Here is a 63,540-nt window from a genome sequence, read left to right on the forward strand (position 1 = left end):
AAAGTGTTAGAGTTATGTGCCTAGGGGAAACATTGAGTGTTTATGAAAAGGGAGTTTGTGAACTTAGTGCTTGTAGCAGGAAGTGCTCTTTCTTAGTGTGTCTAAGTGGTGGAGTATACCTATAAATCAGAGTTAAGGTGTTCATCCTTTTGTGCGTCAAAAGGAGGTCTCTTTCATCTCTTATCTATTAAGAGAGGTGGTTTCTAATCTCAATCCTTATTTCTCTATTGTAAATTGTTACTTATTTTAGTGGAAAGGTTAATCTCTCTTTTGGAAAGATTAACAACTGAATGTAGTATCTTTTGATTCGAAATAGTATAAAAATTACCTGTGTAATATTTCTCTTCCCTTCCTTCCTTTGTTTATATGCTTTTATTCAAATTAATTTTTCAGATTTATTAAAGACATTTTTAAAAGCAAAAATCTGTTAAAAAGGAAGAAACTTTTAATAAGAGCCAATTCACTCCTCCCCTCTTGGTTTTGTCTAAACACGCGTTTAAAGTTTCCGCTACGCGATACCAATTTCCACATTATCATCCCATATAATTGATTATTCATGCAACACAACTCACAATCAATGCACAAATAATCGATTATAACTAGTGATATTAGATTATTGCCTAATCAAAGCACATCCTAGACAGAATTCAAGTGTTGAAAATTCACATAATCAACCCTAAATCACGAGAGAACAGACCCAATACATCATGCACACATTCAAACCTCATATACCCTTATGAAAATACCCTAACACATACATTACATCACTTGAATCATCCAACACCAATCATTATGTTGATTACATCCCAAACAAACCCAACATACTGCATATGATTATCTTACCACTCTTTACAACATATATTTGTATGGTAAAACCCCCAAACAACATACATTTTTCCTTCCTTAGCATCAATACCTATTATCATCGGATAACCCAACAAAACATACATACTTTCATAGGATAAACCCAACACAAATATGACATAAACCCTATCAACATGCATACACAAACCCTTACCCAACAATAACCATATAAGCATAACTATAATCATGTATACATGCATCAACACAAGGATTACAAATCAAGATAATAAAAAACATATAACATACAACAAACAAGCAAACAAAGGTAAGCTTCCACATACCTTGGCCAATACTAGGGCTTTATCTATACTCCAAAAACACCACAAATCTTCCCTTGCAATAAGGTTTTCTGCAGTTCTTTCTCTTTTCTCCTAGAAAACGTCTCTTCTCTGCCTTATCTCTATCTCTTTTTATTTTTAAGATTAAGGTGACAATGTACAGACCCTTTTTACTGTTCTCCTTCTTATCTCTTTTCCCTCTAAATCTTTTTTGTTAAAATAAGATCTTTTATCTGTAAAACCACCAAGATCTCTTCTCTTATTTTCTCTCAAACACATTTTAAAATATCAAAAACTACTAAATCTTTTAAAATCCACGTAACCTTCTATTATTTTCATATTTTATTCTTCATTCTTTTACTTTCTACACTCCATAACTTAATTTATGCATCATTTAATGAAGGTAAAAAGACTATTTTGTCTTTAGGCCAAAAATACTCTTAATATGTAAGTTTCTTTTAAACTCTTTTTCCTAGGCATTGAACCAACATCCATTCCATCCTAAACAACATTCCTACCAACAAACCAGCACCTCACATGGGTAATATCACACACACACATAAATCACTAATTTAATAACATATAAATCATGTGTTACACTTTATTAATAATACCATCAAATCATTAACATAGTAATTATAATTCTAAGAAACATCCAAGCATTAAAAACCAATTACCAAACAATAATACTCAAGTTTCATAACCAGTTTATTCTCTAATTAATACATTTTTCTCGAGTCTTACATAACTGGCGTTCAACAACACCTGGTCACCCCTTAATGCTAGACCATTGAAAAAAAATGGAAGGTTAGTGGTGAAGGTTGGTGCTCGACGTCTCAAGCACAATTGCTTTCGGACTTTGCACAACCAACCTACATCGGTGCCATTGATGAGTCACCATTTTTCATTATACACTTCGCTTTTCACACCATATTTTGTTACTGAATTGTGCTTAATTCTCAATTATTTTTGCATTTTCACTACTTGGGCTTAATTTCAAGACTAATTCTTATTTTAACTAATTTGGGCTTAATTATTTTAATCATTATGTGTAGGACAATCACTGTTGAAAGGTTGAGAAAGGGTCTGAACATATTGCACAAAACCGGTCTGTTGAAGAAAGTCGAACGGTCTGTGGAGGAGTGTACCGAATGACAGAGAATGCATAAAACCAAATGGTATGTTGATGACTACACCAAACGGACTTGGAAGCCCATACCGAATGGTTTGTGAAATCTTGCACTGAATGGCCGAGCACTAATGCACCGAGCGGACAAGCACCACAGAACCGAACGATCTACGTAGTGTTGCACCGAATGGTCAAAATGAATTGCAGACCACTGTTGTTTGCGAATGCATGACCGAACGGTGTGTGGAAGTTGATCGAACAGTCTAAGTAGTTTTGCACCGAATGGTCAGAGCGAACTTACAGAGCTGTTGAACCGAATGATCTGAGGTCGAACGATCTGAGAATGAATGACCGAACGGTCTTGTGAAGATTGCACCGCACACCAGTTCTTGAGCTTGTAAAGCATTGTTAAACCAAACGGTCTGAGCCTTAAGGACCGAACGGTCAGATGCAATTACTAGAGAAACTCAACAGTGCTGTTTGGAATCATATTCTAGGACTAAAAGAGTGTGACCACGTCAGTATTAGAGTCTAATTTCGTTTTAGAAGGTCATTGGGTCAAACTTTATGAATTTGAGCCCAATTTTAGGTCATTTTGTAGGACAAGCCCATTAAAAGGGAAGAATTGTAATTTGGGGTCTATAAACCCCAAATCTGATTTCACTTCCGGGGCTCTCTCTCCCATTTTTACGTTTTGGCTACTGCTAGGTTTTTTTTTTGGAGTTTCTTCTTCTTCCCCCCCTTTGGGGGGTTTTAGGTTTGCTTTCCTTTACTTTTCATGTATGTAACTCACTTTCTTTACAATTTCATAGTGTAATCTGTTTCTGCACTCAAGTTTCTTCTTCATTTTAAGTTTTTACTATTCATTTGCATGCTACCATTCGGTTTTCCACTGTTCGTCGGTTGTGCCACTCGTTTATTTCACTGTTCATGTTCATCGTCTTTGCTCTACTATAGTTCGTCATTTTCTGATCATTTTCATCTAGCTTTGTAGTTCCGTTCGTCATTTTAATGTTCATCGGTGGTAGCCAAATCTTTTGTTTATTCAATCGCGGTTGCGATTGCATCATATTTTTGGGGAATAGAAATTAAAATTTTCTCAATGATCTTTTTGTCAAGAATATTTTCCCCATAGGCTCTCATCTGACTAACTATTTCTTTTATTCTAGAATAGTAGTCTTTAATGGTCTCAGATTCTTTCTTTCTTAAAAATTCAAACTCTCGTCTTAGAGAGTGAAGTTTAACATTGCGTACCTCGTCAATTCCTTGAAACTCCTCTTGTATTGTGTTCCAAGATTGTTTTGCACTTTTGGCACCAATTATCCTTGGAAAAATTGTGTCATCAATTGCTTGTTGAAGAACAAATAAAGCCATTGAATCCTTCTGCTTGTTTTCCTTCAAGTCCTTCTTTTGAGCTGCAGTAAGAGTGGATGTGTTTTCTCGAATAATGAATCCTTCTTCTATGATGTCCCATAAATCTTGAGAACGGAAGAATGTCTTCATTTTGACACTCCAGAAATCATAATTTTCTCCTGTGAAAATAGGTATTGGAATTGATGATGTTTGATTGGTAGTAGCCATGAGTTGAGAAAATATCTTGGAGGTAGTATAGGATAGAGTTATAGTTTTGTTTAAGGTAGTTGAAATTTTTATCTACGCCCAATAGATGACCGAACGTAGCTCTGCTACCATTGTTAGTATTTTGAGGTTGTGAAAGGAATAGTTGATGGGATATAGAAAATGTAGAGATAGTTGAATGTAGAAGTAGTAGTTGAAAGAAGTGTTGTAGTTGTCTTTAGTTGTAGTAGATGTTGGTTCATACAAATGGTAGATATTGGCTTGCTTACAAATGATCCAATCACCCCTATTTATACTAGTGACACCTCCTTAACCAATGGTTAGGATCTTGCCACCACAACATTAATCTAATTAAGGGTCATTATTCATTCTCTAGAAATTTCTAAAACATTCCTATAATTCTAAACTTATCTAGATATTTCTTATGGATAAGCATCCATTGATATTTTTATACATCATTCTAGAATCCTTCTAGATGGGATTTTTCTAGAATCCTTCTAGATAGGATTTTTCTAGAATCCTTCTAGATAGGATTTTTCTAGAATTCTATTTTGGACCTTCTATAGTCTTGGGACTTCTCTAGTCTTGAACTTTTATCTTACAGACCCAATTTATATTCTGACTCTTTTTTCTTAAGAGCTTCTGTATTCGTCTAGAGTTTGCATTACACTTTATCAGTGTTATTGTTCTAGTAGTGAAGTGCAAGTGAAACACAAGGAGGAGTTGTATTTTTGTGCCTCAGATCCACGTCTCTGACGAGTGAGCGAATGTTTGCGCTACTGTTTGTTGGTGCATAGTGGCTCTGGTGAAGTATCGGTTCTTCGGTGGCATGCTTCTATCACTGTTCACCATGATTGAAACTGTTAGTATTTTGAAGGTTGTGAAAGGAGTAGTTGATGTGGTAGAGAAAATGTAGAGATAGTAGAATGTAGAAGTAGTAGTTGAAAGAAGTGATGTAGTTGTCTTTAGTTGTAGTAGATGTTAGCTCATACAAATGGTAGATGTTGGCTTCATACATCAAATGGTAGAGTTCATGGGTATTTATAGACCCATAGATTATTCTAGAACATACTAGCCACAACTTATGTGGAATGTTCTAGATTTTTACCTATGTAGAATATTCTTGATTTTTCTTCCTATCTTAGGTTTTTCTAGAATATTCTAGAACTTGTATTACATTTCAATTCTTCTATCTAAGGAGCTTCTACATTCTTCTAGAATTTGCATTACACTTTAATACTCCTCCTTAATGCAAATTCGGTAACTCCAAGCATTGTGCGTAGTAGTTCAAATCTTGGTCTTGGTAACATATCTTCAATTTGATCTTCTTCCTCCATTTCCTTGACCATACTTCTTGCTTTGATGTTTCTTCATACCAGTTAGGCTCAATCATAGCCATATTGCAAGTTTCATATATGTCTACCAAAGATCTTACTCTTCTTGGACTAGATTCAGGTGAAGAATCTTGTTGTGCAGGTGGAGAAAGCGTACCTGAATTTTCTTCCTCTTCTTGAGTTTCTTCTTGAGATTGTTGCACTGGAAGTAGAATGTTGCTTTTAACAACTTTTTCCCAATTCCAAGAAGCATTTTCATCAACTTCAACATCTCGACTGATGATGAGCTTTTTAGTTTGTAGGTTGTAAACTCGATAGCCTTTTGACTGTGTGCTATATCCCAAAAATATTCCTCGTATAGGTTTGTCTTCAAGCTTGTGCTTCCTTTGATCAGGAACATGTATGTAGCAGATAGATCCAAATACTCGTAGGTGTTTAGCCGATGGCTTTCTCCCACTCCAAGCTTCAATAGGAGTCTTATCTTGGACTGCTTTAGTTGGACATCTGTTTAGAATATAAACTGCAGTGTAAACTGCTTCAGCCCAAAAAGTATTAGGCATACTTTTCTCTTTCAGCATTGATCTTGCCATCTCCATAACTGTGCGATTCTTTCTCTCTGACACGCCATTTTGTTGTGGAGTATATGCGACTGTAAGTTGTCGCTCTATGCCTTCATCTTCACAGAATTTGTCAAACTCGTGAGATGTGTACTCCTTGCCACGATCACTTCTAAGTACTTTTAGTTGTTTTCCACTTTGCTTCTCAACAAGGGCCTTGAATTTCTTGAATACTCCAAAAACTTCTGACTTTGCCTTTAAGAAATAGACCCATGTCATTCTAGAGAAGTCATCGATGAAGAGGATGAAATACCTGTTGTTATGATGTGAAGGTGTTCTCATCGGTCCGCAAACATCGGTATGAATCAACTCCAATAAGTCTTTTGCTCTCCATGCTTTGTCTGTCGAGAATGGTAATCGATGTTGTTTTCCGAGGAGACATCCTTCACATGATTCATTATTCTCCTTCAAGCATGGAAGATCTCTCATCATGTTTTTCGTATATAGAAGCTTTAAGGCATGAGTGTTGAAGTGGCCAAATCTCCTATGCCAAAGCCATGAGTCATCAACTTCTACCTTCATGGCAATATTAGTTCCAGGTTTGAAGCTTATAGGAAAGCTTCTATTTCTCTTCTCCATTTTTACTTGGCCAATTTCTATCATTTTACTGTCATAAATTTTGCATGTATCTTTCTCAAAATGAAGAGAATATCCATTCTCCATCATTTGGCCAATACTTAAAAGATTTTCTTTAAGATTTGGAACTAGTAAAACGTCTTTGATGAATTTAGTACCTTTCTTTGTCTCCACCATGACAGTTCCTTTGCCTCGAGACTCCACTGTGGTGCCATTTCCTAGCCGAACTTTGACATTGACAGATTTATCAATGTCTTTGAAGATGCTTTGATCTTTCGCCATGTGATTGCTGCATCCACTATCCAAGTACCAACTTCCTTCTCTACCAGAAGATTCTTGATTGGCGTAGAATAAGAGTTTCTCTTGATTATCTTCTTCCGCAAAGTTTGCTTGATACTTATTTTTATTACGACAATACTTTTCTACGTGACCAAATTTCTTGCAATAGTGGCATTGAGGTTTTCCATGATGCCAACAATCTTTTTCCAAGTGACTTGTCTTTTTACATATGCCACATGGAGGATATTTTTCTTGACGAGTCTTCGAGAAGCTTCTAGGATTTTCTTTATTTCTAGAAATTTCTTCTCTACTTTTATTTCCTTCATATTCTTTATTCTGAGACCGTAATTTTAGTTTTGATTGAAAGGCATTTTCAACCGAGTCTTCTTCATGCCTTTTCAATCTTTGTTCATAAGCTTCAAGAGAGCCCATTAGTTGTGTGACTGACAATGTAGCCAAATCTTTTGTTTGTTCAATCGCGGTTGCGATTGCATCATACTTTTGGGGAATAGAAATTAAAATTTTCTCAACGATCTTTTTGTCAAGAATATTTTCCCCATAGGCTCTCATCTGACTAACTATTTCTTTTATTCTAGAATAGTAGTCTTTAATGGTCTCAGATTCTTTCATTCTTAATAATTCAAACTCTCGTCTTAGAGAATGAAGTTTAATATTGCGTACCTCGTCACTTCCTTGAAACTCCTCTTGTATTGTATTCCAAGCTTGTTTTGCACTTGTGGCACCAATTATCCTTGGAAAAATTGTCTCATCAACTGCTTGTTGAAGAACAAATAAAGCCCTTGAATCCTTCTGCTTGTTTTCTTTCAACTCCTTCTTTTGCGCTGCAGTAAGAGTAGAGGTGTCTTCTGGAATATTGAATCCCTCTTCTATGATATCCCATAAATCTTGAGAGCGGAAGAATGTCTTCATTTTGACACTCCAAAAATCATAATTTTCTCCTTTGAAAATAGGTACTAGAATTGATGATGTTTGATTAGTAGTAGCCATGTGTTGAGAATATATTTGGAAGTAGTAGAATGAGTTATAGTTTTGTTTGAGGTAGTTGAAAATTTTATCTACGCCCAGTAGATGACCGAACGTAGCTCTGATACCACTGTTAGTATTTTGAAGGTTGTGAAAGGAGTAGTTGATGTGGTAGAGAAAATGTAGAGATAGTAGAATGTAGAAGTAGTAGTTGAAAGAAGTGATGTAGTTGTCTTTAGTTGTAGTAGATGTTAGCTCATACAAATGGTAGATGTTGGCTTCATACATCAAATGGTAGAGTTCATGGGTATTTATAGACCCATAGATTATTCTAGAACATACTAGCCACAACTTATGTGGAATGTTCTAGATTTTTACCTATGTAGAATATTCTTGATTTTTCTTCCTATCTTAGGTTTTTCTAGAATATTCTAGAACTTGTATTACATTTCAATTCTTCTATCTAAGGAGCTTCTACATTCTTCTAGAATTTGCATTACACTTTAATAGAAACATCATTAAAACAGATGACACCGACCTATAAAAAATGAAACTTTTTATACCGATTGAAGAATCAATGTAAAAGACATTTTTTTTATACAGTCTGTATTTATACCAGTTTTGAAAATAATATAAAAATTCTTTCTTTTAATCGATATAAAATGGCTTCCCTGCACTAATATGTTAAAAGTAATGTTTGGCTTTAACGGAAGTTAACAAAGTCGCGAGACTGTTTCCAACTTTTATATATATATATATATATATATATATACACTTTCTTCACAATGTTCATCAAATACATAAGTTGATAGAGTGAAACCTATCAAAGAAAATAACAAAAGAAATATAGAAAATGTGGAAAATAATAAAACCAAAGCTTTTGATTCATCATATCCATCTTAAAATATATTTTCAAATACAGGACAAGACAGAAAAATATATTTTTGACATTAATTACCACCCTGCTTCTTGAAATATAGTGAGACAAAAATTATTTTGTACTAAACATTGAATAACATAACTTTTTTATTTTAAAATATAAAATAATTTACAATAAATCAATAAAGAAATTAAAAATATTTCTTTTAGTTTATTAGAAAAGATTAGAAAAATTGAAGGCCGTCCCTGTAAAATTCTTCGTATCATATATTTTGTATTTACTTGACTAATAAGTCAAAACAAATAAATCTAGAGGTGAAAATAGACATAGTAGAAATAAGAATTAGGCATATAGTTGTTTTATATTAAGCCTACTTTTAATTAAGTTCTTTAACTAACACTGAGATAATCATTAGGACAACCCAAATATAAAAAATATAATTCTTAACAAATTTAACTTTATACGGTTTAGAAATTAAAGCCAAAAGTCAATTTCATGAACAAAACAAATCCTGAGCTATTATCTTGTTCTACTATAAATACTCTATATATTTGAACGGCAGAGATATTCAAGAATTCATCGCATTCAACGTTACTTAAGTATGTGATTAACTTCTGCCATAACTTGCGAGTAAAATAGGCCATCATTGAACACCTTCATTTCAAACAATTCAACACTATAATTAAATACAAATCCTTTATATATATATATTTATATATTTATATATTAACATCAGTATAGAATAATATTCGATCTAATTTGGCATGCCAATTTCATCAAGATCATCATCCAACGACAGATAAACTTCATCTAACCATGAAAGCTCTGATCCACTCTCATCGTCATCGCTATAGCAGTTTACACCTTCAGACCTCATCTTCTCGTACACTCTGCACAAAACCCACTGGCTCCAACTTTGATCCTGTGTCAGGGACAACAACAATATTAACATATTAATAGAAAATAATCTCTCCTGTAATTAGCTTAACAAATGAATTAAACAAAGTCACTTACATGTTTTCGTCTCCTAGAACTTCTATAGGACGCAGTGTCAAACCCAGAAGAACATATATTATATTCTTGCATTACCCAGCTGGTTTCAGTAACATGTGGAGCTTCACCAATGTGGAATACTAAGTACTTCTTCGTTCCCACTTTCTTGTCAAAAGTTGAAAATATAGGTTCCGTCACACCTATTTCCTTCCAACACCCATTTTCCGCTGTTCTGTTTTCATTCACTTTGGTAAAGAAATAGTACTGATTCCCACTTAACAAAGCCTTACCTGCATAAATTAAACACATGCATTCATGAATACACAACAAATGGCCATATACAATGTATATATCATATACAATGTATATATATGATATACAATGTATATATATATATATATATATATATATATAGTTTTGAAAAATTGAAAAGAAGTTCATATTATCTACCATTTAGTTCCCAAGGATGAAGGCGAGAATCGAGGTCTGGAATGATGTTGGGATGGCATGGAATAAGAGAAGTCTTGCAATAGAGAAAGTGAAGAACAAGTTCTTCATCAGTTGGAGAGAAGAAAAAACCAGGAGGAAGGTTGAATCTTGCATCTTCCATCTTCTGTATTGTTGAATTTGAGAGTGGAATTTGGCACCAAAATTCAGTTTTGATTTGTCACTATATATAGCGAAGAATAGTTAGAGATAGAGAAAGAGAAACTTTATTATTATCATTATTATTCAAAAATTGAGTGAGTTGCTGTAAGAAAGGCGGCGCTACGTGTAATAGCATCATAATTAGAAAGTGGGACCTGTTAAGAAGGAGAATGCCGGCCAAGGAAGCTAACAAAACAAGCCAGCTAAGATTACAACCTAAGTTAACATTAAATGATTAAATTAGTGTATGGTTAGTTAATTAGGAAGGATAAGGATTACGGAACATGAGACCCACATCTAGTTTTGTGCATGGTGCATTAAAATTTTTCCACGTTTATCTAATTATCTATTCCTTTAACCTAACTGGCATAATCCATGACAATACGCTTTCCCACCCGTTAATCATTGCAGCTGCATGCAGATTCACACATGGGATATGATGTGATATTTCTCACCAATGTTTCTATACATAAACTAATGATATCTGATATAATATAATGTTTTTTTCTCACATAAACCTAAATTCATCATACTAAATTTCTGCACTCCTTTCTTCAATGATGCGACATCAATGCATTAACTAAATTCGATTGCGATCTCACACAAAAAAAAATTGCCATCTGTTAGGAAAACCCACGTAGAAGCAATCATGGTAGCAGATCAGACACATCTGATATCTGATGTGGTCAAAATAATTTCACCAGTGTGTGAACGACGGGCCACTGACACGAGAAAAAGGTTCTTCTCAGCAACACGCGTCAAAACGAAAGCGTCATTGCTCATATGTTCTCACGTACCTTTCATCATAGTTAGCTTCTGAAAAGTTACAACAACGTACAATTGACACCCTAAAAAATCACTAATTCCAAAGCCGAATCCATTTGTGATTTAATTCAATCATTTGCAACGTAAACATAATTGGGTTCTTGTGCATGTTCAAGTTAAGACAACAACGTTTCTGAAATGGTATTTTGTTCCCAATCTCTCTGTTTTTTTACATATTTCTTTATTACTGAATTAAAGACGAATTTGGTATTTACAGTGTTCCGGTTAACTTGATCTGACAAAATTTGGATTCTGTGATTTTACTTAAATTATTTCCGCAACTGTGTAAGCATAAGATTTTAATCATACATCATATTCTTCTGCTTAATTATGACTAAAAAAGAAGCATATAATTCTAAGAATGTGGACAACTTCATCTCTTACAAAACTGTCTTATTTTAGCAAAACCAATATATAATAAAGTTATTGCAGTACTCAACGGGAGAGTATAAGAAAAGAACAATGAGTGTGAGTGGGAACTTGGTTGTTTACGTAAAGAAGAAACCAATAATAGTGGAGAAATAACTTGGTGGCTTAGTATGATAAGCCATGATTAAGGGTTCACAAAAAAGGATAAAGTTTATATACGTGTTTCGTGGTGGATGTTGAAGTGGTTGGAAGGTCACTTTAAGGAAGCACTAGGTTTGATCGAAGACAAGTTTTTTACTGTTTGTACTAGCTTTTTTGTTATGATTGGGGCAGTGCCACTTCAACCTTATCCTTGGATATCTTCGTGGACCTTGAAAACCATGCATAAAAACCATACAAAGTGGAGAATATTAGTGGAATTTCGTTTGCTAGTGCAAAAGAACCTTTCAACGTGGGAGCAAAAACACGTCAACAGTAACCTTCTACATGCCTCTCTGTCGCCTTTTGACATGCCAGTTGCCAGATACGTGCTTTTTCTTACGCACAGCTGATTTCACATTCTCCTTTTACTGTAGATAAATATTTACTCATCCGTCAACTTTCTGCCGTCATGAAAATTATAAGCTAAATATTTTTACATCCAAAATATTTTTTCATTTACTCGACATTATTTTTTAATATCTTCTTACGGAGTTGTATATACTATGCGAAAACTCCAATTCTAAACTTTCTAAGCATTAATTTCAAATTATAACTTCAAGGTTTGTTATTTATAAGAATACTCGTTTTCTCTTAATCAAACGGAGAATGAAGACTAGGTATGTAGAAAATATTTTGACGTTAGATAAATGCATTCTATAATAACAAATATTATAATTATTGAGCGTAATAATATGTTTTATATACTATGCTATTTATATTATGATTTATGAGTTTTTTATTTGGATAAGTCATATCTAGGTAGCTAATATCCTAATTAGTTTTTGGGTTAATTTTTGTGTTAATCATACATTAATCATGGTTTTAGATTGGTCAACTTAGTCAACACATTCTATAGAGGTTGGTTTGAGCGACATGTACTAAGCCATGCCATTATAATGTAGGCTCATTTTATTAAGGCAAAATATATTTAGGCACAAGAGGCTGAGATGTCCTTGAACATATATGAGTAGCCCCAGGCTTTATATGTCTATAATCGAGTCTTAAGTGTGTTGCTATGGTGTTGGTCTCTAGTATCGCATAAATTCTTAAACGCTTGACTTTAGAGATTAGCTTAAGCAAATAATTCTTTCTAGTAAGTGTTTATCAATTGTTGAGAAATGTTTGCTGCAACGTTTTGATAAAGCTTGCTCTTTAATAAAAATCCGTCTAGTAGAAAAAGCCTTAATATAAGTTAAAGTAAAGGGCAACTGCAAGATTTGTAAAGAAAACGTTTAAAGAGAATAAAGTAATAAACACACAGTCATTTTTATACTGGTTCGTTCCACTGAGTTACGTCTAGTCTCCTTTAACACCTTAGAGAATTCTACTATAATCTTCAACAAGATTACAACTGAGTATTCTAACCACACCTAGTATATCCCCATTCACTCTAAGTAGTCACTATTACTCTGACTAGTACTGAGTTTCACCCAATCCTGGTTGCGTAGTATTCTTCGCTACTCTTGGTATCCCTAGACACTCTCGGTATCCTCTAGATACACTTGTCTAGTTAAGTTTCACCTACTCCTGCTGGTTTCCACTAGACACACCCGTCTATCTACCATTTAACTCCTCAAAGTTAAACGTCAAGTGTTTTAATTCTCTTTAGAATTTATAGTCAAACAATTGGTTACAAGTCCTTAGACGATAACTCTCGTAGAACTCTCTTGAGCGTTCTTCTAGAACTCTCTTACTAGTTCCAAAAGAATAGGCTCGTCCCAAGTGAAGTAGTTCTCTACACCATACCATCTGACTCCTGATAGCTCAACTTCGTAGCTTTGAAGTTCTGCCAGAGTCGTTACATGTTCTAGAAAGAGGGTTTCATTCTTTGATACGCGGATGCTAGCAGTCCTTTATGAGATTTCTAGGACTTCAGCCAAAGAAAGAGAGGTTGTTGCCATGGAAGACGATGTTAAGTTGAAAAGAAGATTTTCAGAAGGACATGAAGGCACACTAGTAAAAAAAGGAGATTCAAATTCGCACATTACGCTTCGGTTTCATCAAAACCGAAGCATATCAAAACGCGGTGGCAATATTGTAATTCTAAACACACTATATGCCTCGGTTCTCAATCAATCGAGGCCTAAAACACATACTACTTTGGTTCCTAGAGCTAACTGAAGCATATAAGCTTTCAAAATTACCAAACTCTGACCTTTTAGTTGACAACTTTTTTGGAGATAGAGATACTACCTCGATTATCACTCAGAACTGAGGCATATATGCCTACTCTTCCTGCCAAGCGTCTGCACTTCCTGCCATGTTGCCCTGCTGCCACTATGATGAAATGACTAAAGAATGATACTGCCTCAGTTCTGCAGTCACCCGAGGCAGTATAGCCTGCTAAAAAGCTACTACCTCTGAACATTCTACGTTCTAGATGAATATAATACAATAAGATATTGCCTCGGTTGCTTGAAACGAGGCCATAGAGGTTTTTCCGCCTCGGGTGGGCGGCTAACCGAGGCATATGGCTTAATTTAATTTGAAAAATTACATTTACTGAAATGTTTATGCATCGGTCTTAGGAATAGTCGAGGTAGTAGGGTCTTTTTGATTCGGTTATTTGGTTAACCAAAGTAATATCTGGAGTTAAAAGTCCAGAATTGTTAAGTGTTTCGTTCACGCGATATTTCTTCTTCTTCTTCTGTGTCATTGCCACTGTTCTTCCTCCACCACTGCCCATTTCCCTCGCTGCCTCTCCCCCTCCACGGTCGTCGCGCCTCCATCGACGTTCTCGCCCCACTTCCATTTCTTCTCCTTCTCCCTTGGCGTGCCTCAACCTTTCGTGACTCTGCCTCCTTCTCTCGCGCCTCAACCTTCGTCGCCGCCTCGTACATCTTTCTCCTCATTGGCGACAACATCTTCGTCATGGTGCCTGCGCCTCCGCCTCGCTCGCAGCCACTCCACCTCTATCGTCGCACCACCGTGGTAAGTATTCTTTGCTGCCACTATTTTATTTTTTTTTCATTTTCAAAAATATTATAGTAGCAATGGAAGTTTTTGTTGATGATAATCCAGGAGATAGAGGGTTTAGAAAAATGGATTAAGAATATTAAAATTAGGTGAATAAAATTTGAAATTGTTTGTGTTAAATTACTTGATGATGTAGATTGATTGATAATGTAGATTGATATATATTTTTGAATTAGGGATATAGAAATTAGGGGAATATAATTTTGAATTGTTTGTCTTAAATTGGTTGATAATGTAAATTGGTTTATATTTTTTAATTAAAGATATGCAAATTAGAAAATAATATTTTGAATTGTTTGTAACATTGGTTGATATGGTGCTAAAATAAACTTTAAGGAGGTTAGGAATCATGAGACTAATTAATGTGTTGTTTGCTTTTGTCTAGATATTATATTTTTGAGGTGAGGAACATTCTTCATTGTTGATCGACTTTCACGCTTCCAGGTTCTTATTTTAAAATTTTTCCTTTTACTATGAACATGTAATTATTACTTTGCTTGAATATATTGTTTGGTTGAATATATTGTTTGTTTGAATATATTGCACGTTGCAAATGTAATTATTTGTTTGCTTGAATATATATTGTTGTTGACAATTAGCTTTAGTTTCCCGTTTGAGATTCAATACAAAAATTATTTACTATCTCAAGATTTTTTGAACAAACGTACTATTTACAAATAAATAGAGGAGATGGTAATAATAATTTACAAGTATTGAATCTTGAATTGTCCGGTTGGACAGTTTAAGAAGAGTAATAACTTTTTCATAGTTTATTAATACATATCTATTTTAATATACATGTCATAAATTTCATGAAATTTTGCAGTTGTGTTTTGTATTGATTTTCGGGAGCATATTTGATTGTGATTTATAATCACTTTCATTTCATGTAACTTGAAGACCAATGCGAAATGCTGGCAAAATTTCATGAAATTTTAGATATGTTGTTTAAAATTGATATGTTTAATAAACTTAAAAAAGTGAATCTTCTTGAATGGGATATGGTCACACCTTGAATATGAAAACGATCAAAGTGATCATTCAAGATTACTGAAATTGTGTAAACAATTTCAGTAAACATGCGTACGGATTAAGGGTGGATTAATTTACCATGCATCAGCATTGAGGACGAGAGAGGGGTAGAAGAATTTATAAAGTTTGCGCAACGTAATGCGAGTACAAATGGTGATGATGAAGTCAAGTTCAGAGGTCCCTATGTGAACTGTTTGAATGGGATGATGTTGAACGCAACTGATATTAGGGAACATCTTATCTGTGATGGTTTCATACGAAGTTATACAACATGGATATGGCACGGCCAATTAACAGACTTTTCAACTATCTCTCAAACTGAAAATGTATATGATTCCACCATGGATATGGAAGATCGACCAGAAGAAGACAACTTAGAGGACATGATCCGCGATGTTGGTGTAGAAGCTTTTGCCCAAGCGCATGTGTATGAAACGATGTCCACTGATGCGAAGAATCCTTTGTATGCCGGTTCAACTAAGTTCACACGGTTGTCAGCGGTGTTAAGGCTCGTGAATTTAAAGGCGACCAATGGATGGACTGATAAGAGTTTTACAGAATTGTTGTCGTTGTTGAATGAAATGTTGCCAGATGGAAATACATTACCCATTCGTAATTATGATGCAAAAACAATTCTTTGTTCGATGGGTATAAAGTATAAACAGATACATGCATGTCTGAATGATTGCATATTATATAGTAATGAGAATGAAGTTTTAATAAAGTGTCCAAAATGTTGGTTATCACGATACAAGTCAAGAAACAACAATGAAGATAATGGTCACACAAAAAAGAAAGGTTATGCTTTGAAAGTAGTTTGGTACCTTCCACTCGTGGCTAGATGTAAGTGTTTGTTTGTGAATCCCAAAGATGCTAAAATATTGAAATCAATGGAAAAATATTGATAAGGAATTCCCTCAATTTGGTCAAGAATGTAGAAATCTTAGGTTTGGCTTAACTACTGATGGAATGAACCCATTTGGTAATTTAAGTACCAATCACAGTTGTTGCCCAGTTATAATGATAATTTACAATTTATCTCCTGGATTGTGCATGAAAAGAAAGTACATGATGTTGTAAATGTGGATATCTAGTCCAAAGCAGCCTCGAAATGACATAGATGTTTATCTCAGGCCACTAGTTGAAGACTTAAAGTTGTTGTGGGTTGATAGGGTTGAAATATTTGATGCCTTTGCTTCGGAAACTTTCATGATGCATGTCATGTTATTTTGGACCATTAATGACTTCCTAGCTTACGATAATTTATTGGGGTACAATGTCAAGGGTCATAAAGCATGTCCTATATGTGAAGAAAACACTGCAGCTCATCAATTAAAACATGGAATGAAGATAATGTATGTGCATCATCGGCGATTTTTACAATCTAATCATCCATATCGAAGGTTAAAGAAAGCATTCAATGGAGAACAAGAGAAAGATAATGCACCCATTCCACTTACTGGACCTGAAGTTCTTGAAAAAGTTAATAGAGTACATCATGTATTTGGAAAAGAGTCCAAGAAGTCTTCTGTAACGACCCCTTGGAAGAAAAAATTAATATTCTTTGATCTTCCATATTGGCCAAAGTTAGATGTTAGACATTGTATAGATGTCATGCATGTAGAGAATAATGTGTGTGATAGCTTGATTGGTACACTACTAAACATCCAGGGAAAAACAAAAGATGGAATGAATGCCTGTTTGGATTTGGTTGACATGAATATCCGAGAAGAGTTGGCACCAAGAGATTGGTAAACGTACTTATTTGCCCCCTGCATGTTACACAATGTCTAGACAAGCGAAGATAAGTTTTTGTCTTTGTTTAAAGAGTATTAAGGTACCACAAGGATACTCTTCAAATATCAAGAGCTTAGTGTCAAGGCAGCTACTTGTGATCTCCACACCGGAGAACACTGCTGTCTGGTTTTGTTCATTGCATAAGTCTCCTCCCAGCCCTCTTAGACATGTAGTAGATTGGTAAGAACCTCAATGTTTCAACTTTATTTGTTATATAAATGTATGCTAAATCAATTTTTTTATGTTATCTAGGAGATCTACTGCTACAGCTAAAAAGCTTACATGGGTTGCCCTTAAGGTTTGGTATTTTAGTCCATACTTTGTTACATTTGGTTCCATTCCAATGATGTTACTTAACATTTTATAATTATGATGATATATTGTAGTGTAATAGACAAACAGGGTCATATGAATGTTGTTACTACGTCATGTTTTGGATGATGACCATTATTTGTGCACATTACACGAGTGGATGACAAACAGTAATATTTAGGTTTGAATTTTATTTTCTCTATATTTTAGATTTCATATACACTAATTGAAATCATTGTGTTTTATGCAGAGATTCAATAGGACTGCTCCAATTATAGAGAAGTCACTTCAACTCATGAGGAAAGCACTGACTAAATATGTAATTCAATTATATAATAGTATGTAGTAGATATTAAGATATAATAAGTTCTAAGTTTATGTTTCTAAGTTGTTTTATGCTTTTGTACACTATTATTAGTTTAACTTTGTACATTGCATTGATTTATGCTTCAAAGTTGATTTATGATTACATTGGATTGATTTATGCTTATAAGAAGTTGACTTATGATTACATTGAATGTATTTATGTTTTAATATAATTTTCATCCAAAATAAACGTTTCTGGATTATTCTAGACTGTTCTGGCTGTAAAATTATATGCAAGTATGTTTCTGCAGTTGGGAATGTAGCAGAAACAAACCTGATTTAAAACAAAAAACAGGAGAATATGCCTCGGTTGAGACCATAACCGAGGCCGAAAAGCAGCCTACGACATCGGTTAAGGTCACAACCGAAGCAAAAAAGTTGACGGATGATAAAAAAACAAAAAAGGACTCTACTACCTCAGTTAGTATCCCAACCGAGGCAGTAGAGAGGGACATACTGTCTCGGTTCAAAGGGAACCGAGGCATAAAGTCTTGCGAAAAAAATTAAAAAAATTAAAAAATATACTACTTCGGTTAGCTTTGAACCGAGGCAAAATCCTACCCTTTTATGCCTCGATTCAGAACCGAGGCAAGTTTTTGTCTCGCCTTGATATGCCTCGGTTCAGGAACCGCTGCCTATTGGCGAAAATAACCGCTGTCGTTTCCCCTGACTGCATGTTAATGGATCGACAAGTGTACCGAATCGCATAAGTAATATAAAATGGTAAGACCAAGTATCGTGTCCCAAGGGACTCTCGGCATTAGACAGTCGTGTTATAACTTGATTAATTAAGACTTAAAGAAAACGAGATCATTGGTTTCAAATGCAGAAACAAAAAATTAAATAGGAATGCAAGTTGATGGATAACAGAGTAGCACAATGATGAACGAATGTTGTTTAATATGAGATGAGTATGTTGTTGCGGTTAGATTTCGCCAAGTTCCCTCTCATGTATGTAAGAATTCTTTGTTATGCATTAATGTTAACGTCACTCACTAAATCACTTAAACCCGATCCCTCGGCGAAATAAGCCTGTCCTTAATCACTAGTTCATGAAATTCCTAGCATTCCTAGTAATTAAATGTGAAGATCAAGAGCTTTAAGACGACCAAGACTCATACCCTCATCCTTGAGAAATATTACTCTTGGGAGTAATTCAACAAGAACCTGAATTGTAAGGAACCTCCCAGCACTCATGCAATTCATAAATCATGCTATTGAATGAGTTAAACAAAGTAAGCGTTGTAACAGATTAATTACTCTAACAATTAATGAAAAAACAAATATTATTAAGAATAAATTCAAATACATGAGAGTTCACAAGGTTACATCATCCCCCAACAACAAATAGAGTTTAGTTCACCATAGACATGGTGAAACTAGATGAACAATGGAGAAGAATGAGATAGAAAAACCCTAAAAGTAGAAGATGGAAGCTCCCGCATCCAAATCCGCCTCCAGAGATTGAAAGAGTGTGTTATTGCGCTCCCTCTGCCAAAGATACAAAACCTAGGACGTCTGAGTCCTTTAAATAGAAAGAAAACAGAACATAGACGAAGTCCAGCCCATGTCGCTGGCGCTCAAGCGCCCTAAGTGGGGCGCCCGGGCATCAAACGATACTTTTTGGCGCTTAAATGCCTAAAAGAGGCGCCCAGGCGGTGTACGGTGCACTTCTGGCGCTCAAGCCCACCCTGAGGAGTGCCCAAGCAGTGTGTGGTGCACTTCTGGCGCTCAAGCCCCCTTGAGGGGCGCCCAACCCTCGCGATTTTTTTCAGCACTGCGTTTTTTTCTCTTTTCTTGCAGTTGTTCTCGCTCCTTGAGTTCCGACTCCTTCATAATTTGACTCCTCTTCCAAATCACTTCATTAACCTACTAAAACAAGGGATTTTAGTCATAAAATCATTAAGTTCAACCTCAACTCTCTTATTCACACAACTTAAAAGAAAATCATGATTTCAAGCAAGTGTCTAAGCAGAAAAGGGTGCATTTATTATCAAAATTACATCACATATAATAGTATTTTCAACTGTTATCACAACCCCTACTTAGTACATTGCTTGTCCTCAAGCAAAACAAATTGTAACTCAACTTTTCAGAACAATTACTACAATGATTCAACATTTTTCAAAACCTTTTTCTTCCAAGACAAGAAATCACTTTCATCAACTTAGCATAAGGATGTCAGTCAAGATGTGCAGATGCACTACTACAAAAAATGCATAGATAGTGTTTTTTTTTATCATAGATAGCGCTTTTTAAGCGCTATCTATGCGTGCGCTATCTATTAATAGATAGTGCTTCTAAAAAAGCGCTATCTATTATCAACCACAATCGATAACGCTTCTTTAAATAAGCGCTATCTATTGGTGGTTGGCAATAGATAACATTTCTTTAAATAAGCGCTAACTATTGGTTCAAAATTTAAAAAAGAAAATAATGAATTTTAGAATAAAATATAAAATATTGGTTCTATTATGTACAAATCCACACTATATATTTGTTCTATTATATACAAAAAAAAATATAAAATATTGAGAAAAATATGACAAATGTCTCAAAAAGAATATTCATTAATGTAAATAAAAATTATTGGTACACTAATATTTCAAAATTTAATCGTTAAGTTGTCTAGTACGTGTCACGACAAAACATTGTTTTATAAGATAATATATACAACCATAACATATATATCATATCAGTACTTATAAGCATGTACATCACCCTAACATAACCTATAAGTATGTACTAATAACATGTAAACACCAATTTTCTCTAACTTCAATGATTTGACTTTGATGATATTGTTGACATCTGCAACTAGAAAAATAATATAGAATTAGTTAATTAAATATTACTACAAATTAATTATGACAATAAAGATAACTTATCAGTGTGAATTGTTCCTCCTTCACAGTATGTAATAATTTCCTTCATATATTGACACACATAATACCCACAATCATTGTCGTTGGGTTGTCTTGGGCATTAGAATTCCAAAATTAAAAAATATTTTTATAATTTGAACATAAAAAGAACCAAAACTCACTACAAAAATAAAGAATTATAGTAGGGGTTTCTTTCCCGAGGTTTTGAAAACCTCTCCGAATTATTGGTGGTTTCAATACAAAACCTCAGTTAAGTTAAATATCTAAAATACTTGGCGCTCAAAGTCGCGCCTCCATTACTTTCTAAAATATTTGGCACTCAACGCGCTTCCCATACTGGGTTTTATACTTTCATTAGAACTTCGGGTATTCTGGTCGTTTCCATCTTCACCTTCTCCTCTACTTCTCTATCTTCCACTCCTTCGTCACTTTCCAATCCCTGATTCTCTTGCTTCTCCTCTCCTCCAAATCTCTAATTTCGAAAACAAGCATCAAGAGCGCACCGACCTTGACGTTTTTAGGAGCTCTCCGATGACGATTTTGAAGAGCTTGTGATTCTCTGTAGGTTGTAGTGGTAGAAAATTCGCACCTCTCCTACGGCAGCGAGTTCTCGCAAGCAGGTGGCGCAGTAGGAGGCTGAGCGGTCCAAATTCGTTGTGATGAAGGCCGAGCAAGAGCGACGGGCCGCGATTATCCGCGATCCGGCAAAGCTAATCACTGACTACTTTGACTAGATTTTACAAATATTCTTACTTTATATTTTTCCCTGTTGCAGAATAAATTTAGATGTTCCCGAAAGATATCAGTGAGTTCACCTTGCTCAGTTCTCTGTCATTCTTGACATGATGAGATTGCAACTTGCTAGCTACATTTTATATTTATGTAATTTTTAGTTCATAGTGATATTTTCTTGACTTATTTGCTTATATTTTCGTAGTCTTTGAAAAGGTCAATATCGAAGGCAACCTTGAAGTGAATGTCTGGTTTGTTTGGTTCCTTAATATATATAACTATTGCATCATTGATTTTGATTGGTACTTTCTTTTGAAGGAATTATGCGTCAACAAAGCAGTGCTGCTGAAAGTCTCAATCCTTCAAAGCTTAGGAGGAATGCTTATGCTGCATCTGATATAAGTAGAATTGCTTCTCAGGTGGTCGAACACTTCCAGGTTATACTTTAGAAATATAGGTTGCCTTATTAAGCAATAATGAAGATGTACTCACTTTTAAATCTTGCATTGCATTTCTAGTCTTATCTTAATATTTGTTTGAACCAATGCATCTGTACTTCAACTCCATTCATATTAGTTTGCATCTAGCGACCAGTATAACAGATCAAATTCAAACAAATATACTGAAGGGGTGGTTATGTTCATAGCTTTCCCTTCTTAGATAGTTCAAAATGTGGTTCTAAAACAGTGGTGTGGCGGATAGCAAAAACTGTGGCATTACATGGGCATTTGAAGTAGGACACGAAACAATATATATAATCAACAGATATATGTAATCAAGAGATTCAGATGTGATTAGTACCGACTCAACACTTTTAAGATTGATTCAAGAATAAGATTTTTCTAAATAAGATTTACAAGTATGTATAAGTAAGAGAACTGACAGCCCTGTCATTAAATAATTTTTTTATTACAACAATGTCTTTAAGATAATGTGTTTATGGAGCACTCTTAAATTCCTTCTAGAATTGAAAATTTTCTCACTATCGACATAAATCAATTCAGAACATACCAAATGATTTGTTGTGTATGTGTTTGATGATGCAGCTAACGAAGCACGTTTTTGGGGCATCAAAGGTAGCAGCCACAGCCAGTACTGGGAAACTGGACTTGTTAAGGAACTTGGGAGCAAACTTAGCCATTGATTATACAAAGGGGCTGCTTGAAGATCTAGAAGAAAAATTTGATGTAGTGTACGATACAGTAGGTGAGATATTGAACTCTGAACCTATATTTTTGTTGTGTACAATTAATATGCTGCAACAATATACAGATAAACCAAAAATAATATTGTATAAATGATTGCATTTGTATCAGATTTTCTATAATAACATTATTGAAAACTTGTGTATGATTGATTCTAAAATCAAGGCAGAGTGAGATTGATAGAACATTGAAGGCTGTTAAAGAAAATGGGAAAGTTGTGATAGTAGCAGCACATGGAAGTTCTTCAGATATCTTCGTAATGCTCATACAGGTAAGATAGAATTCAGTGTTTGTTTTACATATCTAACATTTGGATTACCTATGCAAAATTTAATTCATTGGCATTACTTTGTTGCGGATGCTTTGTGAGGTGCAGTGTATATTCCCTGCCCATCATTGACATAATTCGGGGTTTTGGATTGAATATATTGAAAGCCATGATGGAAAGAAAGAAGAACAAACTATGAGCAAGCTTTGTTGTTGAGGTAGATCAAATATTTTATTGCTGTATTAGAGTACAAATTACAGCATTTAGATGCTGATATGTCAGGTTGCAGTTTTCTTTTTCACTTGTAAACTTTTATTGAAACATTAACACTGCTCTACTTTGTGCAAGAGGCAAACAAACACGTGACAAGGATAGATGTGTTTAGGATACACTTAGCAAAATCAATAGGTGATCAATTCCCAAATAAGTTCCCAAGTAAGAGGTTGTGCAGTTGTGCAGGTCATGAACTGAAATTATGTTTCATTGTCACCCCCAACTGCTTGCATCACACTAGCCACATAAAAAATGCCCCACTCTAATGCTCATACCTACATACATAACAAAGACTCAACTCAACCATATCCTTAAACGCTCTGAAAGACCATATGCAGCTACATGTGGCAGCGGATTCACTTCTTTTTCCCAACTTTTTGACATTTTTAATATCCAACACTTGTTTTTATAGTATAAATCTGACAACCTTAAGAGTTTAACACCAAGTGAAAATGTATTGCTGTAAAAAAAGTTGAGATACATTAAATATTGTATAAATATGGTTTATTAACAATAAGTGGAACAATTTAAGATATTCAAGTGATAATTCCTTTTGAAGTGTTTATGAATCGGTAATTGGCTGCAGTGTGTCCTATCTTGTGTCATGTTTCTAGGTGATGTTCTAGCATCAAATTACATCCATTGCATTACAGGACAAAATTAGCAACGGTGTGAAATCATATTCAGAAAATATTGTTTTTCCTAGAAAAAAAAATTATGAAACATTGGTGACCTCTCACACACATGCATGATGATGTAGCTAACATTCTTCTTCACTCATATTGGCTTTGAGAATTGAGATAAGAAAGCAGTGTCCTAATATTAACTTACCTTTCGCTTTTTTTTATCATCTTTTGGTAAATAAATGATTCCCTTCAAACTCATTTTTCATTCTCATTCTCATTTATTAAACATTTAATTCAATTTTACATTTCTTTATATATTTTTAATTCACTTTTTATTAAAAAAAATTATTGATTGAATATTAAAACCTTATTTAATTTCTTTCATTAATTGAATGATATAATTACTGTTATATTATTTGCTTATCTCTACATCTTGACAAATATAGAATCCCTAAGTTGGCTTGAGCGGTGGAGAAGTCGAGGACAAGTTGGAGAAGTTCATTGCAGAGGGTCATTGCAACAACATGATCGTTGGGTCTACTGTGAACTTTATGCATCAAAATCAACATTGTTCTTGAACATCTTTCTATTTTAATTTAGTATTGAACATTTTTGTTTTTTTTAATTTTCATGAACAATTAAATGTATGAATTATATTAATATATTGAACATTGTAGTTTATTTTATATATAATATTAAGTTTTAGTACATATTTCATTGCCGGTGTGGTTAAAAAATTAATTTGAATTTTATCACCATCAAAAACTAAAAACCCTTGCAAGCATCGGCGGTTTCTGTAAAACCCTTACTAATACCGGCGGTTTCTGTAAAACCCCTGCTAATACCGGCGGTTTCTGTAAAACCCCTGCTAATACCGGCGGTTTCTGTAAAACCCTGCTAATACCGGCGGTTTGTCAAAAAACCGCCAGTAATTACTTAGCGACGCAGCTTTTCCCAGGGATTTTTTAAACCGCGGGTAATGCATTTTCCAGGGGTTAAAACCGCCGGAAACGGAAAAAATAACCCCCGGAAAAATTAAAATTTTTTGTAGTGACTCTAGTATACTCCAAACAGATTCAGTGCATGATAACAAATAACTATATACCATATACAAGTTTAAACTCTTAATAATAAGTTATGGTTTCATAACAACCATTTACTCCTCCAACTAGTTTCACAATAATACATGTTATTTAACTAACCATTACCATGCAACAAGGAAATAAGTCTTCAACCATTAAAGAATACAAGTTATTCACCTAACCAGTATAATACAAGTAGCCATAACGTGAACTAAAGGTCACATAAGGTTATTCAACAATTTAATTATCACAATCAAGACTATACTACACAAAATATACTAGAGTAATGTACCTTGATTGTTGTCCACTTGATATTGTTTGACTTAAACTCTGAAACCATGTTTTCGGTTTGAGCTCGATAGGTTTGTATAACCCTAGTGAATAAATAAAATTAAAGCATGTATAAGTAAAAACAATACAACTAAAAGTATACAAATATGTCAACTAAAAGTATACAACACGTATATTATTACATGTCAAACAATTTCTTCAAATCTTGCCTCATATTAATGTCTACCGCCACTGGGTCAAGATAATGAATTATCTCTAATTTACGATTGATTCCCAACAACACCCAATGTTGGCTACAATTTGAAATGAATCAACAAAATTAGAATTCGTACATCTAACTTTGAAAATAATACATTGTTGATAAAGTTGTAAGGTAAAGTATTAGCCAATATTAATAGGTGCAAGAACAAACTTATCAATCACCCCGTTATCAAGAAAAAGAGTAACTATTTTTTGCTTTCTGTCTTTCATTGGTAGCTCATGTGTTGTGATTTGGGGTGATAAAAAAAGAATGCCTTATCATTTGGCTTAACAAAATTTTGATATAGGTACCTTATAAAAGAAAAATATAAGAATGTATTAGCAATATGATAAGGTGTCAATCTAATAATGAATTCAATGATAAAATGTACAAAATGCTTTACCCGATATATATATAGAAATTGTAGTTGCACCTAGCCATGCCTAGTTAGTAACTTCTTCAATAATTTCTGCATTAACGATTTCTTTATGATTTTCTAATCCAAATATGTTTTTGTCCGTTTGTATTGGAGGAAGTGACTCTGATGGCTTTAGTTTCATGTATGAAGAGAAACAATTGCATCATTTAGAAAGATTTGGATGAAACAGTTTACGAGGAGTATGTTGAATGGTCATTTTCCCTTGACATTTCTTTTTAAGTGCAATACATTTTTCACTTGAGCAGTTAATTTATCATGCTCATGGTGCGTAGGACGCTTTTTGGATGGGAAATAATCTCTGTGATCGACTCCAAATCCCATTCCCCTAACACAACCTGGATACTCTGGGAGACATAAAGCTTGACTCAGAATGTTGGAGTGATCATTACTCATCTCTTCTGAATTAGTTTGTGAGAGTTGAACCTAAACAAGAACCAAACATATCACATTTATTCTCATTTCACACACAAAAATATAATATGAAAACATATTACTTACACATTTCTCCCAAACTTGCTGAGTTTCTTCGTTTTCAATTACCCCGCTTTTGTTCACACGACCATGCTTCCACAATTCTTGACGGGGATTGTTATTAACATTTGATCCCAATTCCTTTATCTAATTATTGTGAAAAAGATCAAATTAGTTAGAAAATTGTAATAACTGAAAACTGGGCATGCACGTACATTTTATTTTGTTGGGTGAAAACTGGCCATGCAGGGAATGTAGGGGTACACGTGAAATATGAGAGAATGTTCAAATGTGGGTTTTAAATAAAAAGGGAGTGTTAGTGGTAAAGTTAGGTGAACCTGTAGGGAGAGACTGAGTAAGAGTACTTGATGGGTTTATGGGAGAGAGTATGTTTTGTATTAAATAGATGGATTAAGAAAAAAAGGGATTTAATTAGGTTAGGTCACGTCAAGTATCTTTTTGTTAAGAACCTGTATGGGGTTCTAGGTTTCGGAAACTATGAATGAAAGTGAGTAGGGTGAGTGAGTAGTCCAGTGGTGATGAAAAGCGAAGGAGAGAGATAGAAGTTATTTGGTGAGTTTTGGTGATGTGGTTTCTATAATATATTGACACGTTCTAGGCATACCTTAATAAAAAGGGTTTGGTAGAATGATGCTAGTGCAAGATAGGTAGTCATGTGAGTGAAGGGTCTTGGGTTGGTAAAGAGAGAAAGATGAGAGTTTGAAAGAAGAAGGAGAAAGAAAAAAATAGGGTAATAGAGGAATGAATGAGTGTGGGCTCGGGTTGTGTATGTGTTTACTTTAGGCAAGAGGAAAAGTGAAAGAGAAAGAAGGGGGTGGGTGTTTCTGGGCAGTAGTAGCGAGTGGTGTGAGTTTTCTTTAGGGTTTAAGAAAAAGGAACGTGAAGGTGTGCATGGGGAAATATTTTAAGTCCAGGGTTGTTACAGGAAGAGTAGTGTTGGAGTGATGAAGGGGTCTAAAGTAAGTAAATGCAAAGTGTGTCAAAATAAAATAAAAAAGATGGAAGAGATTGAAGTGAGTGGGGTCATGTGAGATATCAAATGAGTGAGGGTGGTTGAGTGTTTTTCTTGAAATCTAGAAAAAAAAAAGATTAGTAAGGATGAATGGTTTGAGAATGATAGGTTTTACTGGGTGAAGAAAGAATAAAATCTTAAGGTTACATTGAATAAACGAACAGTGGAAAGGATTATGGTTCAGGATGTTTTCTTATGGATTGATAACGCCTGCATGTTTTATTTCTTGATTGGGAACTCTTGAGAATGTATGTAGGAGTTTGAGTGGTTGATGAGTGGCAAGGGGAAGTTCCTATGTGAAAACTAAGAGGGAGAAAGGTGGGGCTTTAATAGTTTTTGGCGTAGACTGGACAGAGAGAAATAGGTTTTATATTTTTTTAGTTTCATGTTAAGTAAGTTTATATATTATATTAATATAATATAGATTTATATATGTATATATATATATATATAAGAGAGTTAGATTACTTAAGTTATATATTATATTAATATAATATAGATTTTTATATATGCATTAAAATCCTTTCTCTTTCTTAAACAGAACGTAATGCAACCAAACAACCTCCCTGATGGCAACCCCTTTAGGGACTTTCCATCTAAAGAAGTATCAACTTTACTCTAAGACCAAGAAAGGGAAGTTGAATAAAGGACTTAATATTTTCTTTCTAAGTCTTAGAATGTTTTCTTTAACTAAATACATTTACCTTGTTTTGTAGGTCACTAATAAGAGTGGAAAACCATAGCCAATCAACCAAAGAAGCTTGGTGAACTAAGGGAAGCAAAGGAGGTAAAGAAAGGAAGAAAGGAAGTGCTTTTTGGATTGGAAAAGCAAAGCTGATATACAACATACGGCCAACCAAGCAAACCAGCGTTTCCACTTTCTTTTAAAGCATGTTTTCAATGTTTACCGTATGGAACATATGGCCAGCTGTATAGCTTCTCCTGCACACTTCTTATAGAGCTTCATGTACATTGCTAATATGTTCAGTAGCTTGCTAGGCAAGTTTCTCTTCATCTATAAAAGAGAAGCCAAATCACTTGTAAAGGTAACTTGAGTTTGATAATGAAATGCTGCTGAAATCCAGCCATTCTCTCAAGTTCATTGCTTAAAGCTATTTTAGCTTGTCTCCCTCTAGCTCCCTTCCCCGTTGGAAGGCCATCTGAGTTAGAACTCTACCTCACACACATCCAAACACTGTCACGCATTTTGACAAACACCTTGCATGCGCCGAACTCCTTCAAACCATTCTTCATTCCGCTGCGTCATTCTGTCCAAGGAGCCGCTCCAGTCTTGAACGTGGAGGCTGCTTCCATCATTTGGCATCAAGAGCCAGTCGTTTCAGTCACGCTTCAAGAGCTAAGTGTCTCGTATCCATTCCTCTGTTTTTTTTTTCGTCTTGTGCTGTTCATATATGTCACTGTTTCATTTTGTTTTTTCTGGTTTGATTCTGTGTTTGAGTGAATGTTTGATTCTATTCACTGTTCGTTAGTGTTTGTTTTCCATTTTAATCGGTGCAACTTCTTTAATTTTCGTTTGAATCCAGCTTAATCATCATTTTCTGTTTTTGTCAGTCATGTGCAGAATTTACTGCAATTTTAATTCTGTCTAGTCTTTGCTTCTGTTCCAGAATTATTTCTTTGTTGTTTAAGTGTGTCCAATGCATTTGCTAGCTACATGTTGATCATATAAGCAATGGCTTAATGTCCAGCTTTGATCATTGGAGCTACTAGCAGTGCAAACATTGTTTCCAGTCTCAAAAATCTGCATCAAAATTCTTCACTGTTTCAAGTTGTGCTCACTGTTTCTGGTCATAATCTGTGGTTTTGAACCTTGGTGCAAGTGTGTTTACTGTTGTTAAACATGTTTCTAGTAGTAGCAACTTTTATTAATCAATAAAATGCAAAATGCATACCTTAGTTGCCTACTTTCAGTAGCTTGTGCTGTCACTGTTTCACAATTCTGCATCAAAATTAAATTTCTGGTTTGATGTGGTCGATGCTGTTTCTGTCCAGAATTGTTGTCACTATAGCTCTGCACAAGTTTGTTTAATGATTCTAAACATGTCTCAAATGATAGCACCTCATGTTAATCACAGAATTGCCAAATGCGTAGTTGAGTTGTTTTAAATCTGATTTTCCAGTCACTGTCACAGTTTTCTCAAGTTTTTTTTGCACCGTGCTTGTTGTCTTTGATGTGGCTTTGGTGTTTAAAGTTCCTCTAGCTGATAATCTACGGTTAGATCTAGTTGTTTAGGACCTTTCTTGCATGATTGTTGATCCATCCAGCTTTGACTCTGATGCATTTTAATTTCTGGTGCAGTTTTGTCCAATTTTCTGCATATTTTGGCAACTATTAGAGTGATTTTGAGAATCTATGTGCCTCTGTGGTGTTGGATTGTTTGTGCAAGTATACTTGACCATTTCAAACTTGTTCTACTGTTCAAATGGTCATTAAGAAGCCTATATGCAGATTTCCTCTGTAAACCACCAAACTTTGCTGCATTTTTGGCTTCAGCTGCTGTGATTTTGTGAATCTGTCTCTGCAAGTGCATTTTCCAAGTGTATGCAAGTTTATTTCACCATTTCAAACCTGTTGTTATTGTGCAAATGGTCATTTTCCAGCCTTTGTATCAAATCACAATTTCAGTCATCAAATTTGGTTAAATTTGAAAGTAAACCAGTCAAATTTTGAGATGACCTTTACCTTTGATGTTTAAGTGTTTGAACATATTCCATTTGATGATACAAACTTCTTTGAAGTGTCATTTGATCATTTTCATCACTGAAACTCATTTTGAATACTGCTGTTCCATTTTTCCAGCCACAATTTTGGTGCAGCATGCATTTCTTTGCTGTTTTCTACACTTAAAAATTCTCAATTTGCAAATTGGATTGGCAAAAGCTGGGGATTTGGTTTCCAATTAATTACCAATGCTTACACAAGTGTAAAACAATCAGAAAAAGGCAAGTACACCCCTGCAATCCAGTTTTGACAGTCAAAATCCAGAAAACACAAAATCTGCATCTCTTTGTGGCATTTTGTCAAACACTTTGGAATTTCCATCAAACACTTACATTGCACACGATTCACTCACTGTTTTGAGTCTTTTCTTGCTTGTTTCATCTGTTCTAGACCCTATCTTAGGTTCCTTTTGAGTGTTATCTCTGTTTCCAGCCCCAAATTTATTAAAATTCAACTTTCTTGGCTTTCCATTGTGCTGTCAAGTTAATTTTCACTGAAAAATCTGGTGCACTGCAAGACTTTTGCTAACTTTTTGTTGCTGATTTGTTTGGCTTGGTGTGATGCTGTGGTGAAATTTCAAACTTCAAGATTGCTTCTCCAAAGGGGTAGCATCTTAGGGAGTGGAAGACTTGTTAAAGTGGCCACAAGCTTGGACTCCAAGAGCACTTTATCCTTGCTGTTCCAGCACCATGGCAGTAGCAAAAACACACCATTTTTGACAGTCCAGCAATCTGAAACAGCAGTTACACTTAGTTTTTGTTCCATTTTTCCACAATTTTCAATTGTAAATTTGGATTGGTATCACGGAACCTTTGTCAATTCTTTCAATTTTGTGTTCATTTTCAACTTAAAGTGACTTGGAAAAATGCTTTTCAAGCAATTCCAAGTGCACCATCAAACATTGTAATAGGTTAGTTTCCACTTCTTAGTGTGAAAGTGTGTCAAGTGGCTCCAAGTGTCACTTGCACTTTCACTTAGGGCCGTGTTTCATTAATTTCCATTTGCTTTACTTTACATTGCTTGTTGACTTTTATGTTTTAAGTCTCCGTGATACATAGGAGCGCGTTTCATTTAGATAAACCTTCATTTGGTTTCTAGGTGCATAGCATTCTTGCATTTAAAAAGTTTTGACAGATTTCTACCTAGACACTAAGGTAAGAAACAACCAAAGACACTCTGGCTAGGAAGGACAAGGTTCTTAAGCTTATCCATTTGTGACTCACCTCTCCTTCCTGGGAGCTATTTGGTTCATTTTACCTCTAGAATCTTTCTAGAAATCCTTCACAAAAATAAAAAAAAAAAAAAAAAAAAAAAAGTTTTTGATGTCTTGTTATACTTCTTATCCGTCTTCTTGTTCATATAGGTCCTCTTGGTTTTCTAGTTTTGATCAATCCATTAGTTTCAAAGAAATTAAAAGAAAACTTGATGAAGCTAGAAGAAGGACTTGTTCCTTTCATGAATTTGTTCGGATTGAGGGTGAATTGTATAAACAAGCTAGGGCAAATATTCCATACTTTGGTGCGGATATTGGTGCATTAACATACCTAACTTGGGAAAAGGACATTAATGACATGCATCCATTTATTGCTAGAAAAAGTAAACCTGAATCCTATTTTCATTCTAGCAATAGTGAATCTTATGTCCTTAGTCTTTACACATCTAGATTTGAAATGCAAGTAAGAGAGTGGTGGGATGAGAGACAATATCATGTTAGGATAGGTAGAAAATCTCCCATTCATAATTGGTCTGAATTAAAATCTTGCATGAGAAAAGAGTTTGTACCTTCAACTATTAAGAGAAACCTCCAATTCTTGAGAGATTACATTGAAAAAGGAAAAATATTTCTTGAAAGCTTAAATGATAATGGTTTCCTTATTAGAGAACTAGAATTTAAGATTAACCTTAAGGAGGTGCAAGCTAAGCAAATAGAATTAAAGCTAAAAAGAGATGTTGAGAGACAAGAAAGAGAGAGAGAAGAAGAAGAGAGACAAGAAAGAGAGAAAGAAGAAGAAGAGAGTAAGGAAAGAGAGACAAGGAAAGAGGAAAAGAAAAGAGAAGAAGAAAAGAAGAAAGCAGAGGAAAGTAAAGAGAAGGAGCTCTTGCTAATGCTGGCAACTCCTACTCTTACCATCACCATGGAACCTAAAAGGGAAGGGTTCTCATTCTTTACTTCTTTTCCATTTATTGTGCACTCTTCCATTATTCATTTATCTTTTAAATCAATTGCCATCCCATATTCTGTACCATCCTTTTCAAAATATGGCAATTCAAACCTTCAGTTAATGTTACCTTTGTGTAAACAAGTAACTCAAGATAAAAATCCAATAACTTGGGACTATGGAATTTTCCATTTTTCCAAGCCTAAATTTCTGAAAATCTTTTTCAAAAATACAAGACTCTTCTTTTGTCTTCTTATCTTTGTTTACATCTTCTTCATCATACTCATTTTTTCAATCTTTTGTAGATATATTTTTGATCCCGGAGGAACATAAAAACCAAAGTTGTGCTTCTTTCTTTCTTCCCGATTTGAGGACAAATCGTTTTTAAAGAGGGAGGGAATGATGGCAACCCCTTTAGGGACTTTCCATCTAAAGAAGTATCAACTTTACTCTAAGACCAAGAAAGGGAAGTTGAATAAAGGACTTAATATTTTCTTTCTAAGTCTTAGAATGTTTTCTTTAACTAAATACATTTACCTTGTTTTGTAGGTCACTAATAAGAGTGGAAAACCATAGCCAATCAACCAAAGAAGCTTGGTGAACTAAGGGAAGCAAAGGAGGTAAAGAAAGGAAGAAAGGAAGTGCTTTTTGGATTGGAAAAGCAAAGCTGATATACAACATACGGCCAACCAAGCAAACCAGCGTTTCCACTTTCTTTTAAAGCATGTTTTCAATGTTTACCGTATGGAACATATGGCCAGCTGTATAGCTTCTCCTGCACACTTCTTATAGAGCTTCATGTACATTGCTAATATGTTCAGTAGCTTGCTAGGCAAGTTTCTCTTCATCTATAAAAGAGAAGCCAAATCACTTGTAAAGGTAACTTGAGTTTGATAATGAAATGCTGCTGAAATCCAGCCATTCTCTCAAGTTCATTGCTTAAAGTTATTTTAGCTTGTCTCCCTCTAGCTCCCTTCCCCGTTGGAAGGCCATCTGAGTTAGAACTCTACCTCACACACATCCAAACACTGTCACGCATTTTGACAAACACCTTGCATGCGCCGAACTCCTTCAAACCATTCTTCATTCCGCTGCGTCATTCTGTCCAAGGAGCCGCTCCAGTCTTGAACGTGGAGGCTGCTTCCATCACTCCCACATCAAATTTTAACCTAATATAGTAATTACCACTCAAAACACAATTGACTTATCACACATTCTATTAGCATTACTTAATATGAATTGGGTATGTGTGTAATATCCAAACAAGCAGATAAACTCATAAAACCAATCATTTAGTTTCCTCCAGTTACCCTTTATCTACACGAGATAATCAAACTGTAGACAATAAATTGACTAATTTTCAATTCATGCTTTTAAAAATGATGCCTCACTATGTAAATATCAAATCAACAAGAAGATATTGTAATCTACTATAATTCTCTCCTAAAGTCAAAATACATATATACAAACATGTTTAAACCAAAGATATTGGACCATACAAAGTTAAACAGTTTTAATGATCCAATGTGGTATGCAATTGATTCACCCTAATTTTTTTATAATAGCCAAGAAAGTACGTTCACAATTCAATCACATAATTTGAAATGATAAACTGACTTACCATATCTTGTTCTATACGGGCATACCCCTTACGAGAGCCCCTATAAGGGTACTTAGAGCCTGATGCTCTCTCCGTATGCTTTTTTCCTAAAAAGAAAGATAGTAAAAAAATCATATGCTCAAGAATTAAAGGATAAATATATTATATATAGATAGTATACATTATCTTGAAAGTTTTATCCATACGTTTTGCAATAAACTGTCTCCAAATGTCCTCCCTAATAATGGATGCATACTTCGTAAGAGGTTGATTAGGAGGATTCTCTAAATAATCTCCATTGTCATCCTTTAGATATTTATGGGCCAAGGAAGTCCTAAAACTCCTAAGCAACAACCCTGCCTTCTTTAATACAAACGTCTTGCGACATGTATCTACATTGAAAGTTAGCTGTCCAAAAAAATACTTAGAAAACAGTTTGGAAATCATAACACATACATTTAAAATTAGTAAACATTACTTGTATATTATTCCAAATGATCTCTTTATAGGCATCCAAACTTGAATCTTTCCAATCATCATAAGTTATAGGCACATTTACTCGAACAATGGATCCAAGATAACTGATGAAGTTTGTGCCACCGGGTTCAATGGGTTGACCTTTTGCATTCCATGAAACCTAATATTATGAATAAGTACATATTGAACAATAATTAGGAAAGTAACATATCTAATATACGAAAAAATATACAATGTCCATTACCTCTAATTTTTTTCCCTCACTTCTAGCTTGAACGATCTTCTTCATAATCACTATACCTTTCTTCCCTGTAGCTTGGTTGGGAGAAGGAATATCATCTTCAGTAGGAGTTGTCATTTACCTGTGATAAAAGTGATTCAAATAAAAAAGGGATAACATCAGTAAAAAGGGATAAACATAAGAAAAAAAAATTATAAATCCAACCTTTTCTTCTTTGATTTGAAGTTTAAAGACTTAGGTTTCTTATGGACATAAAATGATGAATTTATCCAAATTTCTTCATCATGATCATCTCTCCTATACAAGATATCATCTGTTATTGGATTATCATCATAGGATAATTGATACAAAGGATCATCTTCAATATTTGTATATTCATCTTCTATATCATCATTAGAAGGATCGTTCATTTTATTGTTCAACAACACAATTGACCAATTGAATCAACCAGATCAGTGACAAAATATTTGTTGAGCTTTTGATGCTAAAATAAATGGCTCATCTTTGTACCCCACTTTATTAAAATTCACTTGCATAAATCCTGTTTCATCTTGTCGAACTCCATTATTGTTATCAACCCACTTGCAACCAAATATGGGTACCGAAATGTGGTGTAATCCAACTCCCATATATGTTCAATTACCCCAAAATACGACATATTTGCATATATAGGACTTCTATCTTTAGCACTTGAGATGTGCATAGATTCAACCACCAAAGTTACACCATTATTTTCCATAGTACTTTGATCATCTCGGTCTTTAGTGTAAAATGTGCACCCATTAATCATATAACCAGTGTAAGAGAAGACTTGAAAATTTGGACCATTGGCTAAACATTTCAATCTGTCAGAAATTAAACAGGATTTCACATTTAACTCTGCAAAAATGTGACTTTTTAGCCATTGTATAAAAGTTGCATTGTGTTCTCTACATATCCAATGGTCAGTCCTGGTTGGATTGAATTTTGTAATCATGTCTTTATGTCTCTCAACATATGGCTCAACTTCATCGTCATTGTGTAGGATATACAATTGAGCTTGCTTGCAATCTTTCTTGCTTATGGTCACTATGGTATTTCCAGAAATCCCTTCTCCTGTTGTTCTCGCTAAGTGTCAAGAATTTGGAAGTCCTATTGATTCAAGATTAAAGAGGTAATCAATACAAAATTCAATAGCTTCTTCAAGTATATATCGTTCCACTATACATCCTTCTGGTCGACTTCTATTTTTCACATAGTCCTTTAATATTTTCATATACCGCTCCATTGGATATATCCATCTCATATAAGCCGGTCCACAATATTGTGTCTCCTTAACTAAGTGAATGGTAACATGAACCATTATGTCAAAGAAAGAAGGTGGAAAATACATTTCAAGCTCACACAAAGTTACAATAATTTCTCTTTCTAGTGCTTGCAATCTTCCAGTGTCAATCACTTTACTACATATGGCTCTAAAGAAATAACATAGTTTAGTTATGGTCCATCTTACCTTTTTAGGCAAAATGGAACGTATGCCAATCGGTAACAAATGCTCCATCAAAACATGACAGTCATGAGACTTTAACCCTATTAGTTTTAGATCTTTCATAGATACTAAGTTCCTAATGTTTGCGGAATACCCTTCGGGAACTTTAACTCCTTGTAGAAACTTACAAAACACAATTTTTTCCTTTCTAGATAGAGTATATGTTGTGTTAATCCTCGACAAGTGTAACCAAATCGTATCAAGTAATAATAAAATGGTAAGACCAAGTATCGTTTCCCAAAGGACTCACGGCCTAAACGATTGTGTGGTTTCTTGATTAAATAAGACTTGAAAAACCAATTCTTTGAGATTTAAATGCAAATACTAAAAAGTAAATATGAATGCATGTATTGATCAATTGGACAAAAGAAGCAAAACATGATTGAAATATATGGAATGATAATGTTGTTGGGGGTTTTCAATTCATCCTATCCACTCTCATGTATTCAAGAATTCATCTTCTTCATCAATGTTAATGCCACTTTCTAATTTACCTTAAACCCAATGTCTTGGTGAAGAAAGCCTACTCCTAATCACTAGTTTACAATGTCTTGTCTCCCTAGAAATTATTCATGCATTACATTCGCACAGAAGCTTAAAGGCAACCAATCCTCTTATCCCTATGTCTAGGCAATATTACTATTGGGAGAATTTCTTCATGTCTAGATTTATCTATATGTGTCCATACAAATAAAATCAATGATCATACAATTGAATGAGTTAAACAAAGCATGCATAGAGTATAGAAGAAAAACCCTAACTATTAATGAAAGAAAGCATATGGATTAAAGAACCAATTCAATACATGAGAGTTTCAAAGGATTATATTGATTCCTCAACAACAATGAAGGTTTAGTTCATGATAATCATGGTGAAACTAGATGAAAAATAATGGAAGAATGAAAGATAGAACCCTAGAATTTGAAGAGTGGAGCTTGAGCATCCAAAATCATCCTTCAAGGGGTGAAGAAAGTGTGATTTTGCTTCATTCTTCCAAAAGATACTAACCCTAGGTCAACTAAAACCTTATATAGACTCCTAAAGATTACAGAAAAGTGGCCCAAGGCCCATTAAATGGTGCTTAACGGTAATTACCGCTCAGCGGTAAGTGCGATTCTTCTATTTGACACTCAACTGCAGGTTTGCCCCTCAACGGTGACTACGGGACATCAAAGTGCCGCTCAGCGGTAACTTCCGCTGAGCGGTACTTGCGACTCTTCTTTTATGCACTTTTTCTTCCTTTTCTAACTCCAACTTATGGCTACTTCACTTGTTCCATTCAATTCATCCTAAAACCTGCAAAAACAAGGAAACCCAAGCATAAAACCCATCCAACTCTCTTATTTCCAAAACATAAGCAAAAGCATGATTACAAGCTTGTTTCTAAGTCATAAAGGTTGTCTTTAAGGTCAAAATTAAGTCTAAAAATAACAGTTTTTCAACTGTTATCACAACCCCAAACTTAGAACTTTGTTTGTCCTCAAGCAAACAAGATGTAGCTCAATCCTCCACTAATCCATACAATGGTTCACCACATTCAAAACTCCTTCTTTCAAGATAAGTAATTACTCAAATCAGCTCAACACAAAGAATTCAGTCAAGATGCACACATGCTTTAGTGTTCACATAATCACATAATATCCAACAAATGTTATTCTCATGAATGATCAATCAACTAATCATAGATGTAAACATGTGCTCATGGAATCCTTCCTCACTAGATAAAGTGTTTCACTCAAACATACAAGTGTATAAGAGGTCACTCCTTCACTCTACTATCACAATATCACATGAGTTAACTTTGCCTTTCATTTAACTACAATCAAACACATTCACAAGCAAGTATCATCACAAGGACTTTTCTATGACTTATAATGTGGATGGGCTAACAAGAAAATTGGTTTTTCTAGATCACAAAATCCTTGAGTTAAGTGAATCATCTAAACACAATCATTCTTCCTTCTTCCCAACTTTCTTTTACATTGAGCCTTTCTTTTTCTTTCTTCTCTTTTCCTTTTTCTTTTACTTTTCACATGCTTAGCTCAATGGTTTTCATATTTCCCTTTCTAAACCACCCAGCAAACCCAAACTCGAACATTTATGAATACCATAAGATATCTTCAACTCAAATCAAGGTAAAGCTTTTCAAAAAGGGTTTTCTATCATGTTCAAAGCTAAGGGTTCAAAGGATAAAACACATTGTGATCTCTTTTATTGGGCTAAAATCATTTGGCTAATAAAGGGTAACAACAGATGGCCTTGATCATATGACACATACAAGCAAGTGATTCAATCATAGAAACCTGGGGAAAGTCATTCATGCTTTCAAGGTAATAGCATTCATTCACAAAAACTCTAGAGTTCAAAACCTCACATATAGGCTCATTCAACATTCCACATACACATCCTGCTTAGCATCATAATCACAATCACAATCACAACATCATGCATTTGTTAACATAGCTCGTGAACCACCACTTGTATATCAGCATATAATGTGCACAATCTCAACATCAATTAATGTCCAAGCATCATCGAGCAATACTCATCATGCATAAATCACAAGCAAACCATCATAGCAGATAAAGTTTCAAACTGAGTACATCACACCCTATTCTAATAATAGAAGCAAATAAGTTCAACAGAATTTAGAACACTGGGGTGCCTCCTAGTAAGCGCTTGTTTAACGTCACGAGCCTGACCCAAAATCCTCCAACACCCATCAGTAAGTGTAAATCTTTTCTTACCAACACCCATCAGTAGGTGTAAACGAACATAGTATCCTTCAGTAGATACTCTTCCACCTAACATCCTCCAGTAGATGTAAACCCTATAACAAGTTTATAACTACAAAAATACCAAAAGTTCATAATTACATCACCAAACCAAAAATAAAAGTTCTTAAATCACTAAGTTGCCTCCCAGCAAGCGCTCTTTTAACGTCACTAGCTTGACCCCAAAAAGCTCAAGGATCAACAACCTTCATCACTGTGGACAACCGCTCTACTTCTCCTCCCAGATAATGCTTGAGACGTTGACCATTCATCACCCAGCTTCTCTGTTGATCACTAGCCGATGGTTCAACCAATTCAATTGCTCCTTGTGGATGTGATAAACAAATTTTTAATCCCCGAAAACGGAGTCAAAAACTTGTTAAAACCTCAGCAAGTGTACCGAATCATATCAAGTAATAATAAATGGTAAGACCAAGTATCGTTTCCCAAGAGACTCAAGGCACTAAACAGTTATGTGATTATTCAACTAATTAAGACTCTAAAGAACAAATTTTGGGGTTTTTGAATGCAAATACAATAAAATAAACATGAATGCAATTTGATCAATTGAGGCTAAACACAAGAATGAATGGATGAAGTTGATGATATTGTTGTTCGATTTAGATTTCACCTAATTTACTCTCATGCATATATGAATTCATCTTCTTAATTAATGTTAATGCCACTTTCTAATTTACCTTAAACCCAATGTCTCGGTGAAGAAAGCCTATTCCTAATCACTAGTTTACAATGTCTTGTCTCCCTAGCAATTATTCATGCATTACATTCGCACAGAAGCTTAAAGGCAACCGATCCCCCTATTCCTATGTCTACTGGGAGAATTTCCCCAGTTCTAGATTTCCCCATATGTGTCCATATCGACAAAATCAATGATCATGCAATTGAATGAGTTAAACAAAGCATGCAAAGAGCAAAGAGGGAAAACCCTAACAATTAATGAAGTAAAGCATATATAATCAAGAATCAATTCGATAAATGAGAGTTTAAGAGGTTACATCTTTTCCAACAACAAATAAGGTTTAGCTCTCCATTATCATGGAGAAACTAGATGAACAATGGAATGAAAGAATGGAAGAGATAGAAAAACACTTGAAAGAGAAGAGGAGACTCCTGCATCCCCAAATCTGCCCCTAAGGGGTGAAAACTGTGTTTTTGTGCTCAAGCCATCAAAAGATACCATCCCTAGGACGTGCAAGTCCTTAAATAGAACATAAAAATAACAGAAAACAGGTCCAAGCCCATAAAAATGGCACTCAACGGCACTTTTGCCGCTCAGCGGTGATTGCGGTTCTTCAAAATAAAGCTCAACTGCATTTTTAACCCTCAGCGGTGATTTCGGCACTTCAAAACTACCGCTCAGCGCAACTTTTTGTGCATTCTGGTTTACTTTTCTGCATTCTGGTTGACTTTTCTGGTTGTTTGGTTGACTTTTTTGCATTCTGGTTGACTTTTCTACATTCCAACCATTCGGTACTTTAACTCTTCTTTCACATCATTCCAATAGCATTCGGTACTTTAACTCTTCTAGCACAAAACCATTAAATTCACCTGCAACTCTCTTATTCACAAAACTAAAGCAAAAACATGAGTTCAAGCAAGCTTCTAAGTCAAAAAGGGTGTTTTTAATATCAAAATTAAGTATAAAAATCACGGTTTTTCAACCGTTATCACAAACCCAAACTTGAAACTTTGCTTGTCCTCAAACAAAACAAAACCTGGCTTAAATAAAATAATGATACTACAATGGTCTAGCACACTAAAAGCATTTTTCTCTTAGGACAAGTAAATCACTCATGAATGCTCATCATAGAAAGATTAGTCAAGATATAATGATGCTTTAGCCAATCAAGCTTCAACTATGGTGCTCACATAATCAAGACATACACAACAGATGCAAACCTCATGAATAATCAACCAACCGAGCAAGAATGTTATCATATAGTGCATGGAACAATTCCTCACCAAAGACAGTGTTTCACTCAAGCACTCAAAGTGTTTCACTCAAACTCAAAGTTGTATAGTGAGGTGACACTCTTACACTCTACCATCACAATGTCACATGAATCAACTTTGCCTTTCATTTAACCACATATCAAACACACTCACAAGCAAGTTATCATCACAAGGACTTTTCAAGGCTTGTATTGAAGATGGGCTAAGAAGAAAATTGGTTTTTCTAGACAACAAAATCCTTGAGTTAAGAGAGTGCACAATTCATATATTCTCATTAAATCTCAACTCTCTTTCTTCTTTTATGTGAGAAACCAATATTCAACTCATTCCCAAACTTTAATTGCATTGAGCTTAACCTTTTCTTTTCTTTCTTTTCTTCTCCTTTGCTTTTTGCTTTCGCTTTTTGCTTTTGCCCAATGCTTTTTAATGAATTTCACAAAGTTCTTTCCGATTTCTCGCCACCCCAAACTTGAACCATTCTCCATTACCACAAAACATACTCTACTTAACTCAAGGTAAGGATTTCAAAAAGGGTTTTTCCACTTTTCAAATTTAGGCTCAAGGTGCAAATGTTAGAGAAAACATTGATCCTTATTGGGTTCACCTATAAACATCGGCTCTAAGAGAGAAGAAAAAACATGGCCTTGATCATTTGTAACAAGCAAGCAAGTGGTCCAATCATAGAAAATTAGGCAAAATCAATCATGCTTCCAAAGAAACAGCACTCAATCAATCAAAAACTCTAGAGCCCAATCTCTCACAAGTTAACTCAAGTTCCAACATTTAGATAAACATTCTGCTCAGTATCATAATCACAATCACAATTCATCATGCATCTGTTTCACAATATTATGAGCAACCACCTGTGTTATTAGCATCATGCATCATCTCAACATCAATCAATATAATTAGCATCATAAAGCAACACTCATCACAAACATAACAACATCATCAAACCATTGCATCACAAATTAAATTTTAAACCAAGTACATCATAACCTATTCTAGAAACAGAAGCAAATTAAAGTTCACAAAAATAAAAAGACAAGTTTAGAAAACTGGGGTGCCTCCCAGGTAGCGCTTGTTTAACGTCACAAGACTGACCCAAAATCCTTCAGCATCCTTCAGTAGAAACATATCTTTATCACCAACACCCATTAGTAGGTGTATACAAACATAGTATCCTTCAGTAGATACTCTTCCACTAAAATCCATCAGTAGATGAAAATCCTTTTCATCAACCCTCATCAGTAAGTGTCTGATAGCATAGTATCCTTCAGTAGATACTCAATCACCTAGCATCCATCAGTAGATGTTGTGCTTCTTCTCCTGATGATCTTGTCCTCCTAGTACATATTTTCGAATTTTATCCTGCAAACACTAAAGAACACTGAGCACCCAATTAGCACAGACAGATAAAAAATTAAAAAGAAAAAAAATGAAGAGATAGAAAGATAAAAGGATAAAAAGATAGAAAGATATAAAGAAAAATAATAAAAAAGGTCAAAAGATAAAAAGATGAAAAAATAAAATAAAAAAATAAAAAATAAAAAGATAAAAGAAAAAGATAAAAAAATAAAAGGATGAAAAGATAGAAAGATAAAAAGATAAAAAGATAAATGATAAAAAATTAAAGATAAAAAATAAAAAGATAAGAGGATAGAAAGATGAATAGATATAAAGATGAAAAGATAGAAAGATGAAAAGATAGAAAAAGGTAAATATAGAAAGATGAAAAGAGAGAAAAATATAAAGAAATAAAAAGATAAAAATTAAAGATAACGTCTAATCGGTTAAGAATCACAAGAATAAAATAGTTATACTACCAGTCCCTAGCAACAACGCCAAAAACTTGATAAACAAATTTTTAATCCCCAAAAATGGAGTCAAAAACTTGTTAAGACCTCAGCAAGTATATCGAATCGTATAAAGTAATAATAAATGGTAAGACCAAGTATCGTTTCCCAAGAGACTCAAGGCACTAAACAGTTATGTGATTACTCAACTAATTAAGACTCTAAAGAACAAATTTTGGGGTTTTTGAATGCAAATACAATAAAATAAACATGAATGCAATTTGATCAATTGATGCTAAACACAAGAATGAATGGATGAAGTTGATGATATTGTAGTTGGATTTACATTTCACCTAATTTACTCTCATGCATATATGAATTCATCTTCTTCATTAATGTTAATGTCAATTTCTAATTTACCTTAAACCCAATGTCTCGGTGAAGAAAGCCTAATCCTAATCACTAGTTTACAATGTCTTGTCTCCTTAGAAATTATTCATGCATTACATTCGCACAGAAGCTTAAAGGCAACCGATCCTCCTATTCCTATGTCTACCAGGAGAATTTCCCTAGTTCTAGATTTCCCCGTATGTGTCCATATCGACAAAATCAATGATCATGCGATTGAATGAGTTAAACAAAGCATGCAAAGAGCAAAGAGGAAAAACCCTAACAATTAATGAAGTAAAGCATATATAATCAAGAATCAATTCAATACATGAGAGTTTAAGAGGTTACATCTTTCTCAACAACAAATAAGGTTTAGCTCTCCATTATCATGGAGAAACTAGATGAACAATGGAATGAAAGAATGGAAGAGATAGAAAAACCCTAGAAAGAGAAGAGGAGACTCCCGCATTCCCAAATTTGGGTGAAAATTGTGTTTGTGTGCTTAAGCCATCAAAAGATACCATCCCTAGGACGTGCAAGTCCTTAAATAGAACATAAAAATAACAAAAAACAGGTCCAAGACCATAAAATAACAGAAAACAGGTCCAAGCCCATAAAAATGACGCTCAACGGCACTTTTGCCGCTCAGCGGCACTTTTGTCGCTCAGCGATAAGTGCGGCTCTTCAGAATGAAGCTCAATTGCATTTTTAGCCCTCAGCGGTGATTTCAACACTTCAAAACTGCCGCTTAGCGGTAATTACCGCTCAGCGCAACTTTTTCGACATTCTAGTTGACTTTTTTGCATTCTGGTTGACTGGTTGACTTTTCTGGTTGACTGATTGACTTTTCGGGTTGACTAGTTGACTTTTCTGCATTCTGGTTGATTTTTCTGCATTCCAACCATTCGGTACTTTAACTCTTCTTTCAAATCATTTCAATAGCATGCAAAATCAAGGGATTCTAGAATAAAACCATTAAATTCACCTTCAACTCTCTTATTCACAAAACTAAAGCAAAAACATGAGTTCAAGCAAGCTTCTAAGTCAAAAAGGGTGTTTTTAATATCAAAGTTAAGTATAAAAATAACGGTTTTTCAATCGTTATCAAGACGCACACTTTTCACTATGAATGGTCCTGACCATTTTGACTTAGCACCATCTCAATTTTGACAATATCAAAATTAAGTATAAAAAGCTTCAATCTTGAATTGAACAATAGCACTTGTTGCCCTGGATTAAAGACTTTTTTTTTATCAATTTCCTATTATGATAGAATTTTACCTTTTCTTTGTAACTCCTGGATGAATCATATGCATGCAACCGCATCTCTTCAAGCTCCAGCATTTGCCTTCTGCGCTTGTTTTGAGTTTCAGCAGAATCAAAATTCAAAAATTTAAGAGCCCACAAAGCTTTATGCTCCATCTCCACTGCCAAATGACATGCTTTCCCATAGACTAGCTGATAAGGTCATAAACCCATATATGTCTTCATTGCAGTCCTGTATGCCCAAAGAGCATCATCTAGTTTCTGTGACCAGTCCTTTCTTGATGCAGCAACTGTTTTCTCTAAGATTCTCTTGATCTCTCTGTTAGACATCTCAGCTTGTCCATTGGTCTGTGGATGATAAGGTGCAGCTACCTTATGTCTCACCCCATAATGTTTGAGTACTTTTGCTAGCTGATAATTACAAAAATGAGAACTTCCATCACTAATAAGTACTCTTGGAGTTCCAAAGCGTGAGAAGATCTGCATCTTTAGAAATTTAATCACAATGTTGGCATCATTTTTTGGGACACGTCAATGCTTCCACCCATTTACTCACATAGTCCACTGTCACCAGTATGTATTCATTGTTGAAAGATGGTGGAAAAGGTCCTACAAAATCAATACCCCAGCAATCAAAGACTTCAACCTCTAAAATGCCTTGTAAAGGCATCTCATGACGTCTTGAAATAGTCCCAGTTCTTTGATACCTGTCACAGTTCCTCGCATGATTATGAGCATCTCTAAATAAAGTAGGCCAATAAAAACCTGACTGGAGAACTTTTGTTGTTGTTCTTTCCCCATTGAAATGTCCTCCATAGGGTGAGTCATGACAGTGCCAGAGAATTCCTTCTACTTCTTCATTGGTCACACATCGCCTCAAAATATTATTTGCTCCAACTTTGAACAAATATAAGGATCATCCCAGATAAACTGCTTGGCATCATGCAAAAATTTCTTTATTTGTTGCCAATTAAGGTCTTCTGGAATTACTCCTGCAGCTTTAAAATTGGCCATATCAGCAAACCACGACCTCTTTTGAATGTACATGAGTGTTTCATCTGAAAAAGATTCCCAGATTTACGCCTCTTTGCTAGTAACCTCAATGTTAACCAATCGAGATAAATGATCAGCAATCAAATTCTCACTCCCCTTTTAATCACGGATTTCAACATCAAATTCTTGCAATAGGAGTACCCATCTAATCAGATGTGGCTTAGAATCTGGCTTTGTCAACAAATATATTTATAGCTGCATGATCTGTGTAGATAATCACATTAGACCCAATGAGATAAGGTCTAAATTTCTCCAAAGCATACACTATAGCTAGGAACTCCTTTTCAGTAGTAGCATAATTCAACTGAGCATCATTCAATACTTTGCTGGCGTAATAAATTGTGTGAAACACCTCTTTTCTCTGATCAAGCACGGCTCCTATTGCGTAATCACTAGCATCACACATTAATTCAAATTTTTGATTCCAATCTGGGGCTATAATCACTACAGCCGACACCAATTTACTTTTCGAGATGTCAAAGGCTTTCAAACATTCTTCATCCATCACAAAAGGTGCATCTTTAACCAGAAGATTACTCAATGGTTTGGAATTTTTGAGAAATCTTTAATAAATCTTCTATAGAATTCAGCATGGCCTAACAAGCTTCTGATTCCTTTCACATTTGTTAGTAGAGAAATTTTCTCAATGACCTCTACTTTGGCTTTATCTACTTCAATCCCCTTAGCAGAAATCTTATGCCCCAACACAATTCCTTTTGTTACCATGAAATGACATTTCTCCCAGTTAAGCACAAGATTCGTTTGAACACATCTTTTGAGGATAATATCCAGATTTACCAAACACCTTTGGAAAGAATCTCCAAAAACTGAAAAATCATCCATGAAGACTTCAATGCACTTTTCTATGAGATCTAAAAAAATTGCCTGCATACACCTTTGAAATGTAGTTGGGGCATTATATAACCCAAATGACATCTTTCTGTAGGCAAAGACAGCAAAAGGACATGTGAATGTCGTCTTCTCTTGGTCTTTTGGATCTACCACAATTTGGTTGTATCTAGAGTATCCATCCAGAAAACAATAAAAAGACTGACCTGCCAATCTCTCCAGCATCTGGTCCATGAAAGGAAGAGGAAAATGATCCTTCCTAGTGGCTTTATTCAACTTCCTGTAATCAATGCACATTCGCCATCCAGTAACAGTCCGAGTAGGAATAAGCTCATTCTTCTCATTATAAATTACTATCATCTCACCTTTCTTTGGAACTACCTATATTGGACTTACCCATTCACTGTTAGAGATTGGATAAATAATGCCAGCTTCCAAGAGCTTCAATACTTCTTTTCTAACCACCTCCTTCATGACAGGATTTAGCCTTCTCTGTGGTTGAGCACTCGGCCTATAATCATCTTCCATAAAGATCCTATGCATGCAATAGGTAGGACTTATACCTTTGAGATATGAGATTGACCACCCAATAGCTTCTTTGTTGGCTTTCAATATTTCTACCAACTTTTCTTCTTCTTCAGGAAGCAAAGAATTATTAATGATTACTGACTTTGTTTCATCTTCTTCTAAAAAAATATACTTCAAATGTGATGGTAACATCTTTAATTCTAACTTCTTTGCTTTGACTTCTTCTTTGGTATCAATTGTCTCAAACTTAGCATCCTCCACTGGAATCTCCTTCAATGTCTCTAAATCTGTCATACATTCATCAATTAATTTATCTTCTTCTTCATTCAAGTCTTCACAAGCATCAATAAGATTTTTCTCTAATGGAGAAGAATAACGTACCATCCTTTCTTGCACCATACAAACTTCATCAAGTATATCAAGTTGAAAACATGCTTTATCATCTTTAGGATGTGTCATGACTTTGAATACATCAAAATTCACTTCTTCATCTTGAACTCTCACTTTAAGCTTACAATTTTCCACATTAATTAAAACTCTAGCAGTCTTCATAAATGGTCTCCCAAGAATGAGAGGCACATCTCCATTCTCTTCCATCTCCATTATAACAAAATCCACTAGAAATACGAATTTGTCAACCTTTACCAGCACATCTTCAACTACCCCATACAGATATTTAAGAGACTTGTCTGCCAATTGAAGAGCCATTCTAGTGGGTTTGAGTTCCAAACCCTCAATTCTTTTGAACATAGAAAGCAGCATTAAATTAATGCTAGCTCCCAATCAATCAACGCCCTTCCAACTTCCAACTCTCCTATGGTGCATGGAATAGTGAAGCTCCTTGGATCTTTAAACTTAGGAGGTAATTGTTGTATGATTGCACTACAGTTACCTTGCACTTCAATAGTCTCCTTCTCAATATATTTTATTTTATTTTTTGTAAGGAGTTCCTTCAAAAATTTTGCATAGGATGACATCTGTTGCAATGCTTCAGAGAAAGGAATGGTAATCTCCAGTTTTTTAAACATCTCCATGAACCGCTCTAGTTGTTTTTCTTTCTCCTTCCTTGAATAAATCTTTGGATAAGGAAGTGTCTTTTCTAACTCTCTTTCTTTTTTTCTCTCATCTACCTCTTCTTTTTCTTTTTCTTTTTTTCTCTCATCTTCCTCTTCTCTCTTTTTTTCTTTCTCAACCCTATCTTTCCACTCAAGTATTTCTTTCCTACTCTCATTTTCTCTCTATTTTTCTTTCCTCTAACACTTTACCACTTCTTGTAACAATGATTTTACACTCTTCCCTCAAATTACTCTTTGCATCCTTCTCACAACCTTCCATCTTGTTGACCATTTGCCAAATGTGCATCTTCATACTATTAAATGCTGCCTCTACATTCTTACAATAAGAGACACTCATTTTCATGAATTGCTGGAAAGTATCCTCCAATTGTGTGGTTTTCTCATATGTAGTAGGTTGTGGCTGCCATGGTTTCTGCTGCCTTTGAGCCATCGAAATATTATATATCTCTTGAGGCAATAGAGAAAGCTTCTTTGTCACTTCTTCAAACTTCTGAGTGATGATCTCATTTTGTGCAAGCAAGGCGTCTTGAGATTGCAATTGTACAACTCCTTCCTGTTGAATTGAAGCTCCTCTATCATTATGCATCTCATTATCATTTGTAGCCATGTTGTCAATCAATTCAATGGCTTCCTCTGGAGTCTTGCATTTAATGTTACCTCCAACTGAGACATCTAGCATCAACTTGGTTTGTGAACCAAAACCTCCAAGGAAAAGAATGACTACTGTTGCTTCGTTAAAGCCATGAGTGGGCGTCTTTCTCAACAAGCTCTTGTATCAATCCCAGGCTTGACCTAGCGTCTCCTCCATGCCTTGTCTATAAGAAGAAATCTCTTGCTTCCCTTTGATGATTTTAGATTGTGGGAAGTACTTGTTTAAGAACTTTGAAACCACGACTTCCCATTCAGTAAAGCTTTCCTCTAGAAAAGAATTCAACCATAACTTAGCATTGCCTCCCAATGAGAAAGGAAACAAACTAAGCTTTATTGCTTCATCTAGTACACCATTGATCTTTACAGTGTTGTAAATCTCATTGAATGTGGTGAGATGCTCATATGGACTTTCATGTGATAGCCCATTAAATTGGTTGCTCTTAACCAATTGTATCAATGCCGGTTTAACCTCCATGTTTGCAGCATTGAACCTCAGCCTAGCAATGCTATTAAAGTGATGAGGGCCAACAACAGTGGTGTAATATGCTAGAGTACGTCTACTATTGTTCTCTACAGCCATCTCTTCAGTACTATGCTTAGATCTTTGTGGAGAGGGTTGTAGAAGTGTATCCGGAGAAGGAAATAGTTCTCTAGAAGTTCAGATCCTCCTTCTCCTTCTACTTTCGTCCAATCCTTCAAGAAGAGGTTCTGAAGTTTTCTTGCTCCTAGTCCTAATTGTATCCTGTATACACAAGAACACAAAACCCTAGAAACAATTATTAGCACAAAAAGATAGAAAAGATAAACTAAAAAGATAGAAAGATAAACTAAAAGGATAGAAAGATAAAAAATAAAAACAAAAAGATAAAAAGATAAACAAAAAGATCAAAAGATAAAAAATCAAGTCAAAGTTAATAAATATTCACACAAATAGAATAGTTAAACCACGAGTCCCCGGCAACGGCGCCAAAAACTTGTTAACCCTCGACAAGTGTAACCGAATCGTATCAAGTAAGAATAAAATGGTAAGACCAAGTATCGTTTCCCAAAGGACTCACGGCCTAAACAATTGTGTGGTTTCTTGATTAAATAAGACTTGAAAAACCAATTCTTTGAGATTTAAATGCAAATTCTAAAAAGTAAATATGAAAGCATGTATTGATCAATTGGACAAAAGAAGCAAAATGTGATTGAAATATATGGAATGATAATGTTGTTGGGGGTTTTCAATTCATCCTATCCACTCTCATGTATTCAAGAATTCATCTTCTTCATTAATGTTAATGTCACTTTCTAATTTACCTTAAACCCAATGTCTTGGTGAAGAAAGCCTACTCCTAATCACTAGTTTACAATGTCTTGTCTCCCTAGCAATTATTCATGCATTACATTCGCACAGAAGCTTAAAGGCAACAAATCCTCCTATCCCTATGTCTAGGCAATATTACTATTGGGTGAATTTCTTCATGTCTAGATTTATCTATATGTGTCCATACAAATAAAATCAATGATCATGCAATTGAATGAGTTAAACAAAGCATGCATAGAGTATAGAAGAAAAACTCGAACTATTAATGAAAGAAAGCATATGGATTAAACCAATTCAATACATGAGAGTTTCAAATGATTACATTGATTCCCCAACAATAATGAAGGTTTAGTTCACCATAATCATGGTCAAACTAGGTGAAAAATAATGAAAGAATGAATTGTGGCTACTTCACGTGTTCCATTCAATTCATCTTAAAACCTGCAAAAACAAGGAAAACCAAGCATAAAACCCATCCAACTCTCTTATTTACAAAACATATGCAAAAGCATGATTACATGCTAGTTTCTAAGTCATAAAGGTTGTCTTTAAGGTCAAAATTAAGTCTAAAAATAACGGTTTTTCAACTGTTAACAAGCTGCTGGAGGTAGATATTGACTTTTTCCTTTTTTTATTAGTGTCAATTTTGTTCAAATTCCCATTTGAACTAAGTACAACCTTGCCTTGATGTCATCCTTAGACTTTCCAGGAACGTTCAACAACGTACCTATGACACTATTAGATACATTTTTTTCGATATGCATCACATCAAGCAAATGTCTAACGTACAAGGACTTCCAATATGGCAAATAAAAAAATATTGACTTTTTCTTCCACCCACTTGTGACAAGATCTCTTGCAAAAGGCTTACAAAATTTGTTGTTTATATCCTTTACTTTTTCAAAAACTTTATCACCATACAACAATTTTGGAGCTCTACGTTCTTCTGTTGTCCCATTAAATGCTTTTCTCCATCTTGATAACGGTGCTTTGAAGGTAAGAATCTACGATGCCCAAGAAATACATTTTTCTTACCATGTTCCAAACGCACCTAATCTGTATTATCTTCACATATAGGGCATGCACACTTCCCTTTGATACTATATCGAGATAGATTACCATATGCTGGAAAATCATTAATTATGCCAAACAACATTGCCCTTAGTAGGAAACTTTCTTCCGTATACCCATCATACACCTCTACACCTTCGTTCCACATATCCTTCAAGTCTTCAATAAGAGGTACCAAGTATATGTCTATGTCATTCCCTGGTTGTTTTGGACTTGGAATTAGCATGCATAACATCATGAACTTCCTTTTCATGCATAGCCATGGAGGTAGGCTATATATAATCATAACCACAGGCCACGTGCTATGCGAGTTGCTTTGCATACCATGCGGATTTATTCTATCAGTAGACAAAGTAAGACGTAGCTTTTGTGGTTCTTTCCCAAAATTAGGGTATTCATGGTCAACTTTTACCCATTGAGGAGAATCTGCAAGGTGCCGAAGCTTTCCATCACGTATTCTTTCATCTGCATGCCATCTTAAGTTCTTTGAATCTTGTTCATTACGATACATGCGCCTAAATCTTGGTATTATAGGAAAATACCATACCACTTTGCTCGGCACTAAATTTCTCTTATAGCGTGATGTCATGCATTTAGGACATTTATCCAACGGGGCATATTCATTTCGAAAAAGAATGCAATCATTTAGATAAGCATGAATCTTCTCGTAGCTCATCCCAATAAAGCTTAACATTTTTCTAGTGTCATACATTCGACTAGGAAGAACATTGTCTTGTGGTAGCATATTTTTTATAAGTGATAGTAATTCAGTAAAGCTAGTATTAGACCATCCATTTTGTGCTTTCAAATTGAATAATTTCAAGACTGCTGATAGTCTTGTGAAACTAGTACAACCATTATACAATGGTGTCTTTGCATTCGTTGTCAACCTATCAAACATCTGAGGACAATCTCGCATATCCTCTTCAATAACATTTACAATCTCCTCAACTTCATCTAACTCATATGATGTGTCAGTCTCTTTCGGTGTATAACTTGTATTATGATGAAAACCATTATTTATATGATTTTTTCTATTTTCACCATGTTTGGTCCAGCATGAATAACTTTTATCAATTCCATTGCATATTAAATGCTCTTCTAACTCATCTGTGTTCACTACCTTTAAATGACAACACTGCAAGCAAGGACAAATGATTCTACTAGGGGTTTTTGCATGCTCAACTGCAAATCTAAAAAACTCTTTCACCCCATCCTTGTATTCTATTGATAATCGACTAGCGAACATCCATTTTCAGTCCATATTTTATTAATCTATCAAGATTAGTCAATATAGTATTAGCAATATATAGAAACTAACACTATTTGCAATATCATACAAATAAATAATATTCATACTAACTCAACTTTGAACACACCATTAATCACTTAATTTATGACAATCTTGCAATACCATATTTCAACCTATGATTTAAATCTATATTAAGCAACACGAAGTGGTTTTATGTCTATTTCATTATAATAAATACAAAGGCATAACACTTAAATTAGTTTAGCGTATTTTAGCAATATGATCTTGTATTGTCAACAAAATATCTACTAATATGAAGCAAAACATATTTCTATATTCTCGAAAGCTTAACTTGTTAATTGGAGGTCCAAGGAATGGTTTTACATCTCTGACAGGATGTTTATGACTGGGCCCAAAACGTAGTTGGATTTATAGGAAGAAATGTGCAAAATTCATAAAGTCAGAAGACAAAATATTACCTTTCACTTGATGGGGATATTGTAAACAGTGTACATAGTGATTCTAGTATACAGAAAGGAGTTGGTGGCTTAGAAGATGGGGATTCTGACAATGTGAAAGAAATAAAGGAAAAAATACTATTGTTGAATAAAAAAATTTTGGAAGAAAAGCAAACAAGAAAAAATACATAACCATAGAAAAAAATATTGATCCACATAACTTCACTCTTGTTAACTACTAGTGCATCCAAAAGAAAACAATGTAAAACAAGACTGACTATCACATGAATTAGTTTCAACATGCTTCCCAAATTGATCCATATGTGTATTAAAAAAAACCCTTCAACCTTTATACTTTCGATATACAGTAATAGAGACAATTGCATACCAACAAATATAATTAAAAGGAACAAGTGATAATCATGTAGCAAGAATCCAATCATACACAAAATAGGATTAGCGCCCCATACATAATTTAAAGTATCAAAGAATGCAGAATACAAATTTGTATTGCAAGTATATAACTAAAACAGTTATGGATAATTCTAAGATATTTTATTGAAAATTACTGTGATTTTAAGGTTATTTAGCATGCATTCATTAAAGATTCTATTCTTTCATTATAAAAAGAGATATTTTATAACATTATTATAAACCTAAGGTACTTAACAACAAAAAAATAACCACTGGAGTTTTTTCTTTGCATAAAGTATCAACTAGAAAAAGTCACGTGAACTCATTAAAAGCAAAAGTACTTAGCATGCAAAACGAGGCTTATTAATTCATGAAGAAAAATCTATGACATTAACCTTTTCTACGCAACCTAATATACTAACCATTTTACATGCAATCACTGGTTACTCTAAGCAATGCAACCCCATAAAAAAAAGACTACTACAATTGAAACTTCATAAAGTTATTTAAATAAACCTATCCCACGAGAAGATTAGCCAACAAGCTATATGGACTTAGAAATACACAAACCAGAACAAACATACTATCAGAATATCAAGGCTAAGGTCCCAACTCACACCAGTAACACAATTCTCTATCTTGTTTAAAACGAAGCACTGCCTTCAGTAGAATAAAAAAGAAAGAGAAATAACAAAATGTACTACTTCCTGGTACAAAAAAATCACTATAAGAAAATAACACAAACATCATTAACTCTATGATACCGAAAATCTAATCTAATTCCACTAACTCAAACATCCCCCTTCGTGTAGTAAAGATTACTAATGCCACATCAAAGCATCCTAATTTAGCCTCACTACTGTGACTATCCTGACACAGTCTACTACACCGCACTCCACCATACATAACTTAAACCATCAAAGAATGCAAACTAAAAATTTGTACTGCAAGGTCTAGATCTGTGACTATTGATTCAAGGTCTAGATATAAAAAGTTTATATCTCTAGGGGATTTTGTATTTTGGAACTTTTGCATTTTAAAACTCTTCTTAGATAGAAATTAGGGATGGAGTGTCTTCTTGAATGCTTCTTAAAAATGTTATTTAAAGGATGATCAGCAACTTAAGATCCAGGTGGCTCTGTATTTAAGATACCTTCTGGGGGTATAAGCTTTACAATTGTCAATCTATTGGTTTTGTTTTTAATACGAAGGAACTTTGTGAATTAGATGGTCGTAAAACTCAACCCATCTTGCCAAAATTGATGGGTTATGCTTGCTGACCTGTTGGGTTTGGAATTGTTTTCCTAACCCTGTTACTTGTTCTAGTAACTAGTATGGTAATAGATAAAGTAATCATTTTATCATTTCATTAGAAGTGACATATTTTTTGTTATCATAAGTTGCTTTTATTACTACTTTGCTTGGAGAAGTTTAAAGTGAAAAGGAAGTGAAATTACTTTAAATTTAGAACTTTGTTAAAAGACATTTTCTAGGTTTTTATGTTCAGAGTGGAAGACACTCTTAACTATTTATTTACCATGTTTTATGCAGATCCTGATGATCAGACTTGGTCCACTCACAGGTTTAGATTATTTTAATATATATATTGCAAAAGCTTATAAGAGAAAACGATTTTTTGGAAGTTCCTTGGTCAAATCGTAAAGCTAGGGATTGCAAATGTTTTCCCGCAAGCTCTGTGCACAATGTTCAATTTGGAGATAATGTTGTTGCCAATGTTAATTATTTTGGTGTGTAACGTTCATTTTTATATTGCATGTTCCTTTATTTTACTAAAAATTATTTTTAATAGAAGATATTTTAAATGTTTTGGATAATGGGCCTAATCCATGAACTCTATAAATAGAGTGGCTTTGCTCATTCCAAACACAGACTTTCACACTCTTCTCTTTCTCTCATTCTCTTATTATGCTTTTGTTTTCTCTCCTTTTTTTTATTTCTGAAAATATAACGGGTTTATTTTTATTATCCTTTTAAGAGATCCTTGCTAGTTCTGAGATCCTCAAAAATTTTGAGAAGTTCCTGTTGGATCCTGGGAGGCTTGTGCAATACACCGCGGATAAGTCCTTAAGGACCGTGATCTACACGCCTCAGGAAGTCTTTTGTTCGTGATCTTTATTCTATTATTGTCAGCTTCTACAACAATCTTAAGGACTTATGGATGACAACAACAAAAACTCAATCCCGGAGAATCAGAATATAGTTTCTGGAACTCAGACAGTCTTCGCGAAACCTTTCCCGGATGTATCAAAAATTGAAGTCTTCTCTCGTCAAAATTTCCGGCGCTGGCAAGAACGTGTGTCAACCCTCTTAGACATGTATGGAGTCGCTTTTGCTCTTTCATCTTCAAAACCTGACTCTAGTCTCCCACCAAATTCAAAACAAGTTGAAGATTGGGTTCATGCAAACAAGGTATGTCGTCATACTTTACTTAGTGCACTCTCTAACGATTTGTTCGATGTGTACTGTTCCTATAAGGAAGCGAAAGACATTTGGGATTCGTTGATTCTCAAATACATTCCTAAAGATATAGTCAGACAAAGATTCATCATTGAGAATTACTATTGTTGGGAAATGGTTGAAGACAAGGACATAAAGTCGCAAATTAATGAGTACCAAAATCTACTCGAAGATATCAAAGCGGAGAACGTTTATCTACCAGATGAGTTTGTTTCAGAGCTTCTGATCGAGAAATTGTCGCCTTCTTGGACTGATTACATTCAACAACTAAAACACAGGCACAAACAAATGTCACTTTCAGAGCTGATCACTCACATAATTATTGGAGATACCAACAGGAAAGAATGTGCTGCTACGAGGGCCAAAGCTTTATCTGCAAAAGCAAACATGGTAGAAGACAAACCTGCTCCAAAAAGGTACAAACACATCTAATCACAATAAGAAAAATAATTTTCGAAAATATCGCCCCAACGCATCTAACCCCACTTTTAAGAAGAAAGGAAATTGCTTCATATGTGGGAAGCCGGGCCATCATGCATCGCAGTGCAGGCGCAGAGTAAGAAACGACAATCCTCCTTAGGCCAATGATGGAGAATAGCATGCTTAGAGAGAAATGTTCTAAAGACAATTAAGAAATGGCAATTGAAAAGATTTAAAATGGAAGAGATAAGAGAGAACTTATGAACTTGAGGACACGCCACTTGAAATGATCCAAGATATATGCCAAGGTTGGATCGCCACTTGTTTCTCACAAGATAAGACCCAAAAGATGACTTAGAGATAGAATTCTATCTCAAAGAAGATAAGCAAATGAATGCAAATCACTCTTATATTCATTCAATCAAAGGTGTGTACAAAAGGAGACCCCTAGGCTTCTTATATAACCTTTAGGATGAAGTAATTGGAGGGTTTTAAGGGATGTGGGACTTGGAATGCTTCCAAGTCTGGACAACCACGTTTTCAAGTGCTCTTAGTCCCACATCTCTTAATTCTTCCATTCCTAAAGGGTTTATAAGCCCTAGCAAGTCTAGAAACTAAAAACTATAAACTATGCATGTTTACTTGCACTACAAACAACAAAAGGAGAAATCCTATTTATTCTTCTTTTTCTTTAAGTCTAAGCTATGTGAAGTCCCACATTACTTGTACTATAAAGAAAAGAAGAGTTTATAAGCTTCTCTACAACTAGAAATAATGAAACAACAAAACAAGCAAATACAAGCCAATGAAACCTATTCTAAGATTAGTGATTTATTTCGTGTATAAACCAAAGCAACTCCTCCTGGATCAAATGTCAACTTGCAAAAATCATCAAACATTTTGTGAATGAATTTATGTTGACCAATCAATGTATATAAACAAGTAATAGTAAAAGAAAGTCTCCTTATATTTTGATTGTATTTAGGGGTGAAAACGAGCAGACCAATTTTAGAGAAAAAAATATTTTTGTCTTGAGTTTAATGTAACCAAAGGGGTAACACTAACTCATGATATGTTTCAAAAATGTTTATGAAATAGTTGGAAAGAAGGAAAGAGGGAGGTGAAAGAGTTGTGCAAAATACTTTTGGAACAAAGAAAGAAAACTTAGTTAAAGGAGAAAAGTAGAAGGATTGAAAAACTCCCTTATCATGGCTTGGATCTATTTAAATGATGGGAGTGGATGGTGCCTTCAGTAACACTTCCTTTTTTACTAAGACTTTGTCGTTCTCCATTTCTCTCACAAGTTCTTCTTTTTCTTTCTTTTCTCTCTCCTCTCTTTCTTTTCTCGCAGTCTCTTCTTTTACTCTCTCCTCTCTTTCTTTTCTTTCTTCATTTAAACAAGTAAGCATGACCTTCTCTTTGGCACCACTTGATGAGGAAGAAGAGCTATATGTTGGTGAAGGTAAGGAAGAGGTAGACTCATTAGTCATAATTACTTCACCCTCAATGCATGTTGCCTTTTTGGTGGGGCAGGCAGAGGCAATATGACCATGTCCTAAGCATTTAAAACATTTAATGTGACTTGGTCTAGAAGGAGATTTAGGTGGGGAAGAGGAATGGTTAGAAGAAGGATGAGGACAAGATTTGTTAGTGGGCTCCTTAGAAACATCCTTGGTTTTATCCTTTGATGATGAGGATTTGTAGAAACCATCTCTTGAAGATTTGGAAAATTTGTTGTGACAAGCTTCTTTTTTCAAGAGTTTCTTCTCTATTTTCATGGCTCTATGAACCACTACATCTAAAGTCTCATCATCATGGAGTTTCACAACATCTTGGATGTTTCTATTGAGTCCACTAATAAATCTAACTATTTTTGCATGATCATTTTCTTTAGTGTTAGTAGGTGTGTGAGCACTTCGAGCTCATGTGCATACTCCTCCACACTTCGTCTATCCTGCTTAAGCCGTTGGAACTTAAGCAAGAGTTCCCTAAAATAGTGAGGAGGTACGAAGCGCTGGATAACAATTTCCTTAAAATGTTCCCATGTACTCGCGGGTGAGGCCATGGTTAAGTATCTCCTATTTAGCCATTGTTTGGTGTATCCCTCTAAAGCTAAACAAGCTAACTTTACACGCCAAGAATTATCTAAACTATGCAAAGCAAAAATGTTATCTACATTAGCTATCCAATCTAAGCAAATGTTAGGGTCTTCTTCGCCTTTGAAGGGCGACAAGTGCAACTTTGGCGAGGGAAGGTATACATTCATGGTTCTAGCTTCTTGCTTCTTCTTGGTATGACCAAGACCATGAGAGGTGTGGTTGTTGTCTTGGTGATCATAAGCTTGCTTTCCCTTTGCTTTCACATCCTTGTCCAACCGTTTACTAATGGAGTCAATTTGATGTTTCATTTGTTGAAAAGCCTTCATCAAATTAAATTTGCTAGAAGCACTTCCGTGATGATTACTTCCAGTGGAAGAAGAGTGTCTTGAACATGCAGACATGGTTTTCTAAAGGAAAACAACAGCAATACTTACACAAAAAACAGGTTAGAAAACAGTCCAAATATAGCAGCAAAACTGAAGTAAACAGCAGCCAAGGTTCACTCACAGCAGCACCAAAAAATTAGGCTCAAAACTCACGGTGTTTATGGCGAAACAAAAGCAAGATCACTCCACTCACATGCATTGTTCTTTCAAAATAGTAAGGTGTCTCGCAAGTCAGTATTTTAGAGTACCAATTAAAGGACAAAAGCATGTGAAAAAGCATACAATCCAACCTCAACACACTAAAGAATCCAAACCAAGACAGTAGAAATTCAAGAGGCCAAATTGAAGAAAACCACAAGACAAAAGATGGAAAACAGAACCTATAAAAGCAATAAACTTGGCACAGAAAAATTGGCAGCAAACTAGAGACTAATAGGAGACAAAACAACAAGATATAAGGAGTCAAAACAATGGTACAAGTGAACAAGACAGCAGCAAAAAATTGACACAAACAAGAGACAATTCACACCCTAAATTCTATGCATACATGAATAGAAGGATCAAAAATTGAGTGGAATTAATTTGGAATGCTTCAAACCTATATGTTCTGTAAATTTATGATAAGAGAGGTTCAAAATGAATATGTCAAACACACCAAATAGAAGATGAAAGTCTCGGCCAGACCATGCAGAATTAAGCAAACAGGTGCAGTTTTGGTATTGCTAAAAAAAAAATGCAATGTGCAACAACTAGTCTTGGCCAAGCATATGTATTTTTTTAATATGTGTGTTTGTCAAAGCTGTAATTTGATTTGCTTAATAACTCTACTGGTGCAGAACATACAAGCAAAGCATACACACTTAAATCCTAAGTTGATACAACTCAATTTAGTATACAAGAACCAAGATGCAAAAGGACTCTTAGCAAGTGCAATTTCAAGAATTATTTTCTAGAAAACTGCTAAGGAGAAAACACATATGACTTAATTCAAAGCTAAGCAATCAAGAAAAGACACATACAATCCAGCCAAGACAAAAAATATAAGCTGGAAAAACAAACAAATGGAAAGAATAAACCTACTTGTTGAAGACTTCCAAGAAGATGTGTTGCTTGCGGTGAAAGATAGTGGTGGAAGCCTCTGGACAGCAATGTTTACCCACTGCTACGCATGGGATTGAAGCCTTTGGATCATCCTTAAGATTTGCTTGAGGTTGTACAACGTCCAGAATAGAAGAAACAGCCACCAAAGCACCAAAACAGTAAGCACAAACACAAACAGATTAGAAGTCTATCAACAGTAGAATACTGGATGAACACAGTGGAGAAACAATTTGATTGCGAATAGTACAGAGTGAATTGAAACAAAGTAAAAACTAGAGATTGAAGTACACATGCAAACAAAACTTTTAAAAAAAATTGCACACAAAACAGATAAGAAACGAACTCAAACGAAAGCAAACAAGTTGGACAAGCATGCAACGTGCGCTAGCGCGCGAGAATTGAAAAAAATGCTTGTGTACTCTACTCTAACATGCAATTCCTAATAAGGATCAAGCTCATGGCTCTAGATACAGGAATAGCATGCTTAGAGAGAAATGTTCTAAAGACAATTAAGAAATGGCAATTGAAAAGATTTAAAATAGAAGAGATAAGGAAGAGAGAACTTATGAACTTGAGGACACGCCACTTGAAATGATCCAAGATAAATGTCAAGGTTGGATCGTCACTTGCTTCTCACAAGATAAGACCCAAAAGATGACTTACAAAATTCTATCTCAGAAGATAAGCAAATGAATGCAAATTACTCTTATATTCATTCAATCAAAGGTGAGTACAAAAGGAGACCCCTAGGCTTCTTATATAACCTTTAGGATGAAGTAATTGGAGAGTTTTAAGGGATGTGGGACTTGGAATGCTTTCAAGTCTGGACTACCACGTTTTCAAGTGCTCTTAGTCCCACATCTCTTAATTCTTCCATTTCTAAAGGGTTTATAAGCTTCTTAGCAAGTCTAGAAACTAAAAACTAAAAACTATGCATGTTTACTTGCACTACAAACAACAAAAAGAGAAAGTCTATTTATTCTTCTTTTTCTTTAAGTCCAAGCTATGTGAAGTCCCACATTGCTTGTACTATAAAAAAACAAGAGTTTATAAGCTTCTCTACAACTAGAAATAGTGAAAGAACAAAAGAGGCAAATACAAGTCAATGAAACCTATTATACTCTTTTTTATGCTTGTTGTCACTTTGAAAACTCTTCATTGTTGCCCCATTTATGATCATATCAGCCAATATAGTCGAAGGAGATGACATTATTTTTGCGATCGTTTCTCAAGTAAATTTGATGACAAATGTGAGCAAGTGGGTGGTAGACTCTGGTGCTACCAGGCATATCTGTGCAAATAGAAGTTCCTTTACCTCTTACACTAATGTAGGGGATGGAGAAGAACACACCTACCTCGGTGATTCCAGGACCACTCCTGTTCTGGGAAAAGGGAAAGTTCTTCTCAAACTCACATCTAGAAAGACTCTGGCCTTGAGTGATGTGCTACATGTGTCATCAATCAGAGTTAATTTAATCTCTGTAGCACTATTGGAAAAAGTGGGGGTTAAAGTGTCATTCAAATCTGACAAGATTGTAATGACAAAAAATAATGTTTTGTGGGGAAGGGATATTGTGATCAGGGTCTCTTTGTACTTAACATTTCTGAAAATATTAATGAATCATCTTCTTCTGCTTATATTATTGACTCATATGATATATGGCATGCTAGATTAGGACATTTGAATTCTTCCTATGTTATGAAATTAAAACAACTAGGATTAATTAATATGCATGATAAATAGAGTAGTAAATGTGATATATGTGTATAATCTAAAATAAAAAAGAAAACATTTTTTTTCTGTAGAACGCCAAATTGAATTGCTAGGGCTAATTCATACTGATCTAGCTGATTTGAAACAAACCATGTCTAGAGGAGGTAAAAATTATTTTGTGACCTTTATAGATGATTATTCTAGATATACCAAAGTTTACTTAATCAAACATAAAAATGAAGCCTTTGATGTGTTTCTAACCTATAAAATCAAACATAAAAATGAAGCCTTTGATGTGTTTCTAACCTATAAAGCAGAAGTAGAAAATCAATTAAATAAGAAAATTATGAGGATTATATCAGATAGAGGTGGTGAGTATGTGTTGTTTAATAACTTTTGTGTTAAAGAAGGTATCATCCATGAGGTAACTCCACCATATTCACCTGAGTCTAATGGAGTAGCCGAGAGAAAGAATAGAACTCTTAAGGAGATGATTAATGGAGACGAAAAATGCTGAGTTTTTTTGAACATGTTTTCCTTTAAAGGTTAGTTAGACGTCTCAACCTATAGATAATAATAATAATTATGCCTTGTGTGAGGAATTAAGAAGAAGTAAAAGACAGAGGAAGGAAACTTCATTTGGTAACGATTTCTATACCTATCTAGTTGATAATGATCCAAGTAGCTTTGTAGAAGCCATTAGTGCTCCTGATGCAAAACAGTGGGATAAAGCCATTAAGACTGAAATTGAATCAATTCAAAAATATAATACTTGGACCTTAGTAGATTTGCCTAAAGGAGCAAAACCCATTGGTTGTAAGTGGATCTTTAAGAAAAAGTATCATCTTGATGGATCTATAGAGAAGTATAAGGCAAGATTAGTAGCAAAAGGTTTTACTCAAAAACCCAACATAGATTACTTTGATACTTTTGCCCCTGTGACTAGGATTTCCTCTATTCGAGTGTTGTTAGCCTTAGCAGCAATCCATAAGCTAGTGATACACTAAATGGATGTTAAAATTGCCTTTTTGAATGGTGATTTAGAGGAGGAAATTTATATGACTCAACCTGAAGGGTGTGTTGTACCTGGTCAAGAGAATAAGGTATGTAAACTTTTAAAATCTTTGTATGGATTGAAACAAGCCCCAAACAGTGGCATGAAAAACTAGATAATGTATTGCTATGTGATGGTTTTTCACCTAATAATGCTAATAAATGCGTGTATTCTAAATTTGAAAATTCTGATTGTGTCATTATATGTTTGTATGTGGATGACATGTTAATTTTGGTACATCCAATGAGATTGTTGCTAGAGCTAAATTGTTTTGAAATGAAAGACATGGGTGAAGCCAATGTAATTTTAGGTGTTAGAATCATAAGGAAGGGAGATAGTATATTATTATCCCAAGAACAATACATTGAGAAACTTCTTAAGAAGTTTCGGTATTATGATTTCAAACCCATGAGTACCCCTTATGATGCTAACTCTAAATTAATGAAAAATAGAGGAGAATTGTTATCTCAGCCTCAGTATGCCCAGATAATTGGGAGCTTACTACACTTGATGAGCTTTTCTAGACCTGATATTGCTTATGCAGTATGAAGACTGAGTAGGTACACTCAATGTCCAAATCAAGAACATTGGGATGCACTTTCCAGGCTTATGAAATACTTAAGAGGTTCAATGCATTATGCCATTGAATATAGTGGATTTCCCGCTATACTAGAGGGTTACAGTGATGCTAACTGGATCTCTGATTCAGATGAGACAAAATCCACTAGTGGTTATGTATTCACACTTTGGGGTGATTTGATTACATGGAGATCAGCTAGACAAACAATTACTGCAAGATCAACAATGGAATCTAAGTTTGTCGTTCTTGAGATGGTTGGTAGTGAGGCTGAGTGGTTGAAAAACTTCTTAGCAAACATTCCACCAGGAATGAAACCAATCCCATCGGTGTCAATACACTGTGATTTCCAAACAACAATAGTTATAGCTAAAAAACAAGAATTACAATGGAAATAATAGACATATTCAATTGAGACATAATTTGGTGAAGCAGCTGCTAAAGAGTGGAACTATTTCCATTGACTATGTGAAGTCAAAACGGAATCTAGCAGATCCTCTGAATAAACCCTTGGGAGA

General features: G+C 34.7%; 3 protein-coding genes and 1 pseudogene across 9 annotated transcripts; 1 reads left to right on the forward strand and 3 right to left on the reverse strand.

Moving 5' to 3' along the window:
• Nucleotides 1-9,201: 9,201 nt before the first annotated feature.
• Nucleotides 9,202-10,148, reverse strand: LOC148203576 (NAC domain-containing protein 104-like). The gene is made up of 3 exons (XM_088107959.1): nucleotides 9,963-10,148; nucleotides 9,534-9,802; nucleotides 9,202-9,441 (listed from the first exon to the last, which is right to left on the reverse strand). The coding sequence occupies exons 1-3, from the start codon at nucleotides 10,120-10,122 to the stop codon at nucleotides 9,274-9,276; spliced, it is 597 nt and encodes a 198-aa protein (XP_087964085.1). The 5' UTR covers nucleotides 10,123-10,148; the 3' UTR covers nucleotides 9,202-9,273.
• A 10,622-nt stretch (nucleotides 10,149-20,770) lies between these two features.
• Nucleotides 20,771-25,871, reverse strand: LOC148203577 (ubiquitin-like-specific protease 1). The gene is made up of 5 exons (XM_088107550.1): nucleotides 25,787-25,871; nucleotides 25,583-25,694; nucleotides 25,404-25,483; nucleotides 20,927-21,025; nucleotides 20,771-20,868 (listed from the first exon to the last, which is right to left on the reverse strand). Exons 1-5 carry the CDS (start codon nucleotides 25,869-25,871, stop codon nucleotides 20,771-20,773), a joined length of 474 nt encoding a protein of 157 aa, XP_087963676.1.
• On the forward strand, nucleotides 21,196-24,744 carry LOC124844981 (2-methylene-furan-3-one reductase-like). 7 transcript variants are annotated; one of them, XM_088106485.1, is made up of 6 exons: nucleotides 21,196-21,728; nucleotides 21,974-22,074; nucleotides 22,702-22,861; nucleotides 23,026-23,131; nucleotides 23,237-23,345; nucleotides 24,474-24,744. In XM_088106485.1, exons 1-4 carry the CDS (start codon nucleotides 21,710-21,712, stop codon nucleotides 23,049-23,051), a joined length of 306 nt encoding a protein of 101 aa, XP_087962611.1. In that variant the 5' UTR covers nucleotides 21,196-21,709; the 3' UTR covers nucleotides 23,052-23,131; nucleotides 23,237-23,345; nucleotides 24,474-24,744. The 7 variants fall into 7 exon arrangements, with proteins under 7 accessions (XP_087962611.1, XP_087962616.1, XP_087962612.1 ...); XM_088106490.1 differs by having other exon boundaries at nucleotides 21,197-21,805; XM_088106486.1 differs by having other exon boundaries at nucleotides 21,197-21,728; nucleotides 21,974-22,092; nucleotides 23,030-23,131.
• A 9,459-nt stretch (nucleotides 25,872-35,330) lies between the features above and the next one.
• LOC148203578 (uncharacterized) lies at nucleotides 35,331-52,152 on the reverse strand (annotated as a pseudogene).
• Between the last annotated feature and the right edge of the window lie 11,388 nt (nucleotides 52,153-63,540).

This window comes from Vigna umbellata, chromosome 2 (genome assembly GCF_029865625.1).
Source record: "Vigna umbellata cultivar VRB3 chromosome 2, Vumbellata_1.0, whole genome shotgun sequence".
NCBI classification, from domain to species: Eukaryota; Viridiplantae; Streptophyta; class Magnoliopsida; order Fabales; family Fabaceae; genus Vigna; species Vigna umbellata.

What these genes read in the sequence shown, in the direction of transcription:
- LOC148203576 (XM_088107959.1), bottom strand. Translation starts at nt 10,122, where the DNA reads ATGGAAGATGCAAGATTCAACCTTCCTCCTGGTTTTTTCTTCTCTCCA. An exon ending in TCATCCTTGGGAACTAAATG is followed by an intron (nt 9,803 to 9,962) that starts GTAGATAATATG and finishes TAATTTATGCAG; the next exon opens with GTAAGGCTTTGTTAAGTGGG. An exon ending in GTTCTAGGAGACGAAAACAT is followed by an intron (nt 9,442 to 9,533) that starts GTAAGTGACTTT and finishes TCCCTGACACAG; the next exon opens with GATCAAAGTTGGAGCCAGTG.
- LOC124844981 (XM_088106484.1), top strand. An exon ending in AGGTGGTCGAACACTTCCAG is followed by an intron (nt 22,093 to 22,701) that starts GTTATACTTTAG and finishes TTGATGATGCAG; the next exon opens with CTAACGAAGCACGTTTTTGG. An exon ending in TGTAGTGTACGATACAGTAG is followed by an intron (nt 22,862 to 23,025) that starts GTGAGATATTGA and finishes TCTAAAATCAAG; the next exon opens with GCAGAGTGAGATTGATAGAA.
- LOC148203577 (XM_088107550.1), bottom strand. Translation starts at nt 25,871, where the DNA reads ATGAAAGACAGAAAGCAAAAAATAGTTACTCTTTTTCTTGATAACGGG. An exon ending in TATCAAGTGGACAACAATCA is followed by an intron (nt 21,026 to 25,403) that starts AGGTACATTACT and finishes TTTTGGAATTCT; the next exon opens with AATGCCCAAGACAACCCAAC. An exon ending in AGGAGGAACAATTCACACTG is followed by an intron (nt 20,869 to 20,926) that starts ATAAGTTATCTT and finishes AACTAATTCTAT; the next exon opens with ATTATTTTTCTAGTTGCAGA.